The 60948-nt window shown below is 38.1% G+C and overlaps 3 protein-coding genes and 1 long non-coding RNA gene across 4 annotated transcripts; 3 read left to right on the forward strand and 1 right to left on the reverse strand.

Moving 5' to 3' along the window:
• Positions 1–40518: 40518 nt before the first annotated feature.
• On the reverse strand, positions 40519–41145 carry LOC122298370. Its single transcript, XR_006239397.1, has 2 exons — positions 40996–41145; positions 40519–40858 (listed from the first exon to the last, which is right to left on the reverse strand). It is a non-coding gene; the product is annotated as an uncharacterized LOC122298370 (long non-coding RNA).
• A 1924-nt stretch (positions 41146–43069) lies between these two features.
• LOC122298760 lies at positions 43070–44124 on the forward strand. The gene is made up of 2 exons (XM_043108620.1): positions 43070–43967; positions 44105–44124. Exons 1-2 carry the CDS (start codon positions 43070–43072, stop codon positions 44122–44124), a joined length of 918 nt encoding a protein of 305 aa, XP_042964554.1.
• A 5128-nt stretch (positions 44125–49252) lies between these two features.
• On the forward strand, positions 49253–50671 carry LOC122298761 (UPF0481 protein At3g47200-like). Its single transcript, XM_043108622.1, has one exon. It carries the CDS (start codon positions 49253–49255, stop codon positions 50669–50671), a length of 1419 nt encoding a protein of 472 aa, XP_042964556.1.
• A 5307-nt stretch (positions 50672–55978) lies between these two features.
• LOC122298762 lies at positions 55979–59636 on the forward strand. Its single transcript, XM_043108623.1, has 3 exons — positions 55979–58545; positions 58662–58749; positions 58839–59636. Exons 1-3 carry the CDS (start codon positions 55979–55981, stop codon positions 59634–59636), a joined length of 3453 nt encoding a protein of 1150 aa, XP_042964557.1.
• The last annotated feature ends 1312 nt before the right edge of the window (positions 59637–60948 follow it).

The following is a 60948-nucleotide window of genomic DNA, read 5'->3' on the forward strand; positions in this document are numbered from 1 at the left end:
AAGTAGCTGAATCTTCTAATGCTACATCTCAACGAGTGCTCTGGAAACATTTATGGAAATTACCGGTTCCAAATAAGATAAAAATTTTTGCGTGGCGTGCTTGCAAAGACGGGTTACCAACAAAGTCTAACCTGTTGCTAAAACATGTTCCTATAAATGGGCTCTGCAGTTTCTGTATGGTGCAGGAAGAGAGTGTTTATCATGCATTGGTGGGCTGTAAATTGTTGGAAACAACTTGGCTGAATGTCCTACCTTCTATGCATGTATCATCTCACTCAAATTATTGTGATCTTGCTTTCCAGTTTTGTTTGGACAAGAGTTGGGAGAGTTTATCTATTTTCTTTACAGTGGCTTGGGGCTTTTGGTATAGACGCAATAAGTTTTATCATGAGCAAATTGTTGTTTCTCCATATCATGCTGCTGATCATGCTTTATTTGTATTGAAAAGTTATAAGTCTGTACAAAAACTTAACCGAAGACAAGCACAAGTTTTTTACCACTGGCAGGTACCTCAAGCAGATTTTATAAAGCTTAACGTTGATGGTTCTCTGCATATAGAAGCTGGAATAGCTGGCATTGGCGCTATATTACGTGATAATCTGGGCAGCACTTTGTTGGCAGCAGCAATACCGGAAGTCTGTGTTGATGAAGTGGAGCACATTAAACTTTTAGCTATTTTCCGTGGGTTACAGCTTTGTGCAGGTATGGGTATTTCTAATATCCAAGTGGAAAGTGATTGTCTTATGGTAATTGAAGCCTTAAACAGTGACAGTATGTGCAACTCACAGTATGGAGGAATGTATTTGGAGATTAAGAGGTTGTCTTCGTTGTTCCGAACTTGCTTGTTTACACATGTTTATAGGGAAGCTAATAAGGCAACCCATTCTTTAGCTCAACATGGTAGACATCTTGATAGTATTGCAACTTGGTGGGATTGTATTCCGGACTTTTTATCTCAAACCTTATGGTTTGATTTATGTCTGTAATCTCCTCTTTGATTTAATGAAGTTGAAAGTTTGAGTATCAAAAAAAAAAAAAAAAAGTAACTTTATATAAATTTATTGAGTGGGTGAGTATCGTAGAATCCTTTTAAAAAAGAATAAAATTTATTATTAAAAAATTAATTTTTTTAAAATAATTACAATACATTTGCTCATTCACAGTTACAAATTTACAACTATCATTTATCCAACTAACATATCATGAGCTATTTTGTTTTTTGCTATATTTTGAGATGAAATTTGAATTGTGGATCTAAAAATATAGCATTAAGTTTAAATCTAATTTTAATTTTCTCCTATAACCTCTATCTTATTGTCGAAGAGATTAAATATTGTTAATTCTCATAATTTTGTTCCATTATTTTTTTTTTAATATCTTATCCGTCGGGAGCTGATGTCGACTCAAGAAAGATCCAACTCTATCCAAACCATATCTAACTTGATTTATCCGTTGATCTTTCGATTAAGTGTCCTTGAACACAGACGGCAAGAATATTTAAGTCATTAGGCCTGTCCAGCATCTTTTGCACTATATGCACCGTTTTTTTTAAAAAAAACTCAGATATGAAAATAATCATCAAATATCTCTAACTACAACATAACTCACCTGCAATTAATCAATAAATATTCATCAATAGTGAGAAATAGATATATATATATATAGAACATGATCAGGTGGTGCTCAAAATCATTAATATCCATAAATTAAAGTGTATCATCAAACTCCGATCAAATAATCGAAAAGTGGCCTTGAACGCAGTCGACAACAGTATTCTGCAACCGACACAACAAGACAAAAGGAAATGACTAACAAATCTCGTGTATTTCATCAGTAAAGTTTTGCAGATTGTGGGCTCCAAGTTAGTAAAACATGACTTTCTTTGACTTTTTGCGGAGGATAGATTGGCTAAGAGATCTTTTGTGTATTTTTCTCAACTTTTTGCAGATTGTGGGATCAGAGTTACTTGTCTTTTTTGCTTTTTTTCTTGCGGTTTCTGTAATGGCAAACGTAAATGGAAAACATGTTTAAAACCTGGCCCGTCCGGCCATAGAGCATTATCAGGAGGGGAGAGAGTTAGGCTGCGTTTGGATAAATGATAAACTGATTAATTTTTTTTTTTTATAAATAATAATGAATTGAATTGATTAAATAAATTATGTGAGGTTTATTTACAATAAGTTTAGAGGTGTTTATATATTAAAATAAATTTAGAAATATTTATCATGAAAAATTAAAAAGATTATAGATCTCATATATAAAGAAGTGTTAAATTGAAAAATATTATAGGTTTCATATATAAAAATGTTTTAGTTTAATAATTCAAAAATTGAGTATTTGAATATTAAATTTAATTTTAAAATAGATTAAATTAAATTTATCTTAATTAAATTTAACTAGCGAACAGAACTTAGGCACTTTTCTTTTTCTTTTTCTTTTTCAGACGATAGATAATTGGTTGAGGTTGTGTACTTGTTGGGAGCCCGTGTCCACTCAAGAAAGATCCAACTCTATCCAAACCAGATCTGACTTGATTTATCCGACATCTTTTATAGCCTAAGAAACGACAATCATAGCTGTAATCCTTTTTTTTTTTTTTTTGATAGAAAATGCTTCACTGCATATATTCAAAGGCGAAGTTACAACTGTGACTTAACAAACTGGAAAACCAGACCATAAGCCAACTAACGCATCTGCTCAGGAGCTCCCCCGTCAACAAATTTCTTTGTGATGGATATTGTCTAAAAACTTCTATACCTCCTCTCTTGACAGTAGTCAAAAGAGCAAGCTCTCTGATAAACAGAGATAAACGACCTCTCTTCCGAAGAAGAGAGGTACACCACACTCTCCTCCCACGGAGGAAGAGTACCAACACCTACATTCCTCCAAAAGAGGAGTAGGACAACACCCACAATCCTTTTAAGAAGGAGTGGGACTCTAGGCAGTATATTATATATAAAACTAAAAACATATTAAACAAATACAGAATAACGTGAAAAATAGAAAAGGGCTGTGCAAAACAGAAGGCCCAGCCCAGGCCCATGACCCAACATCGCGGGGGCCCAACCCGCTAACAAAACAGGTGCCTAAGGATCGGACTAGGGTTTCTTCGCTACATCCGCCGCCCCTTCCTTCTCTGTTCCTGTGCAGCGTTGTTGCTGCCGATCACCACAAGGCACGGGAAGACCCCCGATGCCTAGATAATCCCCTGCAAAACTGTCGGCCAGAAACAGGTAGAGTAAAACCAGCAGCCCCTTCGTACGAAACCCAACCCTCTGTTACAAAAACAGAGTATCAAGCCTCTTGCAGATGAGCCACCCCGCCGTATCCTCGCCGCACCATAGCCCAAGCCGTCAGCCTTGCGTCAACACGGATAGGCTAGCTTCTCACCCGTCCAAAACCTCCCATCTGTTTTGCCCTCCCCGTACGTTTCCACTGCAAAGCGCCGCCTCGCAGGATTGCTCACGCCTCCTCTGCAAAGTGCCACCTCGCTGGGTTGATCGTGGCCCTTACCGGTGATCCTCGCTCCAGGAAAGACACTGAAACTAGGGGAGAAGAGCTAACCACCACAATCGCATGAGCCGACTAACATAAAACCAAAAACGAGCCAAAACACTGACGAAAAGAAAAAACAGAAAATCAAAGGAACAAAAACTAAAGGGAGGAGGGAGGGAGGGAGGGAGGAGCCGAGGCTCCCACCTCCCTCAACGGCGATGAAACGGTTTGTTTGCTTTTTAGAGAGGGGGCAGAGCTTCTCTCTCTGAAAATGTCGACTACGATAGCTCTCTCTTTTAAAAATAAAAGACTTATAGCTGTAATCCTTACCCACATCTTCAACCGTGCTTCAATCTCACAATGGCAGTAATACTCAGTCTCTAGTCGTGATCTTATTGTGAATGAGTTAATGCTACTACTTAAAAAGCTGAGATTGTGCTACAAATTGTCTATATGGCCGTGGGGCGGTTAGAGTTTGCCCAAGAATCACCAAACACCAAACAAATAATACAAAAGCTTCAATCGATCGAGGTAGTAAAAGATTCATGAAAGAAATGACAAAAGCACATTTTAAGTGACTAGGTTGGAGGTTATGATGATTTTTTGTAAGGAAGATGAAATATGTTAAAGCAACGACCCATGCACATGCAGCACCTGCACATACAGCACCTGCACATGCAGCACCTGCAACTATAGCGCCACAGCACCTGCAACCCCTGTGCTGCTACACTAGCTGCATCACTCAGTTGCCTGCACATGCATTACGTGCAGCACCTGCAACCCCTGTGCTGCTCCACTAGAACTCGTGTATGAAAAGAGGCAAGCCTCATTGTAAACTGCAAGATGAAATATACAAAGTTATTTTATTTATCTTAACAAAATAGAACCTGTCGGGTTGGGGATTCTGGTAGGACTTATCAAAAAAGGTTGGGGATTATGGTAGTTACCACATATGCAAGGCCTTTTTGCATGATTTCCCGGAGCATTAAATCCAGAGCAGCTAAAAGCAAAAAACTTTTTTGCATCATGAAAACAAAACAGCTGGCCAAATGGGTGAAGTTGCAAGGAATATGAATAAAGAAATATATACTACTATGCCTTGCAGCCTTTGCATATCAGATCAATTGATTGTGTGCGTTGGCATGGAACTCTGGTGGGATATGATCGTGATCGATGAGATGTGTCTTTGTATGAAAAAGTGTTCTGAACATATTCAAATGGGAAATTAAAGCAAGTGCCATAATACATACTGATATGCCAATACATGGGTGAAGGTTTATACCACAAAAGTAAATAGGTTTATGTCAGAACGAATGAAGGTAAGGGTGTGACATTATCTGTAAACTCAACGTAATGAATAAAACAAAAAATTAGAAGATTTGGGATGATGTTAAGTGTTAACGGGTTCTTGTCAGAATTAGTCGACAAAAGTATTCTGCAACCGACACTACAAGACAATTAACTTTTTGCAGAGGATAGATTGGCTGAGATTCTGTGTATTTTCGTCTCTAACTTTTTGCAGGTTTTTTGTCTTTTTGGCTTTTTTCACGCAGTTTCCCGTACAGTCAAACGTAAAAAGAAAACATGATTGATTACAACCTGGCCGATCTAGGGCTGAGCAACCAGATACCGATCCGGTATATCTGGATCGGAGTCCAACTTGGATATAGCCGAGTTATGATCCGGGCTGAAATCTAGATTGAACCGAGTTTTTACAATCCGAAAATCCGGATTCTGGCCTATACTCAGGTGTTTTTTTTTTTTTTTTTGTTAAACAAAGCCTATATTATTAATTTTCTTTCAGGAAAAAAATATTTTGGCACTCTTTTTCAGATCTTAGCATATAATCTTCCTTCAAAATTTCTTCCATCTGCTCATTACAAACTCATTACAAAATTTCTTCTCTCTGCTCATTACAAACTCATCCCAATTCGTACAAAAACATACACAAAGTGAAAATGAGAAGATAAATCAGATTACAACATTCCTGATAATCAACATTCCTTCCGAAATAGCAGATAAATGCAAAGCATAAAGTGTTAAAAACATTTTATCCTACAATATATTTTAATGAATAAAAGGAAAGAGTATAGTGTCTCCACAGTGCCATCAAAACAGCTAAAGTAATCCTAGCTCATAACTAATTAAAATATTTACTTCCAAAATAGCATAATATAACCCACATCACTTTAGAAATGATTCCAAAGCAATACAGAGCCACTTGCTCCATACAGATTGGGAATAACTGCACATTCCATGGATCAATTATTTTATCAAAAGCCATAATAACTCCTACACATTATATATAAAAAAAAAAAAAACATATTTGTATCTAGGTGAAGAAACCCAATACATAATGATAACCTGTGCAAAACGTTAAAATTGAACATCAACTTAATTTCATCTGTCATCTACTAAACAATGTACATGAATATAGAGAAAATAGAGGAAAAAGAAAGTTTATTTCAGCAGATGCTGTCTCAAAATCCATTACATGAATATAGAGAAAGTTCATATATAATTTCACAAGTCAATGTCATTCCATAGATGCTGCCTCATTATCAAGATGAAGCATGTATAACATAAAATATATGCTTCTTGTATTGCTCATAGTCAGATTGCCAATTAAAATAGCAAATTATAATAGAGGACCCATCCAAACAGCAAATTAAAACAAAAACCCCAAAATCAACCCTAGATTAAGCAAAAAAGCCAATCCTCGTTGGAGGGTTATGCTTAAAACAAAAAGATTATTCAAAACCAGACGACAAAGTAGGGGGATCCATCAAAAACAGAGGACCCATTAAAAACAGAAAATTATAATAGAGGATCCATCCAAACAGCAACACACCAACTCCAATCCAAGTTGAACCTGCCTAATTAAACTAACCAATTAATTTTCTATTTTTTAATTCGATGGATAATTAAAAACACCGATTAAAAACATCAAACTCCAAGAAAAAAGCCACTACTTTCTAAATCTTGAAAAGAAAAACATATTTTCAAAAGTCTCATTATGAAAGTAATTAAAATATTTACTTCCGAAATAGCAGAATATAACCCAACGATCAAAACAAAAAATGAAGGATTGAGATCTGGGCATCAAACACAAAGAAATGAAAACAAAACAGACCCAAATCAACAAAGTACTCAAAGGAAAAAAACCCTAAAAAAAGTACTGCAGATTTGAACTTGAACAGATATGTAGCACAAATTGACCCTAAAAAACCCATAAAAAAAAACTTGAACATATCGAGCAAGAGAAACGGCGAGCCCAAAGTATGAAACCAAATCGAAAAATTGAATAGGAAGAACTCTGGATTCTCCCAATGGCCCAAAGTATACGTAAAGACTAAAAAACTTGAAAACAAAAAAATACCCACGTTTAACAAAAAATAGTAGATCTGCCTTCTTTGTTGGGTTGATCGATCGATCGATCGATCGAGAGATAGAGAGAGAGAGAGAGAGAGAGAGAGAGAGAGAGAGAGAGAGAGAGAGAGACTACCGATTTAAAGTCCGGCGGCGGCGGTGAGAGAGAGATAGACGGCGGCAAAAATTGAAGCGAAGGCCTAGGGTTTCCTTCGTTGGGCTCGGACGCGAGAGCGAGAGAGAGAGAGAGAGAGAGAGGAGTAGAGATACGAAATAAGATACAATTTTTTTTTTTTTTTTTTTTATAAAAACTGGGTACCGGGGTTAAAATTCGGTACCCGTGTATAATACCCGCAACCGGCTCGGATTGGGCCGGTTTTAATAATGCGGGTTTCGGCCAGGGTCAAATCCGGGCCGAAAACCATAACCGGACACCCGGTTATCTGGGTTCAGGCCTGGGCTGGGTAAAACCCAACCCATATGAACAGCCCTAGCCGATACCATAGAGCATTATCAAGAGAGGAGAGAGTTAGGCACTTTTGTTTTTCTTTTTCAGAGATAAAGATTGGTTGGGGTTGTCTCTATGAGAAGGGGGAATGCTGGAAACTCAGATCAAGAGCTGAAAGAAGTGGTTGATCTTGCAAAATTAAGAGTAGCTTACTAATTTCTTCCTCACTCATTAATGTATGCAAAAATTACTTTTAATTGGTTACAAACTTTTTTAATTACTTGTTCACGATATATGCGTGTTACCTTGTAAAGGAATGCCAAAAAACAAAAATACTTTAAAATTGGTCACAAACTTTGTAAATACTTGTTATGTTTATTAATATAATGAATCGTATTATATAGAGTAGAGAATTTGATACATAAAAACGTGTTGGTAGTACTTGAGTTGTCCCTGCCATAATAGCCTTCTTTTCTTACAACATGGTGACATCGATCTACTAGCTTGTGTTTATGTGATAATTCCAAAAACTTTTCTTTCATTTTGGTGTTTCTTGGATACATGTATCTTTTAGCCCCAAATTTCAACTGACTTTTTTCTTTCCTATTTTTTTTTTTATTTTTTTTTTATTTTTTTTATTTTTTATTTTTATCTTTGATTGGTAAATGGGCAGTGGCAAATTTCGTCCCATTCTTTCAAGGGAAAAAAAAAATACAAAAACAGAAAATTACATTTGGAAAAATGGAAATTATTTTTTCAATTATTGGAAAAATAGGAGAATACACTGTTGGTCCAATTGGGGAACAGTTTGGCTATATTATTTCCTACAAGAGCAATATTGCAATTCTCAAAGAGAAGACCCCAAAGCTACTTAAGAAGAAGGAGGCAGTATAACAATCTGTTGATGGAGCCCAATGGAATCAACAAATAGTTGCAAGTGAAGTATAGAGCTGGTTGACAAATGTGGAGAAAAAATTGAAGAAGCATAGAAATCGCTTGAAAAAGATGTCAAAGCTAATACAAAGTGCTTGAATGGTTGGTGTCTAGATTTGAAGCTACGCTACTCCTTGGGTAAGAAAGCTCAATAGAATACTCGAGCTATCGTTTAATTGCTAGAAGAATGTGGAAAATATGATAGGGTGTACAACACTCAACCTCCATTGGAAGTAAGATCATCATCCACAGATCAACGGTTTAAATATTTTGAATCATGAAAATTGATGACTCGAAATGTTTTGAAGCTCTAAAGGATGAAAATATAGACACGATTGCATTATGCAATATGGGAGGGATCAGCAAGATAGAAATGGCCAAAGAGATTGAGAGAAGAGTGAATCTAATAATTTATGCCATAAAGTTGCCTTTGCGGGAGTGTCTCAAAGTCCAAGCTTGAGAAAGATTCAAGGCGAACTTGTAGAAATGCTAGGTCTCAGACTTGATGAAGAGAGTTTACCTGGAAGAGCAAAAGAACTATATTCAAGATTGACTGAGAATAAGAATGTCCTTGTGATATTGGATGATGTTTGGAAACCACTTGATATTGAGGCTATTGGAGTTTATTATTCAGTTCAAGAAAAGAGCTGCAAAATCTTGTTGACATCAAGAAATGAAGAAACTTGCGATGCAATGAAAACTGATAAGATTTTTCCAGTTGGACTTTTATCTAAAGAAGAAGTGTGGAATATTTTCATTGAAATGGCATGTGATTGTGGCAATACCTACGATCTAATCTCACTTGGAAAATAGGTCGTGGAGGAATGTGCAGGTTTACCTCTTGGTATTGCGAGAATTGGAAGTGCTCTTAGCAACAAAAGCGTAAAAAATGAGTGGAAAGCCACGCTTCAGCAACTTCAAATGTCCAACTCACAAAACATTTATGGTTTGCATGCAAATGTATATTCCAACATAGAGTTCAGTTACAAATATTTAAAAAGTGACGAGGGCAAATCATGCTTTTCGCTATGTTGTTTGTATCCCGAAGATTATGATGTTCCAGTTGAACATTTAGTCAGGTATGGAGTTGCAAAAAGGTTTTTTAAAGGCTTGGATATTGTGGAAGAAACAAGAGTAAATGTCCATGCAATAATTTGGAATCTTAGAAGATCAAATCTCTTGTTGGATAGCAACAAGGACCAATGCGTCAAAATGCATGATGTTGTACGAGATGTTGCCATATCAATTACATCCAAAGAAGAAAATGGTTTTATGGTAAATTTGGACAGAGAACTCAAAGATTGGCACTACAATAAAAGTAAGAATTGCTGGTGTTTATATTATCGACGGTTGTTTATGCGCCGGCAAAAATATATTATTGCTGGCACTTATTGTTTATGCTAGTAAATAATTGAACTTTCCGGCATTTATATTGTTATGCTGGTAATAATACCTAGCTTTGGCAGTGTTTAAAAAAAGGCCAAAAACATATCAATTTTACACCAGTAAATTAGCTGTTTCTAAGCGTTTATTATTATGCCAGTAATAATATATAGCTTTGGTGGCGTTAAAAAAATGCCAAAAAGTGATCAAATTTATGCCAGTAAATTATTGAGTTTTTCAGCGTTTATATTGCTAAAAAAAATGCCTACAATTGATCAATTTTACACCAGTAAATTAGTAGTGTTCCAACATTTATATTGTTATGCCACTAATAATATATAGCTTTGGCGGCATTTAGAAAAATGCCGACAATTGATCAAGGGACTTGAATAATAATATTTCTTTATAAATCTCTAATTATTCATTCAAAGAATGGGTCATGAACCAAACTACTAAAGGGCATCTTCCTAAGATCAAAACTTCCAAAAAGAGTAGTAAAACTAATGCATAATCCACCACTTCACCTAACACCGGACTTCAAAACTTTTACAATCCGTTCCAATTTCAACTTAGCAAAACAGAGCAAACGTCGATATATGACATAACCATAAATATTATCTCAATTAAGGAAAGTTGCAAATACAATTAAACGAAAATTTTAATATAATTTGAGATTCTTCACTTATAATCCCCTCAATCCTCATTCTCGTTGTTCTCTTCCTCTTCTTCATCTTCCTCTTCATCATTCCCCTTTTCTTTATCTTTCTCTTCCTCTTCATTCTCTATTTGATTTTGTCCCGAAGCCTGAAAATAAATTCAAATGAGGGTCCTAAAATTCTAAAATAAGGTTGATTGATATCAACTAAACATTTATGGGGTGCTCACATGTGCATGCACAAATGTGTTTACTAAGTTTCACAATTTAGTTAATTTGTTCCGCATTTTATCAAACTCTTCCTTGATTATACTATTTTCTTGTGTAGAGGTTGGTAGCGAATGTTGACAAGTTTGCCCTGTAGGGGTTGGCCCAAATCCCAAACCACGCACACCTCTAGGCCGTTCTAGGCCCATAACTTTAGAATAAACATCATCTAATGCTCAAGTCATGGTTCCTCTAGACCCCATTTCTATTGGACTTGTGTTCTGTGTTAAAAGTTCATCCATCTCAGCCTGTAATAGATAATAAAAAATACACATTCTTCATCTTATAAATCTATTAAATTTAAAAAGTAATAAATTTGAAAATAAACATACTACTTTCTTCCTCGTCTCATCATTGTAGTGGGTGCTATCCTTTCTCTTATGGGGTCATGACAAACAACTGGGCTCGACTTGACAATATCCCAGTCGATTTTTGCTACATTCAATATTCTAGATTAAACACATATATTGAAAACAAAGAACTAACAAATATTTAACAGTAAATAAATACTAATTAAATAAATAGTGCATCATGGGCATATCTTGCATAACTTTTGATCCTCCATTGTGAACAACCACCTGCTTCTTATGACACTCTTATTTTTATTACATTTTGACTACAACATCACAAAGATTATGAGAATTATGATTAAAATAACTAGTTGATTGACTTTCTAAATCTATAAGAGAAATGCACGTGTTGTTACCTTATATTCTAGATCAAATCAAAAATTGGCCAACTCCACTAGTTGCTATAAGTCCACCATATCGAGACTTGCTAACGCCACAACTTGTGCTGTAAAGGTGTCTTTTTTCATGAAGTAACTTTTTCTTCAATTCGTGCTTGTAATCTTTCCATTTATTCCCCAGGTCCTTTAGTATCCATTATAAAGTATATTGGCCGTTGGTTGTTAGTATAAGATTATAAAGTATAAATTGTAATTAATATACATTATATATTAATGTATAGTATTACTAATTTACTAATATAATTATTAAAAGGATTAATATATTGAGAATTTATTAAGCCATAAAATTTTATTAATATATATTTTATTTAAAGCTTATGATCAAATAAATATTCATATTTAAGATTATAATAACATTATTATATATATAGTATATTAACATAAAATTATAATAACATTATCTTATATATAATAAAATATTATTATATATAATATAAAAAATATTATATAGTATGAAGTGCCACTGCCTAATGAAAACTTAAGTTGGTGCCTCCCCTCAAATTTTCCTAAAATTCAAACTTCCCTCTCACGGCTTGTAGCCCTACAAATTATAGTATGAAGTGCCTTTTATTCCCTCATTTATCAGCCAACAAGTTTAGACATGCCATCAACCAACGAGATGTAGCCCCGCCCATGCACACGTCTACCTTCATTGGAGGAGAACCGGACAAGACCACCCATTGCCACATGAACTTCTCCACTCCACTACCTCCGCCTCATGTCGTTACAGAGCGCCATGACAGATCACAGCCACGTATGACCACCACCCAATGCAGCCAAGTCCTCTCATGCACAACAGAAGTCCCTCCAACCAACGCCACCACGTGCACCCTCCGCACTTGGAAAGCTGCTTCGGAAGCTACATGTGAGATGCCAATTAGTTCAAACCAGCAACCACGTCCTGCATATAATACCGAACTTGTAGCCTCTATTTTAAGCAAGACGAATAGAGCATTGTTCTCCAAACTGAGGGCCATGTCTTGCTGCAATTGGGCCACGAAGCCACCACAAGCAGCAATAGAAGATGCCGAAAAACAAGCCTCCACCGCCCAGTTGATATTCAACACCACTGTCCGCAACTCCCACGCCGTTTTATGTGTAAACCCCCACTCAAATCATGCTTTCTCTCTCCATTCTCTCTCTCTCTCTCTTTCTCATCACATTAATAATATTTCTCCCTTCCACAGTACAGTACTGCCGCCTCCCAGCCACCTTGTGCCCCTATTTGGTTCTTCTCTCATGGACTTAACTCCTCTCTCATTTTTCATCTTTTTGAAAACCACCTAAGTGTGAAACCAAGAAGTCCAAAGACTAGTCTGCACCGTCCAAGCTCTACACCATCCTATATAGTTGCAAATTAAAGATAGTTGCTGCAACTCACCATTTGTTATCAATATTGGTTGATATTTAGCATAACTTTTCCTATAAAAGGAGAGCTCTGATGTGTAAATGGTGTGCGTGCAAAACAGAGGAGAGAAGAGAGTTTATGCTGAGTGTTTGTAAACTTGTACAAACTTAGTGAATTTTACTTCAGTGGATGTAGGCAAGTTGCCAAACCATTTTTACTCTTGCTACAGAGGCTGCATCTCTTAATACTGAACTTATAGATATTGTTTCTACCCCTTCATGTATTTCTGCTCTTGTATTGGCTGAATGCCAACATTGTTGATTTGAATGAATATGTTTCTATTTAAAAAAATATATATATCTTCGTTTCCTGACTTTATCCATATAAGAATATGTTGGTTTGGTAGTAAATAAGACTACTCGATAAGCCACTCGAGATCAATTCGGTTAAATTCAAGTTTAGCTCAATTAGTTTGTTAAATCAGTCACTATAAATACCAAATTATAATCGATTATTAAATTATATAACTTATAAAAAGCTTGTCTAGACTCTCATAAACTTATGTAAACTCGAATAACTTCGTAAATATTTTTACACTAAATTTCTATTTCTATTTTAATATTTTAAAATATTAGAAGAAATTATGTTCTTTATACTAAACGTGCATGTTACCTGCATTCTTCTTAATATAATCATTAACTTAAATATATATAATTTTATAAAAAATATTAGCAAAAAGTCATTATTTATTTATCAAAATTTATATATAATGTTATAAAATAAACATATTTTTATCAAAATGAATAACTCATGAATAAACTCAAACTGAAATGAATATATAGTAAATAAATTGTCGATGAATATAAAATCTGCCCAAGCTTAACTTGTGATAGAATAAAAATCAAACCAACAAGATTTGACAACACATTCCTCTTTCAAATTCGACTCATTTACAACCTTAATTAAAATTGTGATGATTTCATGAAAGTGGTGGAAAGGTAGTGTGTTGTGATTTTCTATTGATCTAATCTGAGACAACAGGGAAGAGGAGATCAGGGTGACAGGGATGTAACATTATTAAATGAATAATGATATACACTACACCACCATCCCATTTGCATTGTACTATATATGATGTGGCGCATTTATATTATCACCATTTGATAATAAAAAGGCATGCAATAAATGATCATACAATAGTGATAAATGTGCCACATCTTTCTTTAGTAGAATACGAATGGCCGGAATGGTAATATAGTGTATATAATTTTTCTTATTAAATAGCCTTCTAGAAGGCGAATCTGGTGAAATTAGCAAATAGCATAAAGGAGAATTAGGAGTGGAATGACTAGCTGATTGAAGTCATCAGAGGTTTATGTTGTTCTGTCTGATTTTTACGTTATTTGAAAGTTTATAGCATCAAATTGTCGACTTATCAAATACGACCATCGATCCTTTATAATTTCTCAATGATATTTTATGTTCATCTTTTTCATTGTTTCACCTTATTATATATGAACAAAGAAAAGGAAATAATAAGAATTCTTTCCACCTTACTTAAAATAATCCACCCAGTACGGATCGTTGCACCTAACTTAAGTGATGATGAAGTAATGAAAATAGAGCTCTACACCTATTCAAAGAAATGACTCAATGAAAGTAAAGTCTGTGTAAAACTCATCATTGTATTGGTATTGCTTTTCTATATCAAATACAACTGCAACAATACAATATTTATAGGCATATTTATCCTATATTTCAGTTACAAATATATTCAAGAATCTTCTACTTTATTCTAGCACGTCTTCTGTGCAATTCTATTGAGAATTTGTTGCAGAAGCTTCTTTGGATGCTGAGCCACTATGTGCTCTATTATCCCCCCTTGCTTCAAACAACATAGGAAGTATGGTAAGACTTGAACGCAGCAATGAGAAACGAGCAGTAGATAAAGGCTTTGTAAGAATATCAACCAGTTGGTTGTGGCTAGAGACAAAGGACACATTGAGTGTTTTGGCTGCCACACGGTCCCTCAAAAAATGAAAATCCAGGTCCACATGCTTTGTTCTAGAATGCAAAATAGGATTCACAGAAAGATAAGTAGCATCCATATTATCACATAGCAGAGTGGGAGGATCAGCAAGACAAATTCCTAATTCTTTAATAAGAGATTGTAAGCATAATAATTCACAAGCAGTATTGGCAACGGACTTGTATTCAGCTTCAGTTGAAGAACAAGCAATCGTGGGTTGCTTTTTGGAACCCCATGCAATTAAATGAGATCTAAAGAAGATATAGAAACCACCGGTGGACTTCCGGTCATCAGGAAAACCAGTCCAATCAGCATCGGAGAAGGCTAAAAGTTTAGGAGAAGAAACAGGAGAAAAATGAAGAGCAAAGGCAGCAGTTAAATGAAGATACCAAAGTATACGTTTAATAGCTTGCCAATGAGAAGTGCGGGAACAATGCGTAAATTGGCAAACTTTGTTGACAGCGAAAGAAATATCAGGACGAGTAAAAGCAAGGTACTGAAGACTGTCGATGACACTACGATGTCGACACTAATTAGTATTTCCACTCACATGTTGTTTATTTTAAATTATCTTATTGTTTTATTGTTAGATTTTATTATATTAAATTATCTTAAATTATCCTTTAATTGTCGGTTTGAAATTTTATTTTCAAAGGATCAGTTTGAGACACAAGATGAAAAGGCTGGATCTCATTTCTTTTCTTTCATTTTTCATTTTTCCTCTTTTTCTTTTCCCTCCTCTTTTTCCTTTTTTTCTTTCGCCTGCCCCCAACAACCCCTCCCTCCTCCCTTTCTCTCTTCCCAAATTCCCATTCCCACGCCCCACTCCGCTGCAGCTTGCCATCGCACCACCAACAGCACCACCCCCCTCACGCCGGCTCCACCCATCTCGTGGAACCCCCACCACGTCCTCTCCTTCTTCTCTAGTAGCCATGCCCAGCCCAACCCATGAATCCCCCTAACCAATCCACTTCTACTCCACGTCACCGCCACTACCCACTGGCAGTCCACCCCTCTCAATGCTACCAAATAGCCAAGGCTTCTCTCACTGGTGACCTCACCTTAGATTCCCTTCCTGAAACTCACACATGCCTCTCTTTCATGTGTCTTCACTCCACGCCACCCCATCACGGCCCAGCCCAACTGCTGCTGCAACACCGTCGGCCACCCCACTAGAGACCTTCCCCATGCCAATCTTCCTCCCCCACAGCAACTTCTCTCCCTCCTTTGCCTCAATCCAAAATGGGTTTCCTCACATGGGTTTCTCCCTCTCACATAGCTGCTGTGAGCTAGTCCCACCACCTCATCGGACCACCAACGACCTCCCTAGCCTCCTAGCACATTCCCCTTCCCTCGTGAAGCCCGTAGTGGCTTGGAGCAGCCATCCCAAATGCCCCCTCTACATGCACGGGATCTCTAGATCTACCACCGTGTGCCGCCACCCACGGCCTCCAGCTGCCACAATCAGCTTCCACGGCCTCCAGCTGCCAAAATCAGCTTCCCCTGCCTCCTTAAGCTCCTTCTTGGCCGGCCCAAGCTCCCCTTAGCTCCCTTTCGATTTCTACCCATTTTGAGACCCACGACCATTGCTTGGGAAGCACTGTCCGCCGCTGCTCTACCACTTGGGGGTGACCATTGATCTTCCAGAATTTGCCTTTTTTAGCACGGGAAGTAGTTTTTCAAAGATCTTTTGAGATTTAAATATATTTTTACGCTAACACTTTTTGTACAATCTGTTGGTTGTGTCGGACCTTGAGTTTGAGGAGTATGGGGGTCAGGTTGGATTGGAGAATGGGTTGTTTGTGAAATTGATTTATGCTCGGGTATTTTCTATCTTGTTTGGTAGAATGTTATTCATTGTGCATTGGCATGCATGTTCATTTGTTATAATAAAAAATAAGTTTTCATGTGAGAAATAATTTTTGGGTGTGTGTGTATCACGACCCCAAGTCGAGATAGGGCATTATCTCAGTAGAGCTCCTCTGGTCACTCAGGAGCGTAATATACTAAGTGACATCCTTTGGGCTGTCACTGGGCAACAACAGGATTGGACGGAATAGTAATGCTCTCGTGCCGACTATGTGGCCCCTTTGCTGGCAGGGGCTAGAGAATACTTTGTCACGAATGCACTGGGTGTGGAACTGGGCATCGCTCATTACGAAGTTACACACACGATCATTACCCATGGTGTGACGAAGGGAGTCAGGGTGTGAGGATGGTCCTTATGGAAGATCATGATGCATACGGTTTAAATGGATAAATGGGTCGTTTTCTGGGAAAATGGCATTTGGTATTTTTAATGGAATGGTTTTGGGCCAAATGTGATTTTGGTGTACGTTGGAAAAATAATCATTTTTGGGAAAATGATGATTTTGAGCTCATGCATATTTCAGCATGTGCATGCATACTTGCTGGTTGTTTAAATGTATTTTTATCTCATGGGTTGTTTGGTTGATTACTTACTAAGATTCGTATCCCACGTGGTATATGACACCCTGCGGTTCTGTTTTATGAAATCTTAGATTTTGATGCAGATGATGATGCTGTGATTGAGGATTCGGCTCCATCGAAGGAGTGACCTGCATTGGGATTGGTTTTCCTACTTTTGGATCTTGTATATTGGTTTATTTATGTTTTCACTAGATAACTATAATACTTTTTGAAATGCTTGTATTAAAGTGATTCTGTATTAAGTAATTCTGGTGCTTAGTTGACTAAATTTAATTTATCCACTGCGACTTTGTTTTACATGTGTTGCATGTGCACACACTAGTACTTGTTGGGGGTGCGTGGCCCATATTGTAGCATTCCTACTTCACGATTTCCATGTTTCCATACATGGGAGTTGGGGGAGTCATAGGTGGTATCAGAGCGGTTCGGCACTAGGTAAAATCACATCCCGTAGGTGCAATACCAGAAAATTTCAGAATTGTAATTTGAAATTATTTTGTTTGAAGTATGTTATTTTAATTGTTTTATTTATTTTATTGGTTTTGTTCTATTTTATTTTATTTTATTTTGTTTTGTCTTGTCCAAAGTTGAAAAGTGAGGTTAAGGGTTATGCTATGGTAGGACGATTGAACTACCGAGAGTGCGCTTGTTAGGTATGGATATTTCACCACTAATTCCTCAAGATTAGTACAAAGTTTGAACCCCTCAACTATATCACGCTCTTGTTGCGCACTCTTATAATTCACCAAAATGCATAAAATTATGTCCTCATAAATTAAACCATCGAGCTCAAGCTAGCTCAACACCTACTAACAAGAAAACTTATACCACATTTTGGTTGAAAATACTCTGTCGCCCAAAACCATGAATTATCCCACATATTTCTCAATTGGCTCTCATTGCCTTAATCAAAATCAATGTTCCACAAAATACATCAAGGATTGTTGACAGAAAACTAGTACCAATCAACCTCAGCATCCCAAATTGAAATCAAGTAACATTGTCTAAAAAATACACATGCCCCATCTTAAGATAAAGAACATACCCTAAAAGGCTCGAAATCATCCTGGCCAACCAATAAAAGCACCTATAAACTTCTATCCAACAACATATACTTAAAAGCTCATCACCTCAATTCTGAATATCATCTAATCTGGTAGTGACTAAACTCAATACCAACCACTATTGAATTCACCGAAATATTATTGAAACCTTCTTGGTAACTCGTCCACTTGCTTCTACTCTTATAAACTCTAGTATTAGCATGACTAGTTCTTTCAATAGCACATCACGATTAAACCTCAAGGCAGGCCATGTTTCTCAAATCTCCAATCCACCAAAACTATTGCACAACACTCCTGGATCCTAATACTTTATAGCCTCATAAATTTGGTTATGTTATCCACCATTGATGCCTAAACTTCAACTTCCAAGCCTTTATCGTACACCATACATTGGTGACCCAACAATCTCTCTTCAAGTTAAATAACAATATCCATAATTCTCCCAACTAGATGTTCAATCTCCAAAGGAAAGTATAGCCAAAAAAATTTAAATTCCTAAGTGACCTCAAGTCATAACTAATTCCTGAAGATAATCACAACAATTACTGCAAACCATCATTTCATTCAGTATCACGCTTCGACTATACTCCTATCGACTCGTCAGAAACCTAAAACTAAGATCTCTTGAATTTAATACTATTGTATCAAATCCACTTCAACACCTACCAAAACCTCTTCTTCCAAGCCAAAAATGAAACAAGAACCTATACTCTCCAAAATCCATACACACTCACAACTATTACGGGTCGATCTCATGCATCCTTAGCCAAAACCAATACTCCAAACGTACAAATGATCCATTACTACCATTTCCATCATCAAGACCTATATCCTCAAAATCAACAAGAATCCTTTCATAAATATGCACCATCTATTATCCTTAAATTTGATATGGATCAAGTCCTAAAACCTGCCACTATAACCTCGAGCTAATAACAATCATTCTCCAAACTAGATCAATACCTTCAATCCTCAGAGAAATACTCTCCCTGAAAATTCCTATATCAATAACTCAACTTTGATCAACCCCATTTTAATGGTTACAGAATAATCAATCACCAGAACAGATCAAGCTAGCATACCAAGTTTGCGAAACCAAAAACACAAATCTTATTATAAGTCAGTCCTTCAAGTTTGAACCTACCAACAAATTACCCTCATAAATCTATCCTTGAAGTTCGTTGAACTTACAACCTCCTATTCTATAAACTCATTTCATAAATTCTACGGAATCCAAGACCTCAATTATCTTAAGTGATTTAAGTTATTCCCCAACTCATTTGTGACTTTAGTTCCTACTCCAAAGAGATCACTTAGACCATGTCATTCCCTTCAAGTCTTGATATTATAAAGGCAAACGAAATTGCTAAGAGTTCAGGCCTACTACACTAAATATTCATACCTATCAATGGCATTCTTGGTCGTACTATCGTCCTACCATAGCGTAACCCTTAACCCTAGAGTTGAACCGCTCTGATATCACCTGTAGAGCCCCCGACTACCACGTATGAAAATGTGGAAATCACAACACAGGGATGATGACAACATGGTCACGCACCCCAAGCGGCAAGTGCAATTGTGTGTACATACAATAAGTGTACAACAAACATCGCAGCGGATAAACAAAAGATGTCAACTAAGTACCGTAATTTTAAATACAGATTTACAAAAAATAAAAGCCTTTCAAAAGGTTATACAGTTATCCAGCAAAAAAAAAAGTAAAAGCCAAAATACATAGACAAAAAGGGAAATAAATCCCATAGCCAACTAGCGACCCCAGGTCACTCCTTCACTGGAGCCGATCCATTTTAGGAACAATGCCGGTTGGTATTTTCCCAGAAAATAGCCCACATATCCAATTATTCTGTATGTACCATGATCTCTCCTATGGACCATCCACACACCCTTGCTCCCTTCATTACACCATGGGTAACAATAGTGCGTGTGACTTCATAAAGAGCGATACTCACCTTAGCACACAACGTGTTCCCAACCAAGCATTCTCTAGCCTTGCTAGCAAGAAGGGCCATGGAGTCGGCACGAAGCATTACCATCTTGTCCGATCTTGTTGTCACCCAGCGACAACCCATGGGTCGTCACTTAGTTTTATTCACTCCCGAGTGACTAGAGGAGCTCCATCAAGATAATGATCAATCTCATCTTAGGATTGTGATATGCATGCAGCTAAAAATCCATTCTCAACATGAAAACTCAATTTTCATTTATAGCACATGAAAATGCATGCAACAGAATAATGGATATCATGACACATCACTCATCAGATAAAATACCCAATCACAGCCCAATCCCACAAATAAACCCATCCTCCAATCCGACCCAAGGCCCATATTCAACAACAACTACAAATATTATTCGAATCAATTCATGGCCCAAGGCCCCGTCACAACTAATCAGACTGCAGAAAATAAAGGGAAGATGAGAATTTGAAGGCTTACTTGGCCCGTTTCAACAAGGAAGGCTTAACGACAGATGACCAAGATGAAAAGATCACTTTGGCCGCCCTTCTGGGAGTGGTATGGCCACGCAGTCCTTTTATGGCAGAGTTGGCCCGAAGGACTCCTTTCACCCTCAGAGAATTCATGGGCAGGGCTGATGACTTTGTTAATGTAGAGGATACTTTGCAAGCATTAGTGGATCCTAGTAAGGAAGATAGGAGGGTCGAGCGAAGAAGTGGGAAAGTTGACAAGAAAGTTAAGGTAGGTATATGAGAAAAAGCACTGGAGGGGCACGCAGATCACAACCCTGGGCTGGTGCATAATAATCTGGGCATATGAGAAGAAGAGAAGGAGAGAGGCAGCCACTGCCCTATCAAGACGGGTATTCAATACTGCATATATCACTAGACAAGCTCACACTAGACTGAAGATTGCACGACCATGAAAAAAAGGGTAGCTGAGTTAGTAGAGACCGATGAGTTAGAGCGAATGGTCACAGAGTGATCGAAGCCCAGAAGGAGCCAGGAGTTTAGGCAAGAAACTCGGTGAAGTCGCAATCCAGAAAAAAGAAGCCAAGCTGGTGGCTTCTAGAATGAGGGGGATAGAGCACCCCTAAAAGGTAACGGAAACAGGGTGACCATAGGAGAGATAAGGACCATAGTAGGGGGTTTTGCTGGGGGTGGTATTTTCGCATCTAGTCGAATGGCATATGCACGAAAGACAAGGCATGAAAAGGTGTTTTTAGCATATAGGGTACACAAGCTACCAAAACTTAGCAACAAGCGGATGCTAATATCCTTTGACAAGGCAGATAGACAAGGAGTGCTATACCCACATGACGACGCTTTAGTAATCACCCACACGACCAGGCGGGTGCTAATTGACAATGGGAGCTCTGCCAATATATTATACTAGGAGGCATTCGTCAAGATGGGCATCGATGTTGGTAAGTTAAGGCTCTCCACAACACCATTAAAGGGTTTCTCAAGAGATACCATCCAGCTCGTAGGGGCAATCACCCTTCCAATAATAGCAAGAACTGGAGCTCGGACGGCAACCACAATGACCAATTTCTTAGTAGTGAAAGCTCTCTCTTCTTATAAAGCTATATTAGGAAGACCAACACTTAACCACCTCAGGGCGGTAACATCCACCTACCATCTCAGGATGAAGTTCCCAACCAAGGGCGGGGTAGGTGAGGCGAGAGGCGAACATGCCTTAGCACGGGAATGCTATGTACAAGAATTGTGAAAGGTAAAAAATGAGGTTTGCATTGTGGCAGGGTAGAATGAAGCCTCGCCACCCCATCCGCCACCTGCGGCAATGGCTTTCGAAGAAGACATACAGGTCAGGGATGACCGAAGCCAACAACATGTGGAGGTCAATGAACCATTGGAGCTCGTAACATTAAAATGCTGACAGCCCTAAAGCCACCACACGATCGGGACACAGTTCTCACTAGCAGATTGGGAGGCTTTAAAGCAGCTACTGATAGAGCACAAGGATATCTTCACGTGGAACCACGAAGAGATGCCTGGTATAGATAATGGAGTCATTGAGCATTACTTGGGCGTAGACCCAACGCACAAGGCAGTACGACAAAAAAGGAGATCATTCAGTGTTGAGAAGTACGCCGCTATTAACGAAGAAGTGGAAAGATTGCTCAAGGCTGAGTTCATCAGGGAAGTCCACTATCCAGAGTGGTTGTCCATTGTAGTTATGGTGAAAAAGGCAAAAGGGAAATGGAGAATGTGCATGGATTTCACAAATCTGAACAAAGCTTATCCAAACGATAGATTTATCTTACTACACATCAACATCATTGTAGATGCAACAGCAGGACATCATATGTTGAGCTTGTTGGATGCGTACTTAGGTTACAACCAGACACTGATGCACGCAGCAGACATGGAAAAAACCTCGTTCATCACAGACCGAGGGTTATATTGCTGCTAGGTCATGCCCTTCAATCTAAATAATGCAGGGGCGACCTACCAAAGGTTGGTAAATCAAATGTTCAAGGAACAGATTGGGAGATCAATGGAGGTATATGTGGATGACTTGCTGATAAAAAGTAAAGAACCCGCCCAACACCTTATGGATTTGCGAACGGCGTTCGAAATCTTATGCCGCTATAAAATGAGGTTGAACCCAGTAAAGTGTGGTTTTGGGGTCCAGTCGAGGAAATTCTTGGGCTTCATTGTATTCGAGAGAGGAATTGAGGCCTCCCCAGACAAGATAGAAGCCATACTCAAAATGAAACCGCCAAAAAACCTTAACGAGACTTAGTGACGGGTGGGTAGAGTGGCCGCTCTAGGAAGATTCATAGCCAGGTCCACAGATAAGTGCCTCCCCTTTTTCTAGGTACTGAGGAAGGTGCATCCTTGGAATGAACAGTGTGATGGGGTGTTCCAAAAATTAAAACAGTATCTAGCCAGTCCGCCCCTTTCGAGACGACCAGAGAAGGTGACGTGCTTTACACATATCTAGTAGTCTACCCACATGTTGTATCTGCCATCCTAGTAAAGGAGGAAGAAGCCGCCCAACATCCAATATATTACGTAAGTCCAGCGCTTAGAGAGGCAGAAGCAAGGTATCACCGAATTGAACTATTGGCTTTCACTCTAGTAACAGTGGCCAGAAAGCTTCGTTCATACTTCCAAGCCCACACAGTAAGGGTGCTTACGAAGGCTCCCCTGGCAAAAGTCTTGAGAAAACCAGACAGCACGGGAAGATTGATAGGTTGGTCGATTAAGCTGATCGAGTTTGATGTGGAGTACGAACCAAGGAAGGCTATTAAGGGGCAAGCACTGGCAAATCTTCTGGCAGAGTTCTCAGGATTTCCCCAAGAAGAAATGATAGAATCATTAGGAAATTCATGGGTATTGTTCATAGATGGCTCATCTTGTCGAAAAAGTGGAGGCCTGGGAATACATTTATTGAGCCTTGACGGCCAAGGGTGGCATTACATGGAAACGCTGGCATTCAAAATGACAAACAATGAAGCTGAGAAACTAAAAAAATATTTAGCGAGAGTCTGGGAAATTAGCGACATCTACTCGTATTTTACCAAAACTCAGATGCCAAGGGTGGACAATGAGGTCTCAGGTAAATTGGCACAAGCGGCATCAGGGATAGAAGAAGTGCCTCTACCACGACAAGTAGAAAGAAGGGTTATCGAGGTCCTAGCCGTTGGCATGGAAGTAGGCGTCTTGGGATCTAACACTCCAGAATGGGTGAGTAGAATAGTAGAATACTTAGACGAAGGAAACCTACCAGAAACAAGAGAAGAGGCAAGAAGGATAAAGAAAAAGGCTACTAGGTTCCAGCTCATAGATGGAATTCTTTATAAGAAATGATTCTCCTCTCCCTTGGTACGATGCATTTCCACACAAGAAGCGCAATATGCCCTCGCAGAGATACATAAGGGGATATGCAGAAACCATTCCGACAGAAGAACCTTGGCTAGAAAAGTAGTCCGAGCAGGGTACTACTAGCCCAATGCTTTAAGGGACGCACAGGAGTTCACCGGGAAGTGTGTCGAATGCCAAACCTATGTGCCAGTACTGCATGCTCCCCCTGAGGAGTTAACATCTGTGATAGCACCATGGTCTTTCGCCCAGTGGGGTGTAGATTTGATGGGACCCTTTTCACCAGGGAAGGGTGCAGTTAAATTCATGATAGTTGCCGTGGATTATTTCACAAAGTGGGTGGAAGTAGAACCGCAGGAAACCATCATGGGTAGGGCTGTGACAAAGTTCTTATGGAAGAATGTTGTTTGCATGTTCGGAATCCCCCAAAGTATTATAATCGACAATGGGCGCCAGTTTGACTCGAACCACTACAAGGAGTGGTGTGCTGAATTGAAGATCAAGCCAAATGGTCAAGCTGAGGCAACAATCAAAGCGTTACTCTAAATTCGATCACAGAAAAGAAAGGAAATTGGGTGTACAAGTTGTCAGGGGTACTTTGGGCGTACAGAACTTTAGCAAAAACTCCAACAGGAGAATCCCCATTTACATTGGCATATGGATGTGAGGCGGTTGCCCCAGTTGAAGTAGGGTTACCAACTTACAGAACAATCCATTTCTCAAGCACCTAGAATAATAAGAGGATAGAGGAATACCTCGGCTTACTAGAGGAAGAAAGAGAGATGGCAGGAGCCTGAATGCTGCAGGAAAAAGCAAAAACCGAGCAATACTTCAATAAAAGGGTAAGACCCTAGACTTTTAAAGTGGGCGACCTGGTCTTAAAGAAGAGCGGGGTGACTACCCAAGGCGAAGGAAAAATGGGACCCCGTTGGGAAGGCCTTACCTAGTGGTGGCTAACAACAGGCTCAGATCATATTGGTTGAAAATAGCCACGGCTAAGAATTGCCATACCCATGGAACATAGAGCACTTAAAGAGATTTTATCAGTGACTTTTGTAGTGTTTTTATTTCTTTGCCTTTTTCCCTGTCCTTGCATTATCACCATTTATGAGCATATTGTGCTTTATTTATTAATAATTCTCTACAAAGGAAGGAGCTCCCATGGGCAAATATCGATTCAATGAAAAAAGGGTGTGAAGGTCCTCAGACCATGTCGACCCTAAACACCAAAGGCAAGCTTTAGTAGCTTGTGGTGTCAAGAAATAATGGTGCATAGGTCCTCAGGCCACATCGACCCTAAGCACTAAAGGCAAGCCTTAGTAGCTTGTGGTGCCATGAAAAAAGGGCGTGTAGGTCCTCAGGCCACACTGACCCTAAACATCAAAGGCAAGTCTTAGCAGCTTGTAGTGCCATGAAAAAAGGGCACGTAGGTCTTCAGACTACGCCGACCCTAAACACAAAAGGCAAGCCTTAGCAGCTTGTGGTGCCATGAAAAAATGGGCATGTAGGTCCTCGAACCACGCCGACCCTAAACACCAAAGGCAAGCCTTAGCAGCTTGTGGTGCCATGAAAAAAGGGCGCGTAGGTCCTCAGACCACGCCGACCCTAAACACCAGAAGCAAGAAGCTTATGGTGCCATGAAGGAGAGCGCATGGGTCCTCAAGCCTCGCTGTCCAAAAACAACCTAACAAACCAAGGGCAATAACGGTGAAATAATCCAACCACAAATGAAAGACCAAGAATAAAAATGCACAACAGCAAAATTAACTGGCATTCATTAGAGTGAATCAAGATCCGTTATCACAAATGTACAAAATGTAAAAATACAAAAATATTTCCACAAACAAAAGAAAGAAGATCAAAAATTTAAGGAGCATCATCAGGTGGGAATGATGGGGGCACATTTATGAAAGCGTCAGGCATCTCTTTTCACCCAAAATCGTCAACCTAGTGGCAGGCACTTTCCACAGGAGAGAATAAATGTCAGTCAAGAGCATTAAGGTTGGTGGCAGGGTCGGCAAGGAGAAGGTTCCTCAACCTCAGGATGCCGCAGCCATGCCCATAAGTGAAGGCATGATCCCTTGTTGCCGGAACATGAGTCAACTGGGCACGAAGTCGTGCAATCTCCTCCTAGGTAGCGGTTAGCTCATCTACCTTTTTAGATAGCCTTTGGTGACTGACTCCAAGAGCTAAGTTCACCTCCTTAAGATCCTCCTCGAAGGACTTGCAGCTGTCTTGGGAGCGGGCAAGGTCTCCACGGAGAGAAGTTAGCACCCCATCACGGGCATTAAGCTTAGAGTTCAAGCATGAGCACTCGGCCTCAAAGTGTTTCTGAACCTCCAAAAGTTGCAGCTTGGCAGAGTCCCTCTCAGATTGAATAAGGGTCAGGACGAAGTCATCCTTAGCCTTCACCTCATTTGGTAGGCTAATAGCATCGCGTAGCTTAAGGAGTTCAGCCTCATATATCTCGAGATCACCTTGCAAAGAGTGAGAGTAACCTTCAGATTGCTCTAGCAAGATCTCCAACTCTTTCTTCTCCTCGGCTAAGGATGCTAGTTCAACCTTGTCAACTCGCCACTTCTCAGAGGCACACTTAGCAATATAGCATAGCTTGTGCCTCTCCTTAACCTCCTCCTCAAGATGGGCACAGTCAGCCACTATCCATGCAACTAGATCATTGATGCCCTACAAAAAGGAAAACAAACAACCAATATGAGAAATGGTTTAAATGTGAAATGAGTGTATAAAAAAATCAGGACAGACTGCATAGTACCTCAGAGAGCTAGCCTCTCAAACGAGTAGCCATCTGGGCAATGACCTCAACTTGGGAATTAACAACCGTCGATGAAGCACCACCGCTGGCGTCCCCCATAACAATCTCACCATGGCATAGGGGGGATGCCTCACCATGCCTCACAGATGAAGTCGTCACCCTCCCTGATGAGTCCCCCAAGCATACAGGGGCCAGAGGGAGCGGCGAGTAAGTCAAGTTAGCCTCAGGAAGATAGGTATCTTCCCGCAGGAAATTCTCCCACTCCTCATTGAGGAAGGAGTTAGTATCCCCCAGAGATGGGAATAAAGAGAGAGTCTTGCACCGCTACAGACCGGCGATGGGGTCTTTCCCCCAAAGATGGTAACTTGTAGACTCTTCAGGGCAGTTTGCTGGGAACCAAGCTCGTTGCCTGCTTCAACTTGCTAAGGGGAGGTCCGCTCACTCTCAAGAAGTAAAGAGGCACCTTTCGCCCCACTTGTGGGCTAGGTGTCCGATGCCTCCTCACGACCACTTATGGGTAAAACAGTGGCCGTCTCGTTGTGAGCGCCACCAGAAGGCGGGGGCGAGCAAGCCCTCACCCCAGTGATGGAGTCAAGGTCAAGAGCAGCAGCCACTTCAGCATCTAGCTTGAGCTGCCTTACTTGCTCTTCCAGCATAGGAAACTCAAATGCAGGGGTAAAAGTTGTAGAAAGCACTTGCATACTAGGCACAACTTGAAAGGAGGCGGCCAGGTCAAAAAGGGCCAAGTTGGCCAAACCCTCCGCATCCCTAAGGCCAGAGGAATGAGGCGGCGATGGAGGCAAGAGTAGTGGTAGGTGGCAGGGTAGAAGTCTGGATGTGTTCGCCCCTCGAGATTATGGTGGTCTCCTCCAGCCACTGTAATGGGGGCAGCTAACTGCATGAGTGTCTGGGCTTGAATATCCTCCTAAGGCGTCCTACCCTGGAAGCCCTTTGAGGGCAACAAAGTGAGAAATGGGAGAAGAGTTTCTGGAATGGGCCCTTTTTCGTTGACCACTGTCCTCATTCTTTTTCTTGGTCATTTTCTCTCTTTTTTCAGCGACTTCCACTTTCTCTGATCATGACTTCTTTTCTTCTCCATTTTCTCAACATGGCTTCTTTTCTTTCATCTCCTGAGTAGACTGGTCATGCCTCGAACTCTTCTCAGAGGGCTTTGGCATGGGAGGATGAATTGTGCCCGAAATCATAAAGTCACGTCCTTGAAAATAAGATCAGTTGGGAGACATCAAGAACTGATCGATGTGGGTGGAGGTCAACAAGAGATCAATGTCAAGCTCTTTAGTATTAGCCTCGGGCCCAAGAACGGATTGTCTCAATTCGAGCCAGTTCACGAGGTGACAAAGGCTCCATTCTAAGCCACAATTTCTTTTCGTCGGGAATGGGGTGCCAAATTGACTTAATTGAAAATCCTTGAAGACATCTTCTGTGGCGGGGTATTCCTAGCTTGACTAGTAATGAAGAAGAATTTGGAGGTCCACGCCTTAGCATTGGAGTAGCGAGTCTCGGACCAGGCTAATGTCTACCCGTTATCCTTCTTACGGAAGCTAACAATGTTGCCTTTGGTAGCCTCCCTCCTTTTATAGAACGCCAAAAACTCCCGACCAGCCAGGTCAAGATAAGGGTCATTGAGAGATTCCAAAACCATGTCGAAGTCAATACAAGCACAAAGATACGCCCCCAACGCAAAAGGGTATAGTTGAGCAGGAGCTATGTTAAGAAGGTCCAAAATATCACGAAGAGGATGGCAAAAGGGGAGCATCAGCCCATGCTACAAGAGGGGGACGATGATAGCGACTTTACCAGCAAAACCCTTGTCGTCACAGCATCCAGACTCGGGAACCTCCAAGATAACGGTTTTGAGAATATGATATTCTTCCTGAATCTTGGCAAAATGCTTTTCTTAGATGCCCGAGCACAATTGGTACGTAGCAAAGATTGTGCCCTTAGGGACTTTAAAGGGGCTTTCAAAAACTTCACCTTCACCAAAGTGGGCCATTGAAATCAGTAGAAATAAAACGGCAAGAAAGCTCAAAACAGACGAAGAATGAAGGTAAGAAAGAGAGTCAGAGAGCAGAGAGGGTAACAAAGAAAGGAATGAAAGAGGACAGGAAAGGGATATTTGAAGAAAAACAGAATGCAAAACCCCAACGGACAAAGAAAGTGTAGTTTGACACTGGAGAATAAGAGTAACCGTCACAAGAAAACTTTTCTCCTTTTCTACCATAGTAGCGGGAAATGTTGAGGAATCCTCGATATTTAAAAAAAAATGGTATAAAATAACAAGGAAAAAGGGTATGACAGACCAGTGGGCACCTAAGGGCCATGGATGGTCTGGGCCTGTGTTTGTGGCTGCTTGTTCTTCACGCGCCTAGGCCTATATATAAAGGAAAAGAAAGAAGGGATACATACATTTGAGGTTTGAAAGCAAAAGGAAGGCCCACGTGGAGACGCCCAGCATTCTCACAGCAGCAAAATTGGTCAATATAAATTCCCTACGCCAAAAGATCAATGGAATTAGTGGGGTAGCTGGAGGGACTATTTGAACCGAAAGGCCCATTCTACCATAAAAACCTAAAAAGACCTGTTCTACTATAAAAGCCCAAAGGACAGATCCAGGGGCCAATGTGAGAAAATAAGGAGAATCTAAATAAGATGTATATCGCGTCACCTTTGACAGAAGGATAGACACATTGGGAAGTTACATGATTACTCAAAATACTGAGTAGTGATTCACATCGATAAGTTCTGAGTAAGATAAGTATTGCAAGCGAGCCTATATATACCAAGTAACCTTTAATAGTAAAGGCAAGTAAAAAATTAAGATTCATTACTGTTTCCTTTTCACTGACTTAAGCATCGAAGTGTTTTCAGGTGAAACTCCTCAAGGCTCCTTGACGTTTCGCAGGTGAATGGTTGCAGATTGGCAGTGGGACACGTCCTTAACAACCATCGTTACTGATTAAAAAAACAATATATGGAAAAAGATATGCTTGCTATATTAGTAAGTACTTGTTGATTAACAAATAATAGAAGAAAAATCATTAGTCTACAAATAGATTCACAAAAAACTACATCACAAAGTGATGTGGCATGATGAGGTAATTTAGATTGTAAAACCCTATTTTTTTTTTTTTTTATTGTAAGCAAATCTAATATATCACATCATGCCATGTGAGGTAGTTTTTTGTGAATCTCTTTAAAAGGTGCATCAATTCTCTTAATTGAAATTGACAGAAGAGCACAAAATTTTATTCGAGACTTTACAGCATCAAATTGCTTTATACATTTTTTTCTCTTTGACTTATCAAGTATGACCTTGGATCTTTTATCATTTCTCACATGAGAAATGATCTTTTATGTTTATCTTTTTCTCTGGGTTGAGTACTTATTGTTTCACCTTATTAAATATGAGAAGTTATGTTAGAAAGTTTAAAAAGAACAATAAATTTTAATAAACTTTTAGTAACTTTAATTATGAAATAAATAACAAAGAATTTGAAGCCATGATGGCAAAGTTTTGGTGGGGTCAAATGAAGGATGAAAGAAGGATTCATTGGATAAGCTGACAAAAAATGTGTGACCAAAAGGGAAAAGGGGGACTTGGTTTTAAAGATTTGCGTGTACTCAACTTGGCTTTGTTAGCCAAGCAATGATAGAGGATTTTTCAAGAAACAGATTTATTGCTTCATAGAGTTTTCAAGGCAAAATATTTTCCTAATAGAGTCTTTTTGGAAGCTGTTCTAGGTAAAAGACCATCCTTTTCCTAGCAAGGCATTTGGGAGGCTAGGGCTGGTTTGGCAAGTGGGATGAGACACAAACTTCTTATCTCATCATTACAATTTTTCAAATTTTCACACAAAATCTAATAAACAATTCAACTTTTTAAAATCTCAATTCAACTTTTTCAAATTGTAAAACAATAATAATATTTAAAAATAATATTTTAAACTTTTATCTAAAATAAAAAATTATCATCTCGCTATCAAAACATATCCTAAGAAATTGTTGACTCAGGATTGTACATAGAGGATAGGGGATGGTAAGACTGCTACGCTGTGGAAGGACCCTTGGATCTTAGGTCACTAATCTTTAATGTAGGAAGACATTGTTATTAGGGATGAGTTTAGAGAAGCCTATATGGAAAGCTTAATAGATACTACCACTAGAGGCTAGCAAGTGGAACAGCTTCGAGCTCTCTTCAATCCAAGTCTGGTTGCTGATATCTTGAAAGTAATGATCTATCCTGCTGAGGAATTTGATAAGATGATTTGGTCCCAAGAAAAGAGTGGCAAGTTTAGTGTAAAAAGCTGCTATAGGTTTTTTAAGGAGAAGCTAAAGGGTGGTAGAGGGGAATGTTCAAATGCAAGTCAACAACAATTACTTTGGAAGGCACTATGGAAAATAAAAGTTCCAAATAAAATAAATGTATTTGTGTGGTTGCAAAGAGGGACTACCATCACAGTAGAATTTGGTCGAGGCATGTTAAGATTCAAGGGTCCTGTTGTTTTTACAAGCAAGGGATTGAAGACACTATACATGCATTATTTTACTATCAATCCATACATTCTAGCTGGTTTACATATGTTCCCTTGATGAAAAATTTGGATAGGGATTTATTTGTAATGTAGGTAGCATTGAAGGTTTTAGAGAGGGCTAGGATGGGGAGCTATCTTTATTCTTTTCTCTTGCATGAGGCTTTTGGTGGAAAATGAATCAAATGATTCATGAGCATAATAGTATAGCAGTGCAACAGGTTATTGATTAATTATGCTCTTTATGTTGAAAGGTCATTCATAGAACTGAAGCAATTTCCCAAGACTAAGGTTTGAGCTTACTATGAATGGAAGCTTCCACCTACAAATTGGTTGAAATTGAATGTGGATAGAGCTGTTTTTGGTGAGATTAATAAAGCGGGGGGGTTTTTTGCTTAGAGATGGGAAGGGTGATGTTATGTTGGTAGCTAGCAAAGTTGAGAATGATGTAAGAGATGCTAAAGCTATTGAATTACTAGCTATCCTTTGAGCTTTACACTTGTGTACTAACATGGGAATCCAAAGGATGTTGATTGAGTCAGATTGCTTGATGGCTATGCAAGTGCTTAATAAAGAACTCGAAGCTGCTACTTTGTTAGATCCTTTAGTGCATGAAATCAAAAAGCTTCAAGGGTTATATGCAAATTGCCAAATACAACATGTTTATATAGAAGGAAATCGGGCCACTCACAAGCTTGCCCGTTTTACTTGGAATGTTGAGGATATCTCAATGTGGTGTAATTGTTTTCTAGATTTTCTTTCTTAAGTCATTTGGTTTGACAAATATCTGTAAAAAAATTCTTATATCAATGAAATGTTTGTTCCTATAAAAATAAAAAATAAAAATAATGATAATTCATGTGGACATTATGGGGCAACAAGTATACTTCAATTCTAAAAGAACGTAACAGCTTTCATGCATGAAAGTGGTCGTGGAATTTAAGGAGGTGGATTAATTAATATTGATTTAATTTCTAAGGATCTTTCCCAAGAACCCATTTATTGTCTAATGAGCAGTCAACTTAGTTGTCATGAAAAATACAGAAAGCTAAACATGGTGTCTATTGGTTAGGCATGTGCTCCGACTCTGATAGAGTCGGAATCGGAGTTCCGACTTTTGTAGAGTCGAAATCGATCTCCGATTCTGACTCCGAAAGGAATCAGAGTTTGATTCCAAAATTCGATCGGAATTCGGAGTTATGATTGGTGCCAGAATTCCGACTTCCGACTTGTAAAATAAACATCTTGTTTTAAATTTATTTTATCCTTATTTAATAAAAACTCAATAAAAACTCACTTTATATAGATTTTATTCTTGTTTGTATTTCTCAATTAAACAAATAGGAATTATTTTATTGAATGGAGTTTGAATATGTATTTTCTACTCTATTAATATTTCTCTTTTTTGTTTTTGTATGTGATGCTAGCTTGGTACTTGGTACTTGAAAGGTGAAACTTTAGTTTTTATTAATTTGAGGTATTTTTGTATAGATTTCATTCTTATTTTCAATTTTCTTGAAATATATAAAAGATTTTTTTGAGTAAAAATTATTAAATATATATATTGGTTTAGGTACAACGAGTATTAGGGACAATATTTTCATCCCAAAAGGTCAAATTTGTTTGAACATGTTAGACTGTATAATTAATTATTATACATAATTCAAAAAGTCATAAACAATTAATAATAGAAATAACAGACTATTTCAAAGTTTGATTAAACAGTCCATAAGAATAAACATATTGATTCAACAAAAAAAAAAAAATCATTTGCAGCATCGTACTGGGTCATCCGAAGTACCTGAAATTAAGATAAAAAAAAAAGTATTCAATCAATAAATGTAACCAAAATTGATCCAGAAAATTGAACACAATAAAAGTAAAATTTAATTACATTTATACCAATAAAGATTAAGTTAATTTTGATATCAACTTATCTTTATCTATACTCCATCAGTCATCGGCAACTATACTGGGATTCACAATTAAATCTGTGAAATGATCAAAAAATATAAATTAAATAGATTTATGAAATCATAAAAACAATTAAAATGATCAATAATAATAAAAAAACAAGTAAAATAAGGTTACCCTTTTTAAGCCTATAGCTCTCATCATCAATGCCAATGCTATCTAGTCCAAGGGGTGTATCACTGATCCAGTTCTGTGTGCAAACGAGGGCCTCCATGGTTGACGGTGACAAAGAACTCTGGAAAGCATCCAACACTCGACCTCTAGTGCTAAACGCCGACTCAGATGCAACCTTTGTAATAGGAATGGTTAGCACATCTCGGGCAATACGGGAAATGATTAGATACTTGGTGGAATTAGCCTTCCACCAAATGCATATCCCAAATGCAGGACTAGGTGCCTCGACCTCTTCCATAAAATACCGTTCAACCCTGAAGTACACCCCATAATATTCTTCGATGCAACGAGCTGATGATACTCATTCATAATGTCGTAATTCTGACGACGTCGAGGCAATGCACCTACTGGGCTAAGGTCATCAGAGGGAGGTGTCGAAGTCAAGTGTGAGGTACCCACTGAAGATGAAGGTTGTCCACTATTTTTCTAGTGGTTGTACAAGTCATCAAGATCAGTTTTAAGCACTGTAATAAACGATGCAGCCTTCATTGCCTTGAGGACGGAATTTGCCCAATATTCTATCACAACCAACTTGACTCGGTTGTCAAGGATCACAGCTACAAAGAGTAATCTATTTATCTTCTCAACTTGCCCCCAATATTTATTATATTTGGATAGCATCCTGTAAGCCATACTAGATAACAGTCTGCTAGGGTCATCACAACCATCTTCCAAGTGGTGGTGTAGTGTCGAGATCTGACTAAACTACAAGTTTGCAGTCGTGTGTGCGGATCCAGATATTTTCATTGTAATATCATAAAAAATCTACAAAAATGTGACAAAGAATCCTACACTCGTCCAATCATATGTGTCTGGCGGACCGAGCTCCTTTCCTGCAGGCTCCAGCCAAGCATACTTAAGGCCCCATCCTCCACCCCCATCTGCTCAAACACTTTTTGATACTTCTGTGCCATATCCAACATCATGTATGTAGAGTTCCATCGAGTGGAAACATCCAAGCATAGCGTCCGTGAATGTTTTATCCCTAGTTGTTCTTCTATTGCCCTGAATCTTTTAAGCCTTTGGGGGGAAGCCCTCACATACCGCACAATGTTGCAGACTTTTGTAATGAAATCGTCAGCCTCTTTTAACCCCTCAATAATAATCAGGTTGATTATGTGAGCACAACAACGAATATAGATAAACTCATGGTCCTAGATGACATCATCTCTCACTCTTGTATTCCACTTGAACCATTCAATTGTAGTATCATTGGCACTGGCATTGTCAACTGTAATGCATAAAACTTTCTGAATTCCCCAATCTTTCAAGCAATCATCCATCTCCACCCCAATTGATGCACCCTTATGATCATCAATTTCTTTGAATCCAATAATCCGTTTTCTTAAAATCCATCCGTTTTCTTAAAGTCCATGAGCTGTCAAAGTAGTGTGCTGTAATACACATGTAGGAAACATTCTGTATAGACGTCCATGTGTCAATCATAAATGAGACTCTCTGGCCAGTCATCACAAACATTTATCTCATCTCAGCCTTGTCTTTTAAATGTCTTTTCATACAATCTCGCATCACTGTATACTGTGATGGCAATGGGAATCGTGGCTCAATGAGCTTGATAAACTTTCAAAATCCTCTTTTCTCAACTGTAGTAAAAGGCATCTCATCTTCAATTATCATCTCAGCAAGCACATCTCTCAACATCTTCTCACTTTATTGAGGGATGGCCATTTTCTTAAATTGCGTACCATCAATCGCATTAGAAGTTTCGTAACTTAGCATTGTCTGATCTTTGGCCGCCAATCCCTTCGCTATCTTATACCTCTGGCAACCATTTAGATGTGATATCAAACAAGCGGTGCCTTGTTTCTTTGAATGACATGCAACTTATTGGCCACAATGGTTGCAAGCCACATGCGGTTCCCCGGGATCACCGTCAACCTTGGTGAAATGTTCCCACATCCACGACCTTTTTTAATTTGATCGTGGACGTGGTGGCTTGGCCCTCGTGGATGGAGGTGGTACATCCGGCTCATCCCCAATACCCATCCATCCTCCTCATTAAATGTATCATCATCTTCTATGTCTACTGGGAGTGGGAATCAACTACTTGCATACGAAGTTTGTGTTCTGAAAGTGGGTCTGGATCTCGGTGCTGGGGACGGAATTGTGGCATCTTGATCCTGTTCTGGGGTCCCATATGGTTTCGCCTCCATAGCTTAAAATCTGACACACATATATATATATATAGAAAAATTAAGAAGTTTATTTAAAAAAAATTAAAAAATTAAAAAATATAATTTTTAATCAGACACATATTAAGAATTTTCTCAATTAAATAAGCCATACATAGTAAATAAGAAGGCCATAAATGCTTTTACAACATAAGAGTACACTCCATGAGGGAGAGTACTTCACTCTCTCATCACATGGGGAACAATGACTTGGAGGTGGGAAAATTTATGTGTCTGTATCGTCATTTGATTTGGCATTTATGTGGAACCTATTTACTTTTGAAAGCCATATTTCAAAAGTATTTTATTAAGATTTTCTATTCAGTGCATCGCTTTCTGATTAGCTCTTTAACTGTATTCCTTAAGAGTTAGTTTTACAAATATATTTGAATATATTTGTTTGATTTGGTAACTCTCTGTCTACATTTGCTGTGTGCCTACACTTAGGATGTTAGAACCCTAGTATCGAGAAATAATTACAATTTTCTTCTACAAACTACCACCCCATTTTGGTTTGACCTTTGAAACTTTGACTCGGTGCAACTGGACATAATATGAAGTGTTAGTGTCTGTTACCTCTCCATAAAATATCTCCAATAACTTTGTAGAAGACAAAATTATCCTTTATTCCATTGAAATGTTTGTTTTTAGTATAATGGCTTTTGTCTCTTAATATATGTTTCCATTAAAGTTAATGATGATTATTGATGGGGTATATTTATGTTAAAGTTAGGGTCTGAGTTACAATGAGTTGAAGTTTAGTTGGCAAGTGGCAGTGGGGTGGTCATTCCTGGGGGAAAATGTTATTAATTCTGCAAAAAAATTATTACAATGGGAGGGGGCCGGGTAGGGAAACAAAAACACTAATTGTGTAGGTATGACAACTCTATTTATTACACCCTTTAATTAATATGCCGGTGGGAAAAATTGTATTAGTGTTAGAGCCTAGCCTATCCTGATTAGGAAACGAAACTTATTTCACTTGAAGTGGTGAGATCAAGGATTTTCAGTTCATATTTTCTTGTTTGGGATTTGTATTGGCAGCATAGCATATAAAACTGGTTTGGGTGTTCTGTAGTTCCTGAGGGTATAAGTGTTTTGTGAATTGTTTTGAGTGGGGGAAATTGAAAAAAATTGGACAAAATTTTTTTACATGTAAATGGAGAAAGAACATATATATATATATACACGTACATTTCTAACGTGTATTATATATATAAGCCAATATGCAACTTCAATTTGTTGATAAATGCTCATATATATATATGGTATTAAAAAATACTCCATAAACCTAATATTCGACTAGTGCACAAATTTATAACATATTATAGTCATGATGTCAACTTAATTATTATTATCATATATGAAAAATAGAGGGAGGTATAAATTTAATTAGGAGAAAACGTGCTTGGAATTTAGAGTCAATGGCATATTGCCATATATGTGCTTGTCAAATTAAATGATTTATAAATAAGCTGATCAATTGCACACGAAACCGGCCTAGCTACTTGAATTAATGGCCTTGAGCATACCAATAATAATCTGATCATAATTTTAAAATTAGTTCAGGCATTTTCACAAACACTTTGCATGCAACCCCATTTACATTCCTATAACAACCATGCCATTAAAATGCAGCCATCCTAATTACATACAGCGAATTAAATTCATACACCAACAAATTAAATTGAAGAACAACTGAACAAGGGACCATTACATTACATTATTTAACCTAAAATTACCAATTGGGAACTGGGAACGGCACTGACCAGTGGGCACTACACTCGGCAGGATGCAGGACGATGGCAAGACAAAGCGGCACTGCAACGGCGTGAAGATCTAAGATAGAGAATGAGAGGCTACGCCGATGAGACTGAGGGTCGTCATGTGAGGCTGTGAGTTGAGTCAAACTCTGAGGTCTCGAGGCGAGGGGGCAAGCTGGCGAGGAGAAGGGATAAATGAAGAGAAATGAAGAACTGAAGGCCATAGCGAAACGACGTCGTTCCTAGTTAAATGGAACGACGCCGTGTAATAAAGCAAGTAAAAAAAAAAACTTCGTTTTGCATCTGTTTTAATTTTAAAAAAGTCAGAATTGGGAGTCGAAGTTCAGAGCAATTCCTTACTCTGAATTCCAGTCTGACTTCCGAACATTTACTCGGAGCTCTCCAACTCCGATTTCGCCTTCTGAAAATTCTGACTCTGTCGGAGTCGAAATCGGAGCGGAATTCAGACGGAATCGGAAGTCTCGAAATTTTGCACAGTCCTACTATTAGTGAATATAAGCAAAATTTTAATTTCGTCAGCAGAAGGTCTAAAACGAAACTATCAAAAAAAAAAATTTTTTTTGACTTATTTTTATCACATGTTATGCATTTGTTGAAATATATATATATATATATATATATATAGGCACCATTAACTCATACAATTTAGAAATAATTACTGATTATTAGTTAGGATAATTTCGAATATTTGTTATGATTAATTTATATTATAAATTATTAGAAGAAGGGGAAATATTAACATTACGAGTGTTTTAAATAAATTTGTAGTATTTGATTTTTTTACAAAAAAGATATCTAAAATCTAAAAAAAATCTACAACAGATATATCTAAAAAAGCAAAAATGCAAAGATCAAAAACTTAAAAAACTAGTAACAGTGCCATCCATGTATTTAAACTAAGAGCATTGGCAATCGCCTATCCATTGCCAAATCTAAAATAGAACTCCAATATGGTCTTTTGGCCATAATATGGACTTCTAGATAGATTAGTCCACATTGGACTAGCTATCTTAAAGTCTAAATAATAATATAATATTATCTAATTTAATAATATTTGAATTTTTTTAATATTTTACAAATGCACTTCATATATTAATTAATAACTTTATTAAAAAGATAAAATTATTATTTTTCAACTATTTTTTCCCTCAACCTAATTATTCAATAAATATATTTTGTCAACCATTCACCCAACAATCACATATACAAACGTGCCAACATTTCTTCAAATTACATACCAACAATCCACAAATTACATACCAATAGTCTACAAACATGCCAACATTTCTTCAAATTACATACCAACAATTCACAAATTACATACCAATAGTCTACAAACATGCCAACATTTCTTCAAATTACATACCAACAGTCTACAAATTACATGTAGTCCACAAATTACCAATACAGTCCACAAATGTACAAACCAACAGTTCACAAATTACCAATACAGTCCACTAATATACCCCAAAACAGTCTACTAATTTTTGTAAGCCAAGCACAATCTTATGTTTTCTTGAGTGATGTGTTGGAATAACATCAATCTTTAACAAAGAAACAAAGACAATTTCTGAAATTTGCTTTCAACCACAACCTAATAAACCTTCAACAATATACTTGCATAGGAATAGATCAGTCACAACCACTGAAACAATTTATATTAAAAATTTACTATAGAAGGGTAGATGTGGGTAACTTACCAAGACAAAGGAACAAAAGATATAGGCCAATATGGTCGGTCTCATGCACTCATATATACTTTGTCCTCACCAAGTTCCTAAAACAACAAAACATAAAAGAAATACATGCTACTACAAACTCATATAAAAGATTATGAAAACAAACTGCAATATGAGTAGCAACAGCCAATCCACGAATATAATTTAAATGGAAACAAACCTATTATATAAACATTTGCATGATTCCTGTTTTGACATCTAAGCAGATACTGTAGAGAAAGTCCCAAATGAAATTATTTCAAATGACAAACAATGACACGAAACATGTTAAGAACAGAGAAAAAAAGAGATAAAGCAGAGCACTCCAATGAAATCTGAAATACAACCTTCAAGAAAGATAATATCAAATTCTCCAATAAATTTCCAACTAGTTAGTTAAATAGCTAAAGAACTTAAAAGAATAGTGGATTTCTATTTTAGATGAAAAATATTTCCATTCAGGCAAAGTGTGGCATGACATATTACCAAAATAGTTTAGTTTCTAGTACAAAATAAAATGCTGCATCCATACCACAGTCCATTAATTTACATCATATAAAATGCAAAGAAGTATAAGTGGACCAAAACAATTTTTATGATTAATGTTAGACTGAGAAAACTGAGTTTTACATAAGCCAATAAACTTTTCTTGACCTTGACTGCCATCTCTAGATAATGATCAAGAAGTATCAACAGGACACTTGGGCTATGGAATTTCAAAATCACCAAGGAAAATAAAGATTGTAGAGTGCACCCTAGATACTTGGTCAAAATCACCAAGGATACTTGTGCTTTGTTTTGTTCACTTTTCACCCACCCTATTTCTATTTTAGTGAATTGTGGGATGCAATATTTGGGAGTTTCAATCTCTGGGTTAAGAGTTCATCCATACCCCCGGAGTACTCTAGGCCTCAAAATGTGAAAATAGAAACGCAAGTCTGACTTCTAAGCATATTGAAACAGAGTAGTGAATTGATAATATTGCAGGAAAAATGAAAAAAAAAAAAACATGTTACTAGGTCAAACACTAGCACTCAATTACAATGAAGTAAGAGTATTATCCACATTCACATAAGTAAGAGTATGAATGAGTTGGTCCTTTGACATCTGAAACTAATGATATGAAATACCAAAGTTGTACATGATCTTTAGTTCAATTAATACCATTGTCCTCACGGGTTCAAGACCCTATAGAAGGGCCATATGTAACTTACCCATAAAAAATGAGATCTGAAGTAAAAAAGAGATGATGAAATTATGGTGTGACTTTGGCTACTCAACAAGTTGAAATTATTTAAATCAATGTGACGATGCTTTGACATTAGTACAAGTGGACTTAAATTTCAATAAAGAATACCATAACCAGACACTCATGTCAAACAAAAGATCAACGACGAATGAAAAAAAGATGAACAGAGTAGGAGAAATTGGTACAAGTACCTTCCCTAGCAGTAATAAAAGAAAGTGCATGCCCAGGAGAAAGAACAACTTCTTCCTTTATACCCTCAACATAGATTCCCCAAATAGATCACAGACAATCCTACCAATTTATAAACAACAAATACCAAATGATTTACCCAAATCGCGATTTTGTTGTGGCAGATTTGTGGAGGAAATGGCACAAACTTTGGACGAAGATTCATTGGCAAGGAAAGGGGTTCAACACATCAATGGCCCTTGCAAAGCAAAATACAAGACGGTTCAATCACTGGATGAAGAGAAAATAGGAGAAAATAGAAAGAGAAGAGGGAGAGGAAAGTCTTATAGAGAACGCACAGAGAAGAGGGAGAGAGGAGTGAGGAAGAGAGATTACCGTTTGGGTTAGAAGATGACGGCAACGTGGACGATCGATGGAGAGAAGAGGGCTTGTGGGTTGAAGAAGAGATTCCTGCAATAGAGAGAAGTGGGGTTTGCCTGGGTCGAAGAAGAGAAAGTGAGTTTCGGGAGAAGAAAGAAATGGGGAGGTTTCACTCAGAAGAAAGAGAAAAAACGAGGGAAAGAGAGAGGGAAGGAGATAAAATCATAAAATATACATTAGGTCTCAGAACAGTAGCTCGCCAGGTTTGGAAAGGTTCTAAGATTTACTGTAGCACAAATGTCAAACTTTAGAAGTATAGCTAGGCCAATGTAGATTTTTTTTTTTTTTTCACACATTTAGTTAAAATTTAGACTTACATTGGCAAATGGCTAGGTCATTACCAATGCTCTGAACTCTGAAAGTTACAACATTTACACAACTTATACAATCCTTCTCGATTTTGCTCCTCTTCCTCCTCTTCTTTCTTCTTGTTCATTATGATCATGTTGTTGACTTCATAACTTCTCCTTCTTCATCGTCATCACGTTGTTGATTTGATAACTTGATATTCTTCATCATCTTAGTAAAATTGACTTCACAACTTCATCAGTCACTAGAGAATATGTTATAATGTTGGCATTTACTGGAGATCAGGATATGTGGGCAGATCAAATGCTATCAGTTACATATGGCTGGACAAAAGCAAGCGATATTGTGGATGAATCGTGGCAAGTAGAGTAGATTTTTTGGACATCAGAGCAAGGCCTAGCTATTACCAAATGATGATCAAAGAAACTTTTCTTGTACAGACAATGAAGAAGGTTATGAAGCCAACGACATTGTTTATGATCGTAGTCTATATGATCGTAGTCAAATTTTTTGGATCGCGTTGACCCAGATGGCACAGTAGTCTATGATCATAGTGACGGATCATGTACTTGTGTAAACATTTTTTTTGGGAAATTTGGAAATATGCAAAAGGTTATGAAGCCAACAACATGATGAATCAGGCCGTGTGCATCTGGGTCGGTTATATAACCGCATATCCATAACCGGTTACCATGTGTTTTGCATAAGCATTTCAAATCCTAGCTAACTTCATTTCAGACTCTCACTCCTCTCTCTCTCTCTCTCTCTCTCTCTCTCTCTCTCTCTCTCTCTCTCCAAAAATCCTAACTTTGGCTCTCAGCTCGATTTATCATAGCTCGTGACTACATCGTCAGTTTTCATCACTGCGAAAGCCCCTTGGATCTGGTACTCTCTCTTTTTCTCTCGACATTTTTCCCTCTCTCTCTCTCCACAAGCCAGGGTTTCCATTTTCTTTGGTGGCATTTCCTTAGGCATCGGATCTGGGGTTCCTTCGCTGATTCGGATCTAGGATTTGGTACTCTCTCTCTTTCTCACTAGCCATTCTTGAAAACGCTTCTTATTCTTTTGAGTGAGAGTTTTGCTACGTACAAGCGTATTCGTATACTAATCTGCATATCAATATTAATGTATTCATATTCAAAATTTAAATTAGCACTGTTTTCAATAAAATCTACTTTCCAACCAATGACATTGGATGGGTGCACATATTAGTGTGCAGAATCGCTTACAACTAGATTTTTCTGTTGAGTGATTGATCGATTGTTTTTATATTTGTTTTGGCTTCGATTTGTGTAAAATAATAATTACCATTTAATGCATTGCAACTATATAAGAGCTCCGATGGGTTGGTTGATTTGCTATATTTTGTGGGTTTGATGCGTTCTGTGGGATTATATACTTTGTTGTTGCTTTGATAAATCGTTTTCCTTTCTACCATTGTTTTTATAAGGGAAGCATGTGTGGATTCCATTCAAACCAAAACAGAGCATATATAGCCAAAAATCATGCTCAATATTCTGTCATTAATTCTATATTTGGAGAATGATTCTAAGGCTGAATTCTAGGATTGTATATTGTAACAGTAGCTTAGTTTTAGCCTTACGGTTTACATGTTTCCTAAATTAGTTTTCCAATACTCTGTATATATTTTTGAACTTCTATCAATGAAATGTGTGGGAAAATTATTCATTGAAAATCACGGTAATACTTACCTCTTTACATGGTATCAGAAGAGCCGATCTCTACCGAGTCACCGATCCAAGTCCCTCTCATGTCTACCCCATCCGATCAAAACCCAACTTTTTCTCTCAACACCCAACCTCCTTCCGCAGCCGATAAACCACTCATTGTTCTCAACATCACTGCCCAAATCAATGAAAAGTTAACTCCCTCCACCTTTCCTCAATGGCGTGCTCAATTTGAAGCACTTCTTATTGGTTACGATTTACTCGACTTTGTCGAAGGCACCCTTCGGTGTCCCTCTTCTGCTGGTACCGACATTGATGAGTTGCACAAAACCCACTGGGTTCGACAGGATAAATTAATCCTGAGTGCTATTTTAGCTTCCACATCCCCTTCAATCACCCCCCTCATTGCTACGGCAAAGACCTCCCATGAAGCTTGGAAAAAGCTTAAAAATTTATATGCTAGCCGATCCCGAACTCGTGCTATGCAATTAAAGGAAGAACTCACTCTAATCCAGCGTGGCAATCGGTCTATCACCGAATATCTTCATGCTGTGAAGGCCTTGGCTGATGAAATAGCCATTATTGATCATTCAATTTCGGATGATGACCTAACTCTTTATGTGTTGAATGGTTTAGGTCCAGATTTTCGAGAGATAGCAGCGCCTATTCGAGCCCGAGAATCCTCACTGGCCTTTGAGGAGTTGCACGATCTTCTGGTTGGACATGAAGCTTATCTACAGCGCTTGGAAGCTACAACGCAGCAGCTGGTTGCTTTTGCAAATTTCACAAAGACGAAGCAGTCTTCACACGGGGGCAATAACTCGTGGTCCTTCAAGAAAAATGACACTGCACGTGGAAATCAAAGTTTTAGCCTAGGCCGAAATAACAATGGAGCCCAACGTGATGGGCGTCGCTCCAACAACAACTCTGGCAGGCCCAATAATTCCAATCGGCGCTACCAGCCCAAATGCCAACTTTGTGATCAGCTGGGCCATATTGCAAAGTCCTGTCCGAAATTTCATTCCCAGAATGTTTCTATCAATTGTGCCACATCTTCCAATGGACAGGACAAAACTTGGTTACTTGATTCGGCCGCTTCCCATAATATCACGGGTGATCTTTCCAATTTATCTATTCATTCCGAATATGATGGAACTGATGAAGTAATTCTTGGTGATGGTTCAGGTTTGGCGGTCTCACACATTGGTTCTTTGTCTTTGCACTCTCCTCACCGAACTTTTACATTGCGTGATACTCTTTGTGTTCCAAATATTTGCAAAAATCTAATTTCTGTTCATCACCTTACCAAACAAAATAATGTCATTGTTGAATTTCACCCTTTTTATTTTCTTGTGAAGGACAAGATAACGGGGGCGATTCTACTAAAAGGAGCATGTGACAATGGCATCTATACCTTCCTGGACTCAATGGTGACATCAAAAGAAGTTGCTAATGTGCATGAACGGACTTCTATTGATGGATGGCACAAGCGTCTTGGGCATCCCTCTCTTAAAATTGTTCATCATCTTGTTAAGAAATTTTCTCTTCCTATTTCATCGAACAAAAATTTGTCTTCACTATGTCATTCATGTTCTATTAATAAAGCCCATCAACAACCCTTTCGTGCCAATAGTCTCCAAAGTCATGAGCCCCTTGAACTTATTTACACGGATGTGTGGGGTCCAGCTAGTTATATTGGAATTGATGGATCACGATATTACCTTATTTTTGTTGATCATTATACAAAATATATATGCTTTTATCCAATGATCACTAAATCCGGTGTTTCTAATATTTTTCCGCATTTCAAAAAGTTTGTTGAAACTCGTTTTCAAAAATCAATCAAAACATTATATTCAGACAATGGTGGTGAGTTTATTGCTTTGAAATCATATCTCTCGCTTCATGGAATAACTCACTACACCACAGCTCCACATACCCCGCAACAAAATGGTGTCTCTGAACGTCGTCATCGTCACCTCGTTGAAACGGGCCTTACACTTCTTCATGATGCAAATCTTGATTTTTCTTATTGGCCTCATGCCTTTCAAACAGCCTCTTATCTCATAAATAGACAGCCCACACCTCTTCTTCAAAAAAAATCACCTTTTGAAGTTCTTTTTGGTCAAAAACCAAATTATTTAAAATTAAAAAAATTTGGTTGTCTTTGTTATCCCCTCACACGACCCTATAACTCAAACAAAATGCAGCCCAAATCGAAAGCCTGTCTCTTTCTTGGATATTCACCCACTCAAAACGCATACAAGTGCCTTGAACCTCAAACGAAAAAACTCTTCTTTTCCCGACACGTGTTGTTTGATGAAAATCAACAACCTTCCATTCCCTTTCAACCAGTACCTTCAGTCTCCATCCCGAAAAGTCCAGAACCTCACAACTTTATTCCTCTTCAATTTGGTGCCCAGCAGGTTGCAGTCCCTTCATCACTCGTGTCCGGCGCAGCAACATCCTCACACCTTCCGGAAGGTCCACTTGCTATTGTCACGTTCTCCTCAGGTAATTTCGGACCCCCTGTTTCTTTCCCTCATGATTCTTTTCATGCTGTAGATCCCAATATTTCTAATCCGAATCCATCTTTAGATGAAAATAGGAATGTTTCTCCATTAAATCTACCCACATCTTCTCCTATTTTATCTATGGATACAAACCTAGGTTCAGATTCTAATCCCTCCAATTCGAATTTCACAAACCCTCCCCAAACAAATAATCCCCCCCAACATACTCACAACATGACCACACGATCAATGAATCAAATTTTCAAACCTAAACAACTCCATACAGTGTCCAAATACCCTCTTCCCCAGACCATAGAACCAACGAGTGTGAGCCAAGCCATTTCTCAACCTCACTGGCGTGAAGCCATGTCTACTGAGCTTACTGCTCTAATGAAACATGGGACTTGGGACCTAGTTTTACCACCTTCAAACTGTCAACCTGTGGGCTGTAAGTGGGTTTTCCGAGTAAAAAGGAAAGCTGATGGGTCAGTGGACAGATTCAAAGCCCGTCTAGTTGCTAAGGGTTATAATCAACGTCCTGGTGTTGATTACAAAGAAACCTTCAGTCCTGTGGTTAAACCAGCAACTATTATGGGCTGAAAAAGGCATGGCCCAACCCCCGGGGTTCAAGGATTTGTCCAAACCTCACCATGTTTGTAGACTGAAAAAGGCAATTTATGGGCTTAAACAAGCCCCACGGGCTTGGTACACAGCACTCAAAAATGCCATTCTTCAACTGGGTTTTCACAATTCCAAGGCTGACTCTTCTCTTTTTATTTACAGCCACGGCTCCAACCTATGTTATTTCCTAGTCTATGTTGATGATCTTGTTATTACTGGAAATAACTCAATTCTTGTGGCCAATATTATAAAGCAACTGGGTGATATGTTCTCTCTCAAGGATATGGGCTATCTTAATTTTTTCTTGGGGATTGAGCTAATTCCTACTCGGGCTGGGTTATTTCTCTCACAACATAAATATGTTCGTGAACTTTTAGACAACACCAGTATGAGTAGTGCAAAAGATGTTTCAACACCTCTTTCTACAACACAATCTCTTCAATTAATTGATGGTACTGCTGCTGTGGACAGCTCTGAGTTTCGTAGAGTCATTGGCAGCCTTCAATATCTTTCTTTGACACGTCCAGACATCTCTTTTGCAGTCAACAAACTTTCTCAATTTATGCACAAGCCAACTACAAATCATTGGACAGCAACAAAACGACTTCTCCGCTACTTAAAACAAACCATTTTCTATGGTATTCAGATCCACAAAGCTGGCTCTCCTGTCTTAAGGACATACTCCGATGCCGACTGGGCTGGCAATATGGATGACCGTATGTCAACCTCTGCATATATCAGTTTTTTGGGACCTAATCCCATCTCTTGGAGCTCAAAGAAACAAAGGGCTGTTGCACGCTCCTCAACAGAGGCTGAATACCGAGCACTAGCTAATGCGGCTTCCGAGACAATGTGGCTGTCCACTCTTTTCAAGGAGCTAGCTTTTTCAGTCAAAGAATCTCCCCAACTGCTTTGTGATAATCTAGGAGCCACTCATCTCAGCTTTAACCCAGTCAATCATTCACGTATGAAGCATATTCAGATCGATCTTCATTTTGTGCGTGACTTAGTGCAAAAAGGAAGCCTCCAAGTTAAACATGTGCATACTTAGGATCAATTGGCTGATCTGTTAACAAAGCCACTGTCAAAACAGCGCACAGAATTGCCACGTACCAAGATTGGTCTTGCCGATGGAAGCTCAATCTTGCGGGGGCATATAAGGGAAGCATGTGTGGATTCCATTCAAACCAAAACAGAGCATATATAGCCGAAAATCATGCTCAATATTCTGTCATTAATTCTATATTTGGAGAATGATTCTAAGGCTGAATTCTAGGATTGTATATTGTAACAGTAGCTTAGTTTTAGCCTTACGGTTTACATGTTTCCTAAATTAGTTTTCCAATACTCTGTATATATTTTTGAACTTCTATCAATGAAATGTGTGAGAAAATTATTCATTGAAAATCACGGTAATACTTACCTCTTTACAGTTTTTATCCTCTTTTACTATGCCTCTTATAAAGGATATTCAGATTGGTTCTGGCTTGGTTTTTCTCAATATTGCATTTTTGTACGTCTTGGTCTTTTGAAGCCACCACACTAGTTATTTGACATTTTCATGGAAACTTTTTGTTTTTCTTATAAAGATTTCATGGGCAGTGCATTTGAGATTTTGTGATTTTTTAATTATTTTTAGATGATAGTTGATGGGTATTTTTCTGTTGCATCAATAATTGCAGGGTTCTGTATAGGCATCCATGGGGAAAATACAAGGGGGATTGTTAGTTTTCCAGATATTTCTAGGAAGGTAGTCAAGTCATGTAAAACAGAGTAAACTGCAATTATTTTAGATTTCTAGGTCTTATTCGTGTGTTCAACTGGAAAACTGTTGTTTACTTAATGAAGATGAACGAAGTTGTATGGAGTTGTATTGTTGGCATCCTATGGTGATGATATCTCTCTCTATCCCTTCATGTTCTCTCTTTCTAATATCTCAAGGATCATTTTTTTACATCTATAATTTCTTTCCTTTTCTTTTTTTAAATGGTTTGGCTTGTTACTAAGTCCTTTGTTATGATCGGCTTATTTATTGGAGTTATCTGGTTCTTGATTTTCCTTTTAAATTTATATTTATTGTTAGGTTTGGACAGCTTGGGTCTCATCCGGTGCAATGGAAGTTTGTGAACTTCAAACACATCAGTTGGAGATTTGGAAGTTTGTGAACTTTTGTGGGGAAATCTACAGGCACCGTTGAGGGTTCCCTTGTCCGAGTTTTTCTTAGGGATCCTGTGAAAGATGATAATGTTTGGAATGCTACTTCACACTTTTCCAATTTAATATAATTTTTAATAATAATCCGAGTTTTGTTATATACAAGCAAAGTCGTGTACTAATCTATGTATCAATATTGATTCATTCATACTTAAAATTTAAATTAATAATATTTTTAATAAAATATACTTTTTAACCAATTACATTGAACTGGTGTGCAAATTAGTGTATAATTAGATTTTTTTAAAAAAATAAATTTTATTACATACAAGCAAAAAACGGATATCCGAATTTTGCTACCCACAATCATGAATTTTTCAATTGTTTTTTTTAAAAAATATTAAACATAAAGACTATAAAAGAAGGCTTTAAAAGTTTTATGAAAAAACTGGAATCCGGTATAAAAAATTAGAATCCTGTATAAAATATTAATGACGCGGCTACCATGCCACCTATGTCGTATGCCGACCAGTTGGTTGTTTTTTTTTTTTTTTTTTAATTTTCTTTTTATATTTTTTAATATATTTAAATATATTTAAAAAGTAAAAAAATATACTACTACATTTAAAATTATTTTCTTAATCATTAAATAAAAGAATATATATATTTTGACATGTGGTCAAACTCAGGCAGCACAGTAGTTTTTTCCAAATATTAAACATAAAGGCTATAAAACACGGATATCCGAATCTAGATCTGATATCCGCCCAGATTCATAACTAGATTTATTCGGAAGATATCCGCCTGATTTTAAAAAGCCGGATCCGGATGTTCTCAGATATCCAGATCCGGATCCAGTTGTAGGCCCTATCCTGTACAATAAAGCAGTGAACGGCATTCATAGTTTTTGCAACGCCAACATTCACCATGGAAATTAGAATTTCTCACAGAGGAGAATCCAGTCGCCCCAATTATCAGAAGCCGATACGGGAGTTCACGCATGAGGACCTCCTCAACATGGCCATCGAGCAGGTAGAGAAATATTCCGAAGAAGCCAACAAGTTACAATTAGAAGCCTACCTTGGAATCACTAGGAGCATCTACAGAGTCCTCCCGAGGCTCAAGGAAATCAATGGCAGCTCGTACGAGCCCAATATGGTCTCCATCGGGCCCTACTACTACAACCTCCGTGATGAAAAGTTCAAGATGGCCGAAGATTACAAGAGGAAGTGCTTAGGCTCCATGCTGGTTAAGGCAAAAGAGCCACACACCCAGCATTATACCTATTATGACTGCTTCCAAAGAATAAGCGAACTTGAAGTGGATATCAGAAAGTGTTATTCTGAAGAGTTCGAAGTCGCAGGTATTGATTTTATTGAAATGATGATTGTTGATGCTTGTTTTATAATAGAAATCATTGATATGTTTGGACCGAGGAAAGAAGTCGACTCCAGCGAATCTCTTGCAGCCTTGGGGTGGATGGTACCGTATTTCTACAGGGACTTTCTCCTGCTTGAGAATCAGATCCCTTTTTTCGTTCTGCAAGAGATATATCAGATTACCCGTGACCCTCGTGTCAATCCTGACCATGGCATTGATAGACGAAATCTGATATATGCTGCTTTGGAATTCTTTAAGAACGGAATGAAAAGATTCGATTTAGACATTTTCCGTTTCACTTCAATGAACGCAACGGAAAATGATCCGCCCTTTCATTTGCTGGACTTGGTTCCGGGTAGTTTAACGCCATTCGACAAGCAACAGGGACCAGAATTCCCTACAGAGACTACATTCATTCACTGCGTCTCAAAGCTCCGGCTAGCGGGGATTAAGGTCAGTCCAGTCAAAGCTGACAGTTTCTTAGAAGTGAAATTCAAGAAAGGTGTGATTGAGATGCCAAACATAGCCATCAACGACTTGATGAGATGTCTGTTGCTGAACTGTGTGGCATTCGAGCAGTGCCACAAGAGATGCAAGAACTACTTCACTGTTTACTCTACTTTTTTGGACTGCCTGGTGAACACCAGCGAGGACATCGAGTACCTTCGCGAGCGCAATGTCATTGACAATTACCTTGGCGACGACTCCGAGGCTGCGGACTTCATCAACCGTGCGGGCAAGGATTTGGTACTCAATGCTGATAACGGCTTCTATTTGGGGAAATTGTTCAAGGATGTGGACAAGCATTATCAGAATAGGTGGAAGTGGAAGGAGGCGAGCTTCAAGCGGGAGTATTTTGACAAGCCGTGGTTGATTCTGTCGGCAGCGGGTGGCATTTTACTAGTAGCGGCTACGTCATTCCAGGCCGTAATGGCCTTCTTAAGTTACAAGTATAAAAATTGCTAGCCTAGCTACCAATTAGGTGATTAATAAGGTGATAATTAGTTAATTCTCTCGAGTATTATGATCACTCGATATCGTGGTTTTAGAAAGTTTGATCAATCGCTACGTACTTTTAGCGATGTGATATGAGTCGACTTTGGTTTGATGGGGCGTTTGGCATTTATTATTTCTTATATGAAATTATTATTTAGTTTTTATTTTCGACTTTTCAAATAGTCCACAAAATCCATATATCATTATATATATAATGAAGGTAGAAATTTGGATATGCATAAGCAGCTAGCCAATCAAACTCGAGAAGAGAAACACAAAACCAACTCAATAGGACCAAACATCATTTTAAGACAAAAAAAAAAAAAAATTACTGATCTAGAATTAATATTGTTTCTTTTAACATAGTTTCAAAAAAAATAGATTGTAGGATAAATGTATTTGATTTTTTTAGCAATTCTTTAACTATAGGAAGATGACTTTAGCTTGGTCGGATGTTTTCTTTTTCTAACTTATTTATGAGATTCAATATTTTGTTAAGTCGGTCTGACTTTGCGTGACAAATCAAACATGATTCAAAGAAATTTTGTGCTCATGATAAATTCAAGGAAATCATCCCTTATTTGTCTGTCTCTTTTTATTCTACTCTCCTCTCATTGTTTTATTTTATTTATTTTTTCTTGCTTTGAATTTCATTACATATCCGGTTATGTCAATTGAGTGAACACAGCCAGTATCTCGAACACTCTTTTTAAATATTCACAAATGGGGAGAAAATAATACCTTGTTTGTTTGTCTTTTCTCAAATCTAATCAATTATTCGAGGGCATACGGTATGAGTGGAGACCAACTCATTGAGAGGAAGTTTGGTCCACATGCATGCGAGTGTTAAGATAAGCGGTGATTTCATACTTTTTAACTCGACACAGGTATGGTTCTACTTCTATGATTTGGTTTGCTAGAATGGTCTTATTTCCTTGTTTTTCCCTCTTTAGAAAATGAAAAGACATAATCTTTTATCTATCAGTTGGAACAAACTTTGGTCATTGATCATTTATTGATTGGTGATGAGATTTGGATTATGTTTCTGGATTGAATCTCTACATATCAAACATTTCACTAAGGGAAGACCTGTCAGTAATGTTAAAGCATTGTTGATACTTTCAAAAAAGTGATCATTGCTTGGAGATGATAGTTGTTCATGTAAAATGTTTTAAATTCTACTGTCTTGATGTAGAGTAGCTAGCCAAAAGTTACAATTATCCTACTCATATATAGCTTTTTCAAAAGGACTGTCCTAATGAGATGGCCTACCACCAAAAGAAAGGGAAACCTTGTGGACATTTCCTTTAAAAATGAGAGATGACACTCTAGGTTTTAGTTGGTTATGACGTAAATTGTGAATTTGAATAGTTTATAGTGCAATTTATAAAGAAAAATAGCACTTCGATGCAAATAATTAAATGTTTATTCAGTGATAGTTTTGAGAATTTTTGACAAAACAAATAGTAACATCTATGGACCGATTCTGTATAAAATTAGGTAATATTTCTATATTTCCCAAAAATTAAAAGAAACAAAAAACAATGCTATTAAAAAATTAATTAATTTTTTAAGTGGTTTCTATATTTACTAATTTTTTCAAGAGGGGTAGTATGCTGCGTTTGCACAATCCATGATTATAATTTATGTTTTAAAAAGCATGTTTTCTTGTTTTCTGAATTTATGTCTTTATTTGGGATGTTATATAAATAGGTTTTAATCCTCTTTACTCCATCAAAGTTTGCCAAATTTCTCATCACTAATATAAAAACAGAGATAGATAAGGAAATAAAATTTAGAGATCAACACAGTACTAATATTGAAACTAATACCACTACAACAAAACTACCCTTTACCAACTATTTTTTGTTCGATATAAAAGAAATTGACGCAAGTAGTCGTTTTTTACAACGACCCAAAAGTCGCTGCAGACACTTTATTCCCAAACCAACCGAGTTGTTTAAGATGTATGTTGCGTCGGAATATTGTTTTTCTTATGACGACTTTGTGCGTTGCTGATTAACACAAGCTTTGCCACGCAAGAGATTTTCGTCGGGTTATAGCATAAGAGTGCCAAGCAAGAAAAAGTGGTTATTTTCCCCAGCTTTGGACGCGCGAGGACCCTCTGCACTTCCACCCCTTTCCCCAACAGACTCCGGCCACAGCAGTTGCATGCAAGCAAATCCGTTCCCAGTAACCTCGCACGGCGCCAACTCCATTGTCCTTGCAACCGCCCCATTTTTCGAGTCCCAAACATTTGGCCTTCACTCGCGGCAACCCTAGTGGTCAGACGATCTTCTCTCCGATTGAAATCTCCACAATCGGTGCCCTCCATTTCCACCTTCCCGTACAAATTGAAGCTGCGTCCCTCCATTTCGAGAAATTTCTAAGATTTTGGGCAGAATAGCTAATCAAACCGAGGCTCCAGGTAATCTATTGTTGCCTTTGCATTTTTCTTCCCCCCCTTAATGAGTTTGTTGCATAACGCCAGAGTTAGGGGATCCTTTTTTCTTGCTTGTACTTTGATCCCGATTTCCCAGAATTTTTAGTGCCGCTTGTTCCTCTATTTTGCATTCATTGTTGTTGTTCTGTCTCTGCTGTTTGAGCTACGAGAATCAGAGTGTATTAGATTATTTTTTGCCGTAATGCACCACATGATGCATGCAAAGCTGGCACGCAACTCTAATAAATAAACGAGTCCAAAAGGTTTTCCAGTTTCCCCTCTAGAAAGAGCTCAATATTCATCTCCGGCCTCTTTTGAGTTCTTTTCAGATCATCGATCTCCCTAGCTCTGTCCTAGCTAGCAACCATGACTTTGAGACATTCATCTTTAACTATCTATATAATACAGCATATCATTGATATAATACAGCATATCACTGCATGTATAATACAGGGTTCTTGGGAATGCTTTTACTGATATATGTGGAAGTAGTACGTACCACACGTAATATATTCAATTAATAAGTAGTACGTACTTCGATGATCTATACTTTAATAAGCACTAGTCTAGCTAGCTTGTACGAGATCATACATATTGGTAAAAAGTGACATGATTTTTCTAATAGATACACAAAAATTAACGTTGTCATGTCCCGGGCCACTTTATGATCATGATCATACGCTTCATGTACACTCCTGCATGCACATGCATCGAAAGCCAATATTATGTCTTTCCTAGCTAAATATTACTATAAAATATTTTAAGTTCTTTTTATATAAAATACTTGAGCACTATATATATATATAAACCTATGGCTATATATGAAACAATATATATAATTCAAGTATATAATATATATATATATATATATGTTACTTGAGATTTTTCTCTGCATGAAGAATTTGATCTAGTGCCTAGCTAATTGGGAGCCATATATAAATTATGACTAGTCTCGATCGGTTTCGCAGCTGATCATTGCATTCAAGTATTTAAAGCACATGTCCACCATGAATTTCAGTTGTTAATATATATAGTTTGAAACTTGAGGTACTTAAATTTCTAAGGTTGATTAAGGTCGGTCGATAATCAAAACATGATATTCTATATATACCCTATATATATATAGGCAGTATGTAGTACTGACCGAATAGTTTTTCAATGACCTACTTATAATTAATTGCAGTATGCGTATACGTTTAATTTAATTAAGAATAAATCCAGTTAATTTGACCAAATCGGCCTGTAGGTGCAGAGACTACTGATTAAATTGACCAAAACTTTTGCAATATAAGTGAAGATCATTGAAACACATGCTTCTAGCCAAGCTACCTGGGAGAATTGTTTGATCAATGAACATGACCTTCACTGCATATTGATCAAAAAGTTTGGGCTACCATGGGGAAGTTAAACAACTAAATTGTTTATTAAATCCAAGTCCTATGGCCACTTTATTGCAGCTTGTGGGCTTCCATAATACCGCTTATATTTATTACTTCAGTTAATTAGGTTGGGAATGCCAGTATAATGAATGTCGAAATCCATACCATTAGAGGGTTGTGCAAATTTACTGCACAATGTCCTTTTGCTTTAGAAGCTTCAAGCAAAAAAAAGCACTAAGAAATAATTATTTTTGCCCTACTGTGATCATTCCTTTTTAAGTGTTTTCTTAAAGATTATATGCAAGGGGCATGTTCATTAGATGTCCCCAACACGAAATTATTTGGAAACCATTGTAAAATTGAGAGAATGAGAGCACAAAATATATCTTTATGTGCTTAAAGTATAACATAAAAAAACTCACACTGCATGTATAAGGAATATCAGTTTTTTAGCATCTATTCATTTGTAATCCATGCTAAATTTAACTTAGACAGATTCACATATTGTCTTGGGTTTTTTAATGTATAGCATTGTCATAGTTTCTTCAATGATATTGCGATCCTTCATCCATGATCAAGAGAAAACCTGTATTTATAGTTCTTAATATTTTCTAACTTTGTGTTGATGAAGAGTTCAATACAATTCTGATATTCCTTATGCAATAGGCGTAATACCAAAAACCTTAGCCTTACTAGCTTTCAAAATACTGAAAGTCGTTGGACAGGTAATATACGTTACAGTATTGAAACTGTATCACTTACTCCAGTTGAAAACTAAATGGGAGACTCATCGTGAATATAAAATACACTCTTTTGACTCTTTCTTTGTGAAAATTAACTAAAAATTGGTAGTATTGTCACTCCTTACTGTCGATATTACGGTTCAACCATTAATATTTTCTGTTTTGTTCTTTTATTCTTTGCCCATTTCTTCTAGCTACGATACATGCATGATCCCGATTTTGTTGGCACAAGTTTATTTGCATGATCTAATCGTTTATTGGAAGATATTTCAGGTTCATCAATCGTGATCAATCCTTACCTTATAATATGACGTCCATAGCATGATCAAATATATTATGTGGTAAGTCTGCTATGAATTGTTCCATCAGCTGTTTACATGCTGTAATGATTTGTCTATTTATTTATAAATATGCCATGTTTCCAACAGTTCAATGTTGTTTAATTATTATGTGAATCAGAATTATATTTAGCATATTTGTTTATTGATAAATGCTTAGAAACACATGGTTGATGGTTTTTACTTTGCAATTACAATTACTGCATGCATGCTTCATTATGACATGATTGGTAACTACCTAGCACACTTGTACAATATATTATTTGCCTTTAATTTTTCAGTCATTTGGTACTCATTGCATGGTGTGATTCTTCTCCCTATTTCGTGCGTTGAAATCTTTAGATAAACTAATTATGTCGTATAACCCGTTTTAGATGGATAGGAGTTGGATGAACTTGCCCGATAGACTTCGAAGTCCTGCATATGCCGAAGGGGTGAACCACTTCCTCACACTAGCACGAAGCCATGCTATGGGAAGTGACCGAATCCGGTGTCCTTGTCGGCTATGCTCTAATAATTTATTCTTGCCTTTCAGAGAGGTGGAGACTCACCTGTTCATTAAAGGGTTCAACCCTACTTACACCCAATGGATATTTCATGGGGAGGAGGAAACTCGCCCTTTGATTGATGTCGATTCCGATCCCGATCTCACTGATGAGGATGAATACATCGATGACATGGACCATATGTTAGATGACGTATGGGCAGGGACATTCCATAATGTCCCTCAAGGTAGCCAAGGTGACGCTATTCCAACAACTTCACACCCCTCCGTACCAGAAACTTCATGTAAACCTTCTTTTGATCAGCTACTAGAGGATGCCCGACGTCCACTTTTTACGGGGTGTACAAAATTTAGCAAACTCTCATTCGTTGTCAAGTTGCTACACATCAAAACCCTTGGTGGTTGGTCAATTAAGTCATTTGACCAGTTGCTTAACTTGTTGCGGGCTGCCTTTCCTGATGCTGCATGCCCATCGTCATATGAAGAAGCACGGTCATTGGAGAGAGGGTTGGGGTTCAAGTACCACAAAATTCATGCATGCCCAAACGACTGTATATTATTCTGGAAGGAAAATGCTGATAAGAATGAATGTCCCGTTTGTAAGGCTTCAAGGTGGATGTCAACTACACATGGGACACGAGTTATTCCTCAAAAGGTGTTGTGTCATTTCCCGTTGGTTCCAAGACTGCAGCGGTTATATATGTCTACAAAGATATCCACTGATATGCGATGGCATAAAGACCAACGAGTCACAACTGATACCATTATGAGGCATCCAGCAGACTCTGAGTCTTGGAAGACATTTGATAAAGACCATAGTTGGTTTGCTGGGGACGCTCGCAATGTGAGGCTCGGTTTGGCCAGTGACGATTTCAACCCCTTCAACAATTTAGCAAAACCGTATAGCATTTGGCCAGTTATCCTCGTGCCGTATAACTTGCCTCCTTGGTCATGCATGAAAGACCAATTCTTCATGACATCCCTACTTATTCCTGGTCCTAAATCACCAGGTAATGACATTGACGTTTACTTGCAGCCATTGGTTGATGAATTGGTTGAACTTTGGGAGCATGGGGTGCCTACATATGATGCCTCCACTAAAGGGACGTTTACGTTGCATGTTGCTTTGATGTGGACAATCAATGATTTCCCTGCCTACGGTAATCTCTCTGGGTGGTCAACTAAAGGAAAATTGGCATGTCCTTCTTGTAATGCCAATATAGAATCAAATTGGTTGAACTTTGGGAGGAAACAGTGTTATATGGGACACCGTCGATTCTTACCGCCAGACCACATATGGAGATCGAAGAAAGGGTTGTTTAATGGTAAAGAAGATCACCGTATTCCACCAAGGGTGTTATCTGGATCAGACATTGTCAGTCAACTACATATGGTTGGGGATGTGCAATTTGGTAAATCCCGTAGAAAGAGAAAACGCACTTCGGAAGAGTTGAATTGGACAAAGATTAGCATATTCTTCAAGTTACCTTATTGGTCAACTCTTTTGATTCGGCACAATTTGGATGTTATGCATATTGAAAAGAACATTTGTGATAACATCTTTGGTACTTTATTGAACATTCCTGGCAAAACCAAAGATAACATCAATGCACGACGTGACCTGGAGATTTTGGGTATGCGGAAGGAATTACATTTGAGGCATGCAGGTGAGAAGTTTACGCTGCCACCTGCAATGTACACACTCCACGGAGATGAAAGGAATAAATTTTGTGAATGGTTGGCGGAGGTTAAGTTCCCTGATGGGTTTGCTTCCAATATTGCCCGTTGTGTTTCCGTACGTGATTGCAAAATATCAGGGTTTAAAAGCCATGATTGTCATGTTTTCTTGCAACGCCTACTTCCTATCGCAGTTGGGGGGTTCTTACGACCTGACATTGCCTTGGCTTTGACTGAGCTCAGCAGTTTCTTCAAAAAGTTGTGTTCCCGAACTTTTGATATAACTCACCTATCCCAGCTTCAAAGTGATATTGTCATCATCCTATGTAAGTTGGAGATGATATTCCCTCCATCCTTTTTTGACGTAATGATCCACCTAGCTATTCATTTACCCCGTGAGGCTATACTTGGGGGTCCAGTACAATATAGATGGATGTATCCATTTGAGAGGTATCTCGGCAAATTCAAGCGGTATGTCAAGAATAAAGCACGACCAGAAGGTTCAATAGCTGAAGCATATATTCACCTTGAATGCCTAACTTTTTGCTCAATGTACCTTCAAGACGTTGAGACGAAGTTCACTCGAGTTGATCGCAACATTGATGGCGGAGGAGAGGACACCATAGATGGTTTCTCAATTTTCAATCAACATGTTCGTCCCTTGGGCGTAGCATCTAATGTGAAATTAGATGATAAACTCCTTAGCTCAGCTCGATGGTACATTCTTAACAACTGCGTAGAGATTCAACCCTACATAGAGTATGCATCCTTCATATATTTCAAACAGTTACTTATGTTTTCCAATCACAGATTTGGGTAATTTTGTGTTATGTCCCCATGGTTTTTACATACATGGCCTTGGGTTTTGTGTGCAGTGAGCACTACGAGAAGTGTAAGTTGCATACGCCAAATTCTTGTGATCGCATGCACAAGAATGAGTTTCCAACTTGGTTCAAGAAACGTGTAAGGCCAAAATCCATTAAATACTTAGATATTTCCCCCACTAATACCGAACTCCTAACATGCTGAGGCGGTTCACCTTATCCTGGCAGGTTCAAGACCAACGTATAGTCAACCCGCAAGATGTTTCCGCAGATCTATATGCATTAGCTTGCGGTCCTGACCTTTGGGTTGCAACATATTCTGCTTGCATTATAAATGGGAAAAGGTTCCATTCAAAACAACGTGAACCATGGCGACGGACACAAAATTCTGGTGTTGTTGTAAAGGGGGAAAATTTGCCTAATAATCTAGACTTCTATGGTGTTATAAATGAAGTCCTGGAGTTACGCTATATGGGAGGGTGTCACGTTTACTTGTTCAGTTGTGATTGGTTTGACGTTAGTGATCAAAGACGGGGGGTCCGAGTGGACGTCTATATGACTAGTGTCAACATGTCACGCACTTGGTATAAAGACGAGCCATTTGTGTTGGCATGCCAAGCTTCCCAATGTTATTATGTAAAAGATTTACGGTTGAAAGGGAATTGGTATGTTGTTCAGAAGTTCACAAATAGGAATGTTTACGACAGTCCACCAATACCGAGGGCATTAGATGATAATGATGTCAAATCAAGTGACGATGATGCCTATCAAGATGATGTTCCATCATATGAGTATGCTCCTATGCATTGTGATGATGATCCAGTCATAACTCCACTAAGTAGGACTGATATAGAACCTATAAGTATTGATGCCCCAGAAGCTATGCATTTGGGCCGTGACGATCAGAATACCAGAGATCTCATCAACAATGAGGCCTTTGCTTACGCTTCAGAAGATGGTTATGGCGATGGGGAATATTCAGACGAGGAATATTTCTCGACAGATGAAGAGTCAATGTCGAATTAGACCACTAAATGTGCTTTGTATATAAGGTAAATGAATTCATATTATTTGACTACTGGACTTCAATGGCCATAACCTTTACTACTAATATGTCATCATCTTACTTATTAGTGATAGCTATTCTATAATAAATGCATTATCCTGTACTGTGCGATTTATTGATGGCTGTAGTGTAATGAAAATATTCTTGTGCAGGGCGCTTTAATATCTACTTGGGGCAACTTGGGTAGTAAGTGGCCAAATGGCCGTTATTTATTGCTTGCTTGTGTTGCTGGAGTCTTTGTGTTGATTCTAGCCAAACATCATAACACATGTACTAACCATGGTTATGGATGTGTGCTGTTACTGCAGGTGATAAAATGAACTAAGCTGTATCACCTGAGCCTTCTGTTGTAGCTAAATGTTAGCTGGTCAAAGTCGACTACTAAGTCTATGCTATAGTGCATGTGATGTACTACTAATAAACTAACCATGTGCAACTTGAATGAGATGCGTCTGAAGAGTAAAAATCGTATTTTTTACTGCATCCATAATTATGTCCAAAATTAAGTAATGCATGAAGTTATAAGTAGAGAGAAAATGTGGACATTGTGTAGCAACCATTAGTAATGTGGAGATGCAGTAGGAGCATGGAGAAAATGCAAACTGAAGCTCATTTTTATAACTTATTGCTTGGTATCTTAATATTAGAATAAAATGCAGTCCATATAGACAACATGCACAATTACAATTGCTCATATTAATGATACTTCTAGTGCCATACACATAACTGAACTGCATGAGTATTTTACATGGGCAGTACATTACAATTGAGTTATCCCAATAGAGCTAGCCTGGGTATTCACCGTCGATATATTGGAAGATTTTCTTGATAAATTAACTTGTAATGAGATGATCACTTAATGCATGGTATAAATATAGTGGAACTTGCCCGTTATTTTTAGCTCCATATAAGGACCAGAATTGAGTTGACAGAGTCTGTAGGTGAAATCTTGTCCAATAATGAAAAAGAATCCAAAGCAAGAATAAACTAATTCGTTGAAATGGCTGTGTTGCACTTTCCAATTGGCAGATGACCATAGACAATTGGAAAGCGAGGTAAGTAATATAGATATAATTACTATATTGTATGCAAGGGGAGACAAGCATAGATTAAAATAATTGGACTCATTTGGGCCAATATAAGGGAGTTCTTAAATAATTACTAAAATGTGCTTCAACTGACGAAAGTTGGTGATAAGGAAAAACCTGGGTATTCAAAGGTAACATGCTGATAACAGGCACCCAGACAGAGAAGCTGCACTAAAGGTTCTAG

This window comes from Carya illinoinensis, chromosome 16 (assembly GCF_018687715.1).
Source record: "Carya illinoinensis cultivar Pawnee chromosome 16, C.illinoinensisPawnee_v1, whole genome shotgun sequence".
NCBI lineage: Eukaryota > Viridiplantae > Streptophyta > Magnoliopsida > Fagales > Juglandaceae > Carya > Carya illinoinensis.

Bases quoted from the DNA above. Each gene is read 5' to 3' on its own strand.
- LOC122298762 (XM_043108623.1), top strand. From the start codon at position 55,979: ATGGATAGGAGTTGGATGAACTTGCCCGATAGACTTCGAAGTCCTGCA. The intron at 58,546-58,661 runs GTATGCATCCTT...TTTTGTGTGCAG, and splicing joins GAGATTCAACCCTACATAGA to TGAGCACTACGAGAAGTGTA. The intron at 58,750-58,838 runs GTAAGGCCAAAA...TTATCCTGGCAG, and splicing joins CAACTTGGTTCAAGAAACGT to GTTCAAGACCAACGTATAGT.
- LOC122298760 (XM_043108620.1), top strand. From the start codon at position 43,070: ATGGTATCAGAAGAGCCGATCTCTACCGAGTCACCGATCCAAGTCCCT. The intron at 43,968-44,104 runs GCAGGCCCAATA...TCCAATGGACAG, and splicing joins TCGCTCCAACAACAACTCTG to GACAAAACTTGGTTACTTGA.
- LOC122298761 (XM_043108622.1), top strand. From the start codon at position 49,253: ATGGAAATTAGAATTTCTCACAGAGGAGAATCCAGTCGCCCCAATTAT.